This window comes from Tachysurus fulvidraco, chromosome 16 (assembly GCF_022655615.1).
Source record: "Tachysurus fulvidraco isolate hzauxx_2018 chromosome 16, HZAU_PFXX_2.0, whole genome shotgun sequence".
Lineage (NCBI taxonomy): Eukaryota > Metazoa > Chordata > Actinopteri > Siluriformes > Bagridae > Tachysurus > Tachysurus fulvidraco.
This window is the reverse complement of record NC_062533.1, coordinates 7,527,879-7,598,014: the sequence shown is the minus strand read 5'-3', so window position 1 is coordinate 7,598,014 and position 70,136 is coordinate 7,527,879. Positions and strand designations below refer to the sequence as shown.

The 70,136-nt window shown below is 36.1% G+C and overlaps 3 protein-coding genes across 7 annotated transcripts in view; 2 read left to right on the top strand and 1 right to left on the bottom strand.

Moving 5' to 3' along the window:
* Positions 1-5,031, top strand: part of si:ch211-278j3.3 (E3 ubiquitin-protein ligase RNF19A) — a 20,731-nt gene extending 15,700 nt beyond the window's left edge. For 2 of the 3 annotated variants that reach the window (XM_027149991.2, XM_027149994.2), the window contains exons 6-10: positions 1-55; positions 745-859; positions 2,672-2,803; positions 3,069-3,324; positions 3,493-5,031. The exon at positions 1-55 is cut by the window's left edge and continues 108 nt beyond it. In XM_027149991.2, the coding sequence (XP_027005792.1) occupies positions 1-55; positions 745-859; positions 2,672-2,803; positions 3,069-3,324; positions 3,493-3,688 (754 nt within the window). In that variant the 3' untranslated portion in view covers positions 3,689-5,031. The remainder of the gene's footprint in view (positions 56-744; positions 860-2,671; positions 2,804-3,068; positions 3,325-3,492) is intronic. The other variant, XM_027149993.2, reaches the window with a different exon arrangement.
* Positions 5,032-8,010: 2,979 nt separating this feature from the next.
* Positions 8,011-39,308, top strand: si:dkey-71h2.2 (low density lipoprotein receptor adapter protein 1-B). 2 transcript variants are annotated; one of them, XM_047801323.1, is made up of 10 exons: positions 8,011-8,253; positions 16,455-16,597; positions 18,382-18,494; positions 29,610-29,724; positions 30,273-30,345; positions 30,540-30,620; positions 30,793-30,917; positions 32,758-32,792; positions 36,290-36,318; positions 37,083-39,308. In XM_047801323.1, exons 1-10 carry the CDS (start codon positions 8,169-8,171, stop codon positions 37,133-37,135), a joined length of 852 nt encoding a protein of 283 aa, XP_047657279.1. In that variant the 5' UTR covers positions 8,011-8,168; the 3' UTR covers positions 37,136-39,308. The 2 variants fall into 2 exon arrangements, with proteins under 2 accessions (XP_047657279.1, XP_047657278.1); XM_047801322.1 differs by having other exon boundaries at positions 36,290-36,327.
* Positions 39,309-41,950: 2,642 nt separating this feature from the next.
* fndc4a (fibronectin type III domain containing 4a) lies at positions 41,951-67,236 on the bottom strand. Of its 2 annotated transcripts, XM_047801420.1 has the most exons (7): positions 57,986-58,122; positions 57,748-57,781; positions 54,274-54,389; positions 51,706-51,910; positions 46,955-47,044; positions 45,308-45,441; positions 41,951-43,499 (listed from the first exon to the last, which is right to left on the bottom strand). In XM_047801420.1, exons 3-7 carry the CDS (start codon positions 54,355-54,357, stop codon positions 43,458-43,460), a joined length of 555 nt encoding a protein of 184 aa, XP_047657376.1. In that variant the 5' UTR covers positions 54,358-54,389; positions 57,748-57,781; positions 57,986-58,122; the 3' UTR covers positions 41,951-43,457. The 2 variants fall into 2 exon arrangements, with proteins under 2 accessions (XP_047657376.1, XP_027004762.1); XM_027148961.2 differs by lacking the exons at positions 57,748-57,781; positions 57,986-58,122 and adding an exon at positions 66,572-67,236 and having other exon boundaries at positions 41,952-43,499.
* Positions 67,237-70,136: the final 2,900 nt, after the last annotated feature.

The window sequence follows — 70,136 nt, the reverse complement described above, 5'->3', positions numbered from 1 at the left end:
AGGCATCGCCATACCAGTCATTATCGTAGGCATCCCGATATACATGGGCCGCAGGGTACGTATTTAACCTTTAATCTAATTAGAGCTACTGAAATCAAATATCAGCTGCTTAGACTTCAGTTCCCACCTGGTATTTTCATGTGTCTCAAATATACAGTATCTCCACTTTTACATCGTATTTGTAATAGCAGCTCAATGTCACAATAAATGCTAGCCCATACTGAACGAAAACCCTATAGACATTTTGCTTAGATAACATAAAGAGCAAATGTTGTCAGTTTAAGGATTAAAAAAAAAAAAACAACTTTAATGAACTTAACTGTAGATAAAGCTACCGGTAAAGCTTTATGCTAATATATACAGGAAATTTAACATAGTAGCTGGTATAAATGAATGAGATAAATTTAAAATAAAAAATAAATAAATAAGGTGAATAGATATAATGTAAATATACTGTATTAGAAGTGTCTTAAATATTAAGATTGTTGTTAATTAGTTCTAAGGGTAGCTCAATCCCATGTGATAACTGCAAAACTGATAGCATTAGTGACTAAATGGTCTTGTAATGGAAATTTCTATTTACTTATTTACTCATCTGTACATGGAGCTGTCCACTTATCCAATCACCTGACAGATGTGTGTGTTAATACCAAGTGTGAGCAAGACATTTATGATTAGAATATTTAGGAGTAAAAACATATGTCTCTCTTAGTGCTTGTTTGCATCTGTTACACTATCTTTCAGGTCCATGGTCGCTGTAAGAAAAACAATATCTCAGGAAGTAAACATTACTTGACAGTAGCCAGCGGGGTCATGACATCAGTATTCGTCTCTCCGGTCTTAGCAGCCGTCACAGTGGGTAAGATAATTTAAAAGATTTTTCAGTACATTAGTCATAGTATTAATGCGATCTGCAGGATCGCATTTTGTTGACAGAAATGTATGTACTATAAACCTAGCTATGAGAGAGAGGTGAGATATCATGCTAGGCAGAGAACACCTCCCATCGCTAGTAGGCTGTTACTCATGTAGGTGGCTTATGTAGGGAGAAAGTGCTGACTAAAAGCTTAGTATCTCAGTTTACTCCCACAACAGAGCTCTGCTTTCTGCTGAAAGGCTCCATCTTTTTTTTTGGGTGGGGTGGGGGCACTGTGCACACATAGTGATCCACACATGCATGCTCTTGTACGTAATCATGTCCTTCTTCATGTTGTCATACTGCTAGCACCATGGAAACAAATGGGAGATTAGATTCGGGTCTTTTCAGGCACAGCGATACCTTCGAGTCTTGTTTAGTCACACATATGTTCACTCTTCTAGACCCTCAATGAGTCATACTTTTCTCAGTATTAGGGCAACAGCGAGGGCTTTAGTGGCAAAATTACAGCAGCTTGTTGCCACTGAAGTGACAGATCGATCTCCATGGCGTGATATGAATTCACATTCACTTTGTGTGTACTGCCTTCGCTCTCTGCCTACCTTTCTCTCCGTTTCTCTCTGCTCGCCTCTCTCTCCCTGTGCCCCCCCCCTCTCTCTCGCTCTCTCTCCCCCCTAATATTATCAACTCACAGCCCTGATCCAGTTTTAGCAGTTGCACAGAGGGGCCCTGTCCCCTGAGCATAAGACTGCTACACAGTGGTGTAAACAATGCTACTCTGTTCTGCTTCACACTATGAAGAATGATGACCTTTTGCCCTCTGGCTAAATGAGTTGTGACACGAGTCTCTGTATTATTTCCCTCTATGTTTATCGTGCTACTGGTTGGATTATTGCTCCATATTTTTCAATGAATAAGTCATTGTGATTTTAATATACAGTAAAGTTTATATTATACTTAGTTGAAAATTGAGGTCATATCTGGAGACAGTATAATTTTTCTTGCAAATTATAAGATGGAAAATACCAAAAATAAATATTCAAAAGAGCTTCTAAATATCAAATGTCATCCCAGCCACCCTGATCTACCATATTAACCTCACACATTTTGCAAACTTTCAAATTTACTCCAAATTTACTCAATTAAGCAAAAATAATCTTTTCCTTATAAAAACCACAGATAACGTGACATTGTGCAGGATCTCCAATAGTAACCCTTTACCAGTACATCTTTATTCTATTGAAGAATTGACATTTTCCATTAGTATAAACAAATTTATAACCTCAAGTCTGATATGAAGTTTATTAGGACACTGTTGGCTTTCACTGTGAGATGTTTTTTTAATTTTTTTTATTTTTACCTCTGTTGGGATAACATAAATTTTAAATGCTTATAAATGCACTTGGGGCATCTCAGAGAGCAGAAGTGAGCTTGATATTACTATTTACTTTGAATATAGAAACGTTTGTGTTGTGGGGTTGGTGTTTTAATTGTTTTTTTTTTTTTTTACATTTATATGAATATATTGTATGTAGTGGGCTGGGAAATAATGGAAATCCTTCTGAAAAACTACAACTTTTGTAATTTCATATGTCTATTTTAATTAACAACCATTAATAACCACTATGGAGTGTGACATGACAAAGAAATGACATGGTCAATACTGAACATGGGCAACCCCAAGCAGGAGAAAATTCCATTTTTTTGGCCTTTGGTAAAGAGAGATAACTGACATTTTCACACATTGACCCAGTGCCATTTGCAGACTACAAATCGTCTGCTCTGTATTTTCAGCGGTCGGAGTGCCTCTGATGCTGACATACGTTTATGGCGTCGTCCCCATGTCTCTCTGTCGTAATGGCTGGTGCAGGCCTCAAAATGAAGCCCCTGAAACACGGAAGATTCAGTTAGAGGATCTGGCCAATTGTAAGTATGCCGCTAAAACATACTAATATGCAGCCTAACTGGACTAGTTATATTCAGAACATTATTCAGCAAGAGATATGAATTCTAAACTAATTTAATTTCTGTTCACGTAATTTAGTCTCAATTCACTATAGTAATATAGGAAAATGTTCCACTTTTATATTAGTGAACTATATATTAATCATGCCTGTGGTACTAGCTCCAATATATTGTTTAGTTGACAATGCAACCTTCTGATCTGATGAAATTTCAACTTCTTTTGAAGATTTTTTGTTTTCTCATGTAGTCAGTGATCACTGGACTGCGCAGCCCAAGCCAACGCTCAACGAAATCGGGCTCCAGGAAGTGAGTGTGGACGAAGCAGTAGCATTACCCAGCACCAGTGCTGTCCTGTCACAGCCTGAGGGATCCTCCAACCTGTGTGATGATGTACAGGTGGTAAGCAGCAAACAAGACAAATCAGATGATGTGGATGCTGTCAAGGAGTGTGTCTTTAGCAGCACGCAGACCTTTGCTTTGAGGTGGGTCCATATTTTTCTAAGTGAAATACAATCAAATTTGAGATAGATGTTATTTTATTTATACAGTGAGCCGTGTTTACTTAATGATGGGACATCCATTACAAATAGTAAACAGATTATGAGAGTTAATCAATATGAGGCTCGTTTTGCTGCAATGTGTGACTACAGGGAGGGGACCAATATCGAGGTACGGGTGGAGATCGAGGCACAGCCACGTGGCGGACGTCAGCCAAGTCTCAGTAGTGTCCTCTCTAGCCGGAGCCTGTCAGCCGAGTCCCTCCGTCAATCACATGATCCTCTCAGTGCCTCCCAAATGCCAGTGAACGATGACCCCCAGCCAATTACACAGACAGACAATGTCTGATCACCAGCCGCTTTCACCACCCACTGTTCCTCCGACCAGCTGCTTCTAGCCTCTGTCTGTTTACACGGAGACAGAGAAATGGAGACCAATGGAGCGAGAAAGGACAAGATGGGGAGAGAGCAAGGGAGAAAGAATTCAGTATCACGAGAGAGGGCATGGGGACAAACATCTAGAGCAGCTCCCGATATACCACTCGGATGACTAATGATGATAGTATGAACTAATATGACCGAACGCATGTTTGCAAGCCAGTCTTGTGGTTGTTAGCCTCTTTTTTACTGTGGTACAATGAAAAAAAATTGGCTATCCAGATGGTATTTAATTTAATTTATTTGTTTAGCCCTTCTTATAGCTGCAAAACACTTTTGTATGAAGTGGCTGTATAATTCCCTTAAAATATAACAATAAATTCAAGAACCACAGCATGTTTTTCTCTGAAGCCGTGAGTTTCCTAGTTTGACATACAGCTTTTACACAATATTATGGAATCGATTGCTTCCTTGCTTGGAGAATACAATACTATTGGCAACCTTGCAGCAGGGTATCATGTCATTCCCATATGGTGTTCATTAATTTAAATTATACAAGTTCTAACAGAATACCAGGTACTAAACTATTTAAGTTGCAATGAAAATAATGGGCCTTTGATTTAGATTTAGCCTACAAGCCTACTCATTTAAATACTAATCTCTAGCTCTCCCTGTATGTAGTAACTAACTAAATATAAGCCTTGTTAATGCAGTTAAAAGGAAGGCGAAAAAATTTATTCATCATAATTGTATTGCATCCAGTGTGTAAGAACACAGATTGCTTATTGAAATTCATTTAACCTTGAGTTATGTTATAGAATCTCTAATAGGCCGCATTGTCCTACTCTATGTCTCTAATGATTGAGCCAGTAAACTGCATTCAGCTTAGATAATGCAATTGGATGAGCACTTTTATGGACTAGAGGTACTAAAGATCGTATGGAAAGAGGTTTGTTAAGAGGTGTGTCCAGTTTATGTTTACAGAAGGACTCAAAGTAAGCTTTGGTAATATGACTACAGTAGACCGATTTTTACGAGTGCAACAAGAGTCTTAGTTAAAGCAGTCTCTTTTTTTTCCAGTTTTGCTCTCTGCAATTCAGCAGTAAGCATTAACGCAAAATCTCTTATCAGCATGTCATCTGAGGCCTCTTATTTCTCAAGAAAACAGCAGGTGGGTAAAATCTTTGATGATGATTTCATTGTGTGGGTGAATATACCCACAGCTCCAAAGTAAATGTATGTGCAATGTAGATGAAAAAAGATGTTTTGAAAAATTGAAATGTATGAATAAACCGATTCTAAGTAAGAAATTAACTTTGTGTTCATGGTGAATGTGTGCAGTATTACTTGGCTGTCAAGCTTGAGTATTTTTTGTATTAAACTTGTAATAACAACAAACATCCCTAGAGGGAGCTAAAGGACATGTCATGTTTGGACACTTGAATCATCAGGTAATTTACTTCTTGTGCCTAATTTGGCACTGATTAATTGCATTATTAGATTCATTTAAAAAGTTGATGTTTGGTAGGATAGTTTGAGGGTAGATGTACCCTTTTTTATTATTAGAATTGCTATACAGAGGTTACACTACAACATGTGACCCTATTTTAAGAGTTATTTGCATAAAATACAAAAAAAATGACGTAAAAAAATAATAGTAGTGGAAAAAAATTATCTCACAATTTAAAAAAGTATTGAGGATAAAGCAAATGATTAGGGAGTAGACAGCACATGTTCAGAATTAAAGAGTAAACGTTAAATTAAAAAAAAAGAATTTAGGAGAAAAGAGCGATGTTGATTTTAAATTAAAATGGGAGCTCAAAACATTGGAAAGATTAAGGACAAGAAGACTACAGAGGAGGCTTAGAAAGAGATCTGATTTTGTGATTAATATGTAGGTCCTTAAAGTTATGAACAATGCCATCTTTTGTGTCTTCAACTGTGTTCCCATATTGCTGATTCCACATCGTGTAACATAGGCTCCACTATACTTATAGTGATTAGTGATAGAAACTTTTTTACAGAGGTTCTGCTGAATCATGTGAAAAAAAATCACATGTAAAAAAAATAAAATATACATTACAAAGGTGGACAGAAATGTGTGAAATTTAAATGTGGGTCATGTTACTCTTCTATACATTGAAAAGAGCAATGTGATGTCACAGCTGACTGTTCTTGCAGCTTGGGGATTTTGAAATTTGAGGAGGTTGTCTTGCCCATTACCTCATTTTCAAAGGGATGAGCAGAAGGAGAGGCAGAAGAGTGTGTATAGATAATGAGGCCTGCCTGGTTGTCATTTAGGAGCCTAGTGCATGTTCAAATTGCCTGTCTTGGATCATTAGAATGGTTGGTCGGTCTCAACAAGAACGACAAGGCAGCATACAGAGTGGAGGTGCAACAGCTAACTGGTGCAGAGCCAGCAACCAGTCTCTGAATGTTGATGAAACTAAAGTTCATCTGGCGGAGAACTTAACCGGTCACTCAACACCAGCTCCATCACCAAGAAAGCCTCTCTACTTCCTGTGAAGGCTGAGGAAAGCATTTCTCCCTTCACACACCTTGACCATGTTATACAGAGGGACCATTAAGAGGTTTAGCTGCGAAGATCATTGGAGTCTTTCCTCTTTCATAGACATTTACACCACACACTGCATCCGCAAAGCCAACAGCATTGTGGAGGACCCCGCACACCCCTCACAGACAAACTTTTTCCCTCCTGCAGTCTAGAAAAAGGTACCAAAGCATTCAGGCTATTATGACCAGATTGTGTAACAGTTTGCACATGCTTTCCTACACATTCAGTCAATTTCTATTTTGCACAACTCATTACAATACCTCATATAAATGCTACTATTATATTTAGTGTTCATTCCTGTATTTTTGCACATGTACTGTAGAATATACCGAATGTACTCTGGTCAGCATGCTGTTTCATTTTACATTGTACTGTGTCAGCTATACAGTATATGGTTAAAATGACAATAAAAGCTTCTTGACTTGAGTCTTGAATTAACTTGAGAATAAACATGCATTACCATTGTATATAAGGGTAAACATTATTTGCCCAACTAAATAATGTTTGTGGCTATGAAGCTGCTTTCTGCAAGCTGGGTTGAACCAAAGATAATAGACAATACAGCCTGTATGGTGAAAGCACCAAAAACGTTCTGCTTTTTCTGCTTCGTTAAGACCGTGAAGGAAAACATGTACATTTTGTCAAAATACACATGACCATATATCTGTTAAATCTAAAAAATCTACTTTAGCTTATATTAACTTTATATTTACTTTTGTAAATATGACGCCACCTGGTCTTAATTAATGGACACATTTTTAAATCCATAGAGAAAACCAGCCTATTGCCTATTTACTGAAAATCCAGCTATGATCAGCCAAAACATAGGCAAAGCTTTTGTTAAACTACTAGATCATCTTCACTAGCTTATAATTCCTGGTAGCAATTATTGCTATTAATGCTACAATATCTTGTCAAGCTATTTTATTAAGACAACACAAGTAATAGTCTGATCACCAACTCCTGTTTTCTGGCATTTATTTATTTATTTATTTGTTGGTAGCTGCTCAAACAAAACAGGAATTTTCAGCAGAACTTGTCTACATTATTTATTTATTTCAACTCGGATACGTATTTTAGCCAATATCTTTATCAGGCATTTATGCAAATATTTTTCCGAAATAAATATGACTAGAAAATTTTATTTTATTTTATTTTATTATTTTTGGTAATTTTCTTTTCAATAACAAATGATAACAGATAACAAAATGCAATGCCATATTATTCAAATCTAAAAATAGGGCCAGGGTTAAAAATACAAAGAAGGGGTATCCAGCAATACAAATTAATTTAAAAAGAGGAATTAAATTAACAGCCTTTTCCAGCTTAAAATGGAAAATGTTTGTTTTCTTTTCAGACCACTTACATGGATGTGAAACTTTCCAAATTGAATAAAAAGATTAAATATAAAAATATGACGTTTCGCCATTTTCTGTATATTAATTTTTGTCACAAATAATAATTCAAAAACATTCAACATCAATCCAAAAAAAACAAAAAAACAAAAAAAAAAAAACAAGTGCACATACAATCAAAAACAAGGTGCAGATTCCGTATTTATATAAGAAATTGCTTTCTTGGATAAATTAGGTGTATAATTTGAAAATATACTTCACAAATTTTATTGTTAATGCAAACATGACCAGAAAAATACAGAATCCACCCGCATCAAGGCACCTCCTTTTTTTTACGTCACCCCGGAAGTGGGTGGTGTTTTGTGAACGCGCACCTTTCCATCCGTATCCAAGCAGCGTTACGCGGAGGGATGTGAGAGAGTAACAGTGCCGTAGTGTTGATATCGTCCTACTGGACTGTTCAGGGAAGCACCGTTATTCCTCTACTGCTCCGTTTATCATAATAATCTACACACCTGAGCATGGAGGCGATAAAATCAGCCGGGAGAGCCATAATAAAAAGTCCTGGAGTTCCTAGGCATGCATGGGGAACTGCCAAGCACGAAAGTAAGTATTCTGTGTTTGTAAACTAAATATATGACTGAACGTCTGAGTCTGTGATGCACTGTAATGCCTGTGTATTCAAAAAAAGGACCTAATAACCATTTGACAGGGTTTGTAAATCTTTAGTAGTATATGACCCTTTAACTCTCCCTGTCCTCCTCGTTTTATTCTGCATCATCATTCAAACTTTTCTTATCATAGTGAGGTGTTTTTTTCTTTGCCTATTTGTTATACTGTGATTGTGCAATGTTTGGCTCATCCAATGAATTTTTAGCATCTAGTTAACATTCTACTTCAATTCTATATGTATTCAATCACATATTTGTCCCTTTATCTGTCCCCAATAAAAGTAGAGTATTGTTTTTGAAATTAACTTATTCAAGCACTAAGAATCATCCTGTACATTGTTGACATCGGTCCATCCATGGTCTGATGACTGACTGAACTCCTCTGGTCTTTGTGTGTGAATATGTTGTTGACTTGGAAAGGAGAAGCAGAATGGCACACTGATCTATGCTAAATAATTAGAGCTTTATTGCTATATTAAGGCTTAACATACACTCACAGACTAGACCTTTTCTCATCTTGAACCACCGAGACAGGCAAACCGATTATATACAGGATGCAGAGATGGTTACACAAGCTTGCAACCCCTCACTCAGCATCCTTCCCCATCAAGAGACACAGACCAAAGTCCACTCCTACTCAGTATACTTCCATGTCAGAACACATACGTCCACTCATACACACAAATAGCGGTTAGTTACCAGCCTAAAAAAATACACCAGATATCCGCAATAGTTTTACGAATATCAAACAAATGATTATTTGTTAGACAACATTTAACTTAATGTTCAATTCATTGATTACATGATTTTATATTTAAATATATTATGTAAATCAGTAAACACCATTTAATGTTGATGTGAATAAATGTATGCTTAATTTCCACACAAAATAGCATGTAAAGAGTTTATTAAATTGTACTGTGTATGATTCAGTGAGCTGTTTGAATAATGTGCCATCTACCTGTTATTCTCTCATGAATACGTCCTTGTTGACTAAGGGGTTATATACTAAGAGACACTTAATGCCTAAAATGAATTTCACTCTCACTGGATTCAGTTTTTAATGATTTGCTAGGGTCTTTCACTCAATTATATTCGAGAGACTGTGCTAACAACGAACTGTCTATTTAACTGCAGTAGGTAATGGTTACATAGCTGTACAGGGAGTCTCTTAAATGGTTGTTACCTTAGAGATATTTACTAGAAACTCTAAAGGGCATGTTTGTTGCAGTGCAAAAAGTCTTTAAACATTTAAATGAGGCACCATACTGAATATGTGAAAATACAGCATACATACAGAATACAAAAATAAAAGCATTGCTTCTATTCATCCTATCTAGTGTCTTATACCAGCAGTATGGTGGCTGTTTATTTTTTAAGCTTCTGTGCTGTTGTGCCTTAACACACTTTAGCTGGTCTGATATAAGAAGGGAATAAAAGGCAGCGTACTTGCATATGCGCAACTGTCACTTTTGACAGCTGATTGATCAAACTCAGAAATGGCAGTTTTGACAGCAAAAGATGAAACCTATTCCCTTCAAGTCACATAGAAGAGCTGGTTGTCATTGGCAGTCGGCTTACAGGAGCTGAGCGGATGCTGAGGGAATAACCTGAAAACCTCAATTTATCAGTTTGAATATCTGCATAGATATCATGAATATACATGCTCCAGCCATGAGTCAGAACTAAACATTTCTTCAGATTTCCCATAACAGCTTAATAATTGTAGCTAATGCTTGTTGATTCTTGCTCTTCTCTTGCTAATTTCAAAGCTGTGAAGTCCGGTGCCATGTTTCCGGAGCTAAGAGAGAATGTAAAAGCTTAGCATATCCTGCCGGTGCTCCTGGCAGCACTCATCTGTTGAGATCACAGAGCTGGCGTGTTCTGAAGAGCTTCTGTCCCTTCTGATTGGATGACTGAAATGGGAGTGACCTTCAGAGATTAGTTAAATACTATGTTTGATTATATAAATTGTAAGTAGTTGAGTGTTTGTAACACCTGGCTTTCTGAAAAATAAAACCCTTATTGTTTCTTAGGACATGGAGGCTTAGTAGTTATCATGTTTGTCAGTCCTCCAGATTTGGGGGTATAATTCCTGCCTCCACTCAGTGTGTGCACAGTTTGCATGTTCCTTCAAGTAATCCGGTTTCTCCTCAGTCCAAAGTCATGTATTGTAGATGATTGGAATCGCTAAATTGTCTATAGTATGTGAATGGGTGTATGAGAGTGTACACATTGGTCCACAGTGTCCCAGGTCCACAGCTTCCCTGCCACCCAGTATTGGATAAGCAGTTTAGAATATGGATGGACGTTTTTTTTTTTATTATTGAAAAACTTCCACAACATGGGTGAAAGAAATAGGTGAAATAATGGGTGACTAGGGTAAAAAAGATTTTACAGTAAGAGTTTGATGCTCTGATAGAATGTGAACCTGTTTGTACCTAAAACTTGTTTAGGCATAAGAATGAGGAGTATCATACATCCACTGAGATAATGTATAATGTTGACAATTAATGCACAAATAATTAAAGCAAACATTCTTGACCTTTCAGTTTCTAGTGCTAATTAGCTTTTTGTTGCATTCATTGTTGTTAAGGCACTCTGGATGTCAGGCCTGTATTCAAATAAACAGATACAGATAGTACTAGTTCTCTTTTATTCTTTTTTCCACATTTTCTTTCCCCATTTCATTTTTTGTTCTCTGCATCTGTGCTAATAAGGTTTTGTTCTAGTGCCTGAATCTATTAAGGCCCCCTGCAATTTATTCCCTGCTGGCAGAGAATAAAAAAAGGGAATATGATTTTGGAGATAATCACAGTGGGATGCACATATCTGCTAAACACAGACATTTAACCTAGGCAAAGCTTCATAAAAAGTAAACTCAAGATGCTGAGATTAGAATCATGCCAAAGACAACTTAACAGGGAGAGGTGCCACTTACTCTGACTCTAAAGTCAGAAGTTCATATTTAACTAGATTTGAAAATAAGGTCATACTCAGTGCGAGAAAGAAAGAAAGAAAGAAAGAAAGAAAGAAAGAAAGAAAGACAGAAAGAAGGGAATGAGAATTGAAGCCCTGAAAGGGGGGGGGGGGGGGGGCAGGAACAGAGATTATATGAGAAGCCAGTAAAATATATGAAGTAATGGGGTAAGAGAAAGAGAAGGAGACAAGATTGAAAAGAAAAGGATTCCACTAAAAAAATCAGGAAAATATCTGATGGTTGTAGGTAATGGAGCTAAATATGAATTGACTTGGCTTCGGATTCCTGTAGACAGGGTATGCATTTTTTTTACAATCCAGAAATAGCCAGCTTAAAATATTCAGAAAGAAAGAGAGCCAAGTGCAGACTTTGAATAAGACTTGAAACCTATGACTTGCTAGAATATGAACCAGTGAAACCTCAAATCTGGTGTATTTTCTCAAAACATTAAGATGTTAGAAGGTAAGGTAACAGGATAAAGAGAGAGAGAAGAGAGAATGAAGGCTCATGTAGATGAGATTATTCCTACATGAAATTCCTGTAATGGACCTTATTGGCAATTAAATTTTTATCAAATTCCTGTAGATTTTCTTTAGGAATTTATGAAGGCTGACTGCTGAACCAAAGTGCGTGGAGAATTGTCAGCACCATGGACAGTGTCCAGCTCTACTGGAGTGACTCTTTTTATATCTATTTTTCTAGATTTATTTAGATATAGATTTCTATTTATATGGACTTTTATCAAGATTTCTAATGCTGATGGAGGATCCATTATCTAATGTGTGTGTGTGCCAATATTCTCCTCTGTAGTCTGATGGCAGTTTTATGCAAGTCTCAATATTTTATGAAAGTCTCATGCCCCACAGTCAGATCTAACAGCATTGACAAGTTAAAGGAGTGAAAGAGTCAAGTAAATTATGCACTTATGAATAAAATATTCAGATTTCATTGTGCATCATTGCATTAGCTGCTTTGTTTAAAGGGAGGAACTTTCAAGCCCCCTGCTTCTTTACTGTTCAGGACAGCTGTCTGGGAAATATAATACAACCCTTTTTTCCCTCCTTTTTATTTTCCCTACTCGACTCCTTTCCCTACTCACACTTGGATCAGGTGTGATTGGCTCAGACTCCTTTCACTTTGAAGATACACCCTACTGGGAAAGCATTCTTTTGTTTCTTACCCTTTAGTTAAAGCAGTGACTGTCCTTTGGGAGGGTGAAGGTGTACATTCTCTATCTCTTCCTTTTTGTTTTGATTTATAATTTTGACTGATTTACTTTTAGAAGTACAAGTTCTTCACATATCATGGTGCTCAGAATGTACTTTTACCATCAAATAATACATGCAGAAGGGAAATGTTAAACCTAAAGGAGAAATTTAAATAATTCTGGAAGATTTTATACAGTAGCAAGGATGTATAGTATAGCTATATAATGTATACAGAGTATACAAATGCTTACTTGACTTGTCTTTGACTTGTCTTTCTGTCAGATTAAGGGTGACTATAAATTGGTATGGTATTAAATATGCATTAATGTAGCATAAGTTTTATTGATGTCTTGCTTGCCTTATAGTGGTACACTATGGCACTGGAAAATAAGTTCACTGGCAATACAACAATCCTAACTTCACTTAGTTGGGTAATTAGTCTGTCACTGTCAGTTACACAGTTGTCACATACATGTGACCAGTTGTAATAAATCAAAGAGCTGCATTGCTTTTAAAAGAATACATGTCTATTTGTCGTTCTTATTTTTAGGATCTCAACCATGAGACTCAACATATACAACTGACAAGCCATTTATAAGCAGTATTTTCACCATTTATTCCCTTTTATTTACGTATTCTTCATTTCATGTGGACAGAGCTGCTTCATATACATTATAATTACAGGCCGCTAAATCAAGCAGAAAGACTTATTTAAATAAAGATTTTGAGGAAATTCTTCTCATCTGCTAGAGCCTTTTTTTCCCTGTGACATGACATCTTTTATTTCTCTTCAGTAATTGCACTTGTGCACATAATCACAGGGCTCCTGCAGATATGATTGATTCTAAAGTGTAAGAAATTAATAGGAATTTGAAATTAATTAGGGATTACTTTAAAATATGATAGCCGTCTTCCCCAAAAGTGTAATATCTGTATGTCATGAAGTCACGTTCTAGCTCTGAGATGACTCGGAGATCTCAGAGTTAATAAAGCTAAGAACATTTGGGTGAGAGATGAACGCAAGAACTAATTTTGTTCAACAATGCAGTGGTCGACATTGCTGGTCCTGGAGATGTACAGAATTTAGTTTCAACATTAATTCAGTACAACTCCTGATATTGGTAGCCTATAGTTTCTGTCAAGGTGGATCTTCAGGAGCAGGGTTGGTGATCAGTAGTCTGAGCTGCCATACAGTATTTTAGCATTTTCACCATTTACACCATTTAAGAATACTATGCCATTTTTACATTTACTCATTTTGCTAATGATTTTATCAACTTGCAATTGAGACTAAATGCAATGGAGAATGTGAGGGATTAAGTTAAGATTCAATTGGTGGCAGCATGATGGTGGGATTTAAACACAGTATGATCATCCAGTGCCATGAGTAACCCATGAGTTAGCTCTAGTTGCATAATGCATCATTGGAAACAACCTCACATATTTACATTTAAATTCGTTTTTACCATGTGGAGGCCTAATACAATCTAATCAACTCTCACAATTAAGGAACTGTCAACTCTCAACCATAATTGCATTTGTTGCTAAGCAACAAAGCATAATCTTACAACCTTCTGTGTTCTGTGTATTCTGCTGACCCAAGAAAACTAATCGGACTAAGAGATGTAAGACTATACTGTGTTAAGCAAAACATGTTCAGCTTGTCAGGTTCAGTCTCTTACCTATTGCCAACTCTGACTAAAGGCCTAATCACTCTAGAGAAGCTAAAATGATTGAATATCATTTCACTTGCGTAATAGAGACTACTCTCCATCTCCAACTTCAGCCTCTTCATGTCCTATATTCAGTAATGCCCTAGATTCATTATTTTAAGATTTTAAATGCCCAGGATAGAGGGATCCCTTATAGAGGGGTTTTAAGAGTCTGGATTAGAAAATGTAAAAAAAATATATTATATATTTCTTTTTATTTTAAAAATAGTTTTCCTATGCTTTGAATGCTCTGAATAATATTGTGGTTCTGCTACAAAAATTTCTAAATATTGGCAATTCAAATTCAGCCCCTGGCCATTTTAGATGTGAGATATTGGTTGCTAAGGGCAACTGTCTCATGCTCATTTGCAAATCTAAATTATATTCCTTAATCAAACCTGTCAGTAGAAAAGATCTATCAGTGAAGAGCATCACTGTTGATTTTGTGTGCAAATGAGCCTATTGAGCATTGTGAATATACATTTTAAACCCTAACAGTGGCAATGACTGCATGAGCACAACTCGTGATTAAAGATTAAGGCAAATAATATCACTCAAATATTAGTTGAAACCTAGACCTCGATGTGTTCTTTCACTTAGCCTCAATTCAGTTTGTGAGCAATATTTAATTATGTGTAAAGGACCAATTTTACAAAATGTTCTGAATGGATAAGTGAACATGGTATCTGAGAGATGGCATCAACTTACATTTAATGTTTGAAAAGTAACGATTAATTAATGGCTACTATTCAAAATAAATGCTTTATTTTGCCAGTACAGTGTTACAGGGGGTAGTGTTAACTCCTCACAGCTCCAAAATCCCAGGTTTAATCCTGGCATCGAGTGACCGTCCACTTGGATTTCATCCCACCTTCCAAAATCATACCAGTAGGAGGAATTGGCATTAGGTGTGTGTGTGAGCATATGTGTGTGCATAGTCCTTGCAACGTACTGTTTCCCATTGAAGGTGTTTCTAGTACAGTATATACTCTGGGTCCACCGCGCCACTAGCTTTTTAAGCACAGCTTTTTAAACAAAATATTTGCTTTAAATTTACTCCATTAGTTCTTTAAAATTAAACTTTGTGATTTTTAAGTAGGTATAAATAAGTGAAAGTGAAGTGACATACGGCTAAGTATGGTGAACCATACTCAGAATTCGTTCTCTGCATTTAACCCATCCAAAGTGCACACATACAGCAGTGAACACACACACACCGTGAACACACACCCGGAGCAGTATAATAAGTGTTCTCCTTTGGTGTTTAAGCAAATTAGATCTCTCTCTCTCTCTCTCTCTCTCTCTCTCTCTCTCTCTCTCTCTCTCTCTCTCTCTCTCTCTCTCTCTCTCTCTCTCTCTCTCTCACACACACACACTTACTCTCACACATACACACACCAACCCAAACACCCCCAAACCTGTTTCTAGTTTCCCCCAAATCCTTATGCAGTCTATAGCAACCTCCTGTTTATATACCAGTTCAAATCTCATTACTGTATTATCTGTTACTGTAAGTTGCTTCTCTGAGTAATGAGGGTAACAGCCTGGAGCATCAACATGGATGTGTTGTTGATTTGTCAGTAGTTCATTACAGGTCTAGTTTTCGGGAACAGTATTGTTCTTAGTGCTTTTAGTGGAGCACAGTGTTTCCTTGGCCCAGATTTATCATGAGTGAGCATTTTGGGTAACACAGCCAATGTACTGGCAACGGTAGCTTAAAATAGAAATGGCTTACATGTGTGATATAACTATAACTATATTCTGTTTCTAATTGTTTTGACCAGTTGTCTTTTTAGCACCACAGCACTTTTGGAATGATGTGCCAATGGATAATTTAACAGAGAAGTGATGTGAAGTGATCTGTCCTCCGTACCACAAACAGCTGGCGCATGCTGGCGGAGGCAGATAGTCCCAACACAGCTCTATCAGAGCAACACAAATTACTTAAGCATTCAGTGATGTTTAATTACAGGCAGACACATTACTGCCTTCTGCATGCTACTGTGCATGTACACAATATATAGATTTCTTTATCGCTGAAATCTATTTAAAGCTTGCAGAGCGAAGCAAATTCCCATTTCTTCGTGATACACTCACAGTTAAAGTTTCACCTACATGAACCATCATTTATTTTGTTTAACTGATTAGAAGTTTGTTTGGATTCAACAATTTTGTTGAATGCAAACCTATGCACTTATTTGATGGTGTCTGAAAAGCGTCTGCTCTTTGTTTTTAGAGCTTCCAGAGAACTGGACAGACACTAAGGAGACCCTGATGGAGGGAATGGTGTTCAACGTGAAGTACATGGGCATGACATTGGTTGGTCAGCCTAAAGGAGAGGAAATGGCTGCCGCCGCCATTCACAGGATTGTCTCAACGGTTAGTTTCCATCACTGAGTGAAGCTTGTACCCAGAAGGCATTTTTAAATATATATGTTGGAAACGATGTTATGGAGAAGATGACGGAAAAATATGATGCAGACAGTTCATAAGCAATGGCAGTAAAAAAAAAACAATCAAACAAAAAACAGAAGCACAACAATTATAATTTGGTGCAAATGACCAGTTAAAGTGAAAAGTGAAGGTGAAAGGACATACGGCTGAGTATGGTGACCCATACTCAGAATTTGTTCTCTGCATTTAACCCAACCAAAGTGCACACACACAGCAGTGAACACACACACACACACACACACCGTGAACACACACCCGGAGCAGTGGGCAGCCATTTATGCTGCGGCGCCCGGGGAGCAGTTGGGGGGGTCCGTTGCCTTACTCAAGGGCACCTCAGGATTGAGAGTCAGACTCTCTAACCATTAGGCCACGACTTCCCCATTAACTGCCCAGAATATTGTTATTAAGTTATGTCTAAATTCCCATTTGTTGTTCCTTTCTAAGTAGCAAAGTATTATCATCAAAACCACATGTGAAATATTACATGAGGTAAAAGGGAGCTTCAGTTAATACCAATTTCGTATTAAGCTATGAAGCCAATATACTATAGGTATATACAATAGTATATGTATCAATATTGCTTAATAAAATTCATTGTCTTAAATACTGTAGTGTATTTACCTTTGCTGAATTAGTTAATCACCTCAGATTTTTATTGCTCAGATTTAATCTATTCACCCGTACAGTATTTCTCTTACCTCCAGAAATCTCACACCCACAGTTATGCTCACTTTTCAGTGTTCATGATTTTTAAAGTTTGTTACTTTAGTGGAAATCCAGCATTTTAAACTTTTAAAGTCTGTTTGTTTGGCCTCTTGAATTGAAGGGGTTTAATTCAAATCCTTATCATCCATGACTTGGACCTGATTTGCTCTATATTAATCTGAGAAAATATTATGTTTATATTCAAATAAATTATCATTATAGGACCCAATCTGTACCAACAGGGTCTGTGGATTATGTGCTTAAAGGTGTCCCAGGATACAAAACATTTGTGATCTGTAGAGAAAATCAGAAATAATGTTTAATGGTAAAATGTTACCACTGTGTAAAAAGTTACTGTGAGATTAGAATATTATTCCTCCCTTTTAGAATAAAAAACAGAATTATTCATCAATTGTTGCTCATCTCATGGATCCAAACCTTCTGAACTGTCCTATAATGGATATGCATTTATTGTTCTGTTTTTCAAAGCAGAGTTGACAGAAGTAGATTTGTTTTCTCTTTGTGGTACAACAGAATTTATCTAGCCGAGAAAATGACTCTCAGAGATTACACACAGAGATTGTGACTTTAGTCTATTTACTAGTGAGTTTTTCATTTCTGCACATTGACTGCTGTCTCATGGGGACAGAAAAGGCCCTCCAGATATAGTTTGCCTGATTTCCCAATTTTCTTTTTTGTCCTTGAAGATGCTTCTCTCTCTCTCTCTCTCTCTCTCTCTCTCTCTCTCTCTCTCTCTCTCTCTCTCTCTCTCTCTCTCTCTCTCTCTCTCTCTCTCTCGGCTATAGTGTGATAGCACTTGTGTATCTCAGTAAACTGTTCCAGTCAGAGTAAAGTTAAGCTCAGTTCAGCTATTTACTAGCAGATTTGTACATACAAGTGAGTTTGTTTTTTTTTCTAAATTGCATCTAACAATCAAAAGATAACGCAACATATTATGAATTTATACATTTAGACATTTAGATGTGTTTTTCTGACTTTTACAGGCTCGTGCAAGTGCAAAAAAATTTCGGAAGGTGACCCTCACCGTTTCCCCTAAAGGGATCATCATTACAGACACGGAGACCAACGATCTTATAGAGAACGTGTCTATTTACAGGTAGTAAGGAATTTTTTCTTGTAAGGGACCATGTTGTAAATATTACATTACATTTTAGAAACTAAAATTCCCAAGAAACGGACGGTCCTAACATGTTACAGTGGGTATAAAAGGTCATATTGTTCAGTAAACTGACTTGTATATCTAGTTTAAAAGGGGTTCTATATAATTAATAATTCTATATTTGAAGTGCTTCCTCATTCTGCTTTGCTTCATCCTTGAGCTGTTTTGTTGTGCCTCTTAGAACATTTTAGGCATTTTGAATATATAATCACATTGTTGTGTACGTTTTTGTCATGATTTGCTTGATCTTTTTCTTTTTTTTTATCCCAAAGTAATAAACTAATGCTTTTAATTTATTGTTCATAAAAATATTCCAGTACCGAAGAGTGTGATAATTAATCCATCACTTTGGTGTTTATTCAGACTGTTACAGCCAAATATTTTTTCTTTTCGTGCCTCTGTACTTTTCTGTGATCAGTCATGCAATGTTTTATGTGCTCTGTGATGTGTGATGTGCTCTGATGTTTTCCACTGAAGGAGGTGAAGGAATATTAAGTCATGATGCAAGGAAGAAAGGTGTGTGTGTGTGTGTGTGTGTGTGTGTGTGTGTGTGTGTGTGTGTGTGTGTGTGTGTGTGTGTGTGTGTGTGTGTGTAAAGATAGGTGTTGAGGAGTATTAAGTTGAGAGCAGGTCTCTGACTGCTGCTATGATGTTTTCTTATCAGCAGTACCAGAGACGCAGTGTGCTTCTGATATCTTTATTCACGCCTCCTTGATTCTCGTACGTTATTCACTTCCATGTTATTCAGCTCCTCTGTCTGGAGAAAGGAAAGCAAATAAGGACTAAAGTGATTTTACTTATTGTTGACGAGCTTCCCAAGGCATAGCGACTATTACCTATGGAATAAACAGCAATTTAAACAGCATTGCATTGTGTACTAAGTGTCGATATTTTAGTCTGTACGATAATTTTTTAAATATTTAGTATTATAATTCAATTTTTTTGTGTTAGTGCTTCTTATCCTGCTGTTTATTTGAATTTTTTGTTTTTTGTTGATAGATTGATAATTTATGATTCAGTCATGCAATACAATAAAGAAAAGGAAGCAGTTATCATTAGAAATGTTTTCAGACTTTGCTTCATTTCCAGGATGTAAGGATGTACATGTATAGGAGCCATAAGAGTCAAGAGTATATTTCCCTTTCACTCTATTCTGCTTATTACACTAGCCACACTCCTATTGTTCACACCATGCCTCCTGTAAGACTCTTCACTTCTCTGTGTTCTGCCTGCATTATTAATATAAGTCTAAGGAAAATGACAGGAATGGAATTGGAGATTTTACTGGAGTTGGACACTTAACTGGCCCTTAGTTGTTTTTTTTTCCTCTTTTGCTCTTGGCTAAGGAGGCTCATCTTCTGAGGGAATGCAGCACTTCCTGCAGCGCCAGGTTTCGATGTCTGATCCGGTCAGCGCAGACTTTGATCCCGGAGACAAGGCTAGGTTTCAAAGAGCTAGACTTGAAAAGCAAAGCTTATTATTTGTTGATCAGTCAGTTGGAGAGCTACATTGTCAGTCAGTTGTCTGCACAGGGTATGTTACGCTAGACAGTGTATGCACATATTTAATTAATATATTTGAAAACAGTTTGCGTTGTTTGTACTTCTAAAACAATACGTATCTTGTCACAGTAAAATGAAAAAAATCATATGTTTGGATTGTTAAAGAAAATCATCGACTAGTTCATAGTTAATAGTTGAAACATGCATTCTGTATTAATTAATGCATATAAGTGTGTGTGTGTGTGTGTGTGAGAGAGAGAGAGAGAGAGAGAGAGAGAGAGAGAGAGAGAGAGAGAGAGAGAGAGAGAGAATGCTACATCCTCTGTTATTGCAAAAACAGGAAAGTGCATGGCTCTAATGATATGTTCCTGTATCCTCAGTCCTATTTATGGATCCTGCCCCCATCTCACTTCCAAAATAGTTCCTTGGACTAGAAGACAAGAGGACGATTCTTGCTGTCTGGTCTTTTTCAATTACGTTATATTTATTAGCATGTGGCTTGATTTTTTTTGTGCAATTCTCAATTTCCAATTTTCACTTTCTTTTTTTACATTTACATTTACATTTACATTTACAGCATTTGGCAGACGCCCTTATCCAGAGCGACGTACATAAGTGCTTAAATCTCTAACACTGAATACATTAATGCTGGATCACTAGGTTACATACTTAAGATACCATGAGTTTAAAACATTTGTTCAAAGTTACAATGAAAAAGTGTCAAAGGTTTTTTTTTTTTTTTTTTTTTTTTTTGTTTTTTTTTTTAAATAAGGAAAGAAGTGCTAGTTGAAGTGTTTCCTGAATAAGTAGGTCTTCAACCGCCGCTTGAAAATAGCCAGTGACTCGGCTGTCCGGACCTCTATGGGAAGTTCATTCCACCACCTTGGTGCCAGTACAGAGAAGAGTCTTGTAGTATACTTGCCTCTTACCCTGAGAGATGGTGGAACCAGTCGAGCAGTGCTGGTAGATCGGAGGTTGCGGGGTGCAGTGCGAGGAATGATGAGGGCTTTGAGGTAAGAGGGGGCTGGTCCATTTTTGGCTTTGTAGGCCAGCATCAGTGTTTTGAACCGGATGCGTGCAGCTACCGGAAGCCAGTGGAGGGATTGCAGCAGCGGGGTGGTATGCGAGAACTTTGGCAGGTTGAAAACAAGCCGGGCAGCTGCATTTTGGATCATTTGCAGAGGACGGATTGCGTTCATAGGTAGACCTGCCAGCAGTGCATTGCAGTAATCCAGTCTAGAAATGACAAGAGACTGAACAAGTACCTGGGCAGTCTGTGTGGACAAAAATGGCCGAATCCTTCTAATGTTGTAGAGAAGAAACCGACATGAGCGAGTCACATTTGCAACATGAGAGGAAAAGGACAGTTGATTGTCCATGGTTACCCCAAGGTTGCGAGCTGTGGCTGAAGGGGAGATCAGATCGTTGTGCAAGGATATAGCAAGATCGTGACCTGGGGATGGATCACCTGGGATGAACAGCAGTTCAGTTTTGCTAGGATTGAGCTTTAACTGATGAGCAGTCATCCATGATGAAATTTCTGCCAGACATGCTGAGATCCGGTCAGAAGCTGTGGCATCTGAGGGTGGGAAAGAGAAGATAAGTTGTGTATCATCAGCATAGCAGTGGTAAGAGAACCCATGTGATGAAATAACTTCACCAAGAGAGTGAGTATACAAGGAGAAAAGAAGAGGACCAAGTACTGAGCCCTGTGGGACGCCAGTGGAGAGTCTGCGTGGAGCAGATGTCACTCCCCTCCATGTTACTTGATATGAGCGTCCTTCCAGGTAGGAGGCAAACCATTCCCAAGCTGATCCGCAAATCCCAAGACTCTTGAGGGAGGATAAGAGAGTCTTGTGGTTGACCGTATCAAACGCTGCTGAAAGGTCAAGGAGGATAAGGACGGATGATAGTTTGGCTGATCTAGCAGTATGTAGCTTCTCAGAGACATCCAAAAGGGCTGTCTCTGTAGAGTGAGCTGCTTTAAAGCCAGACTGTTTGGGATCTTGGAGGTTGTTTTTAAGTAACTTATTTGTGAGGTTGTTTATTGTTTGTTTTCCCTAAAGCCTGAAATCTGCTCAGTGTTTGTGTAATGAGATTTGGCATGGCTCTCTTTCAGCTGTGTGGGATTTCACTGACAGGTTAAAACTCGTTTTGGCTTTGCCCCCACTGTGCCAGTGCTAATGTATTCAACACTACTGTGTGTTTCAGAACATAAGCAGACAGGCTAAAGCTTCACTAATGCAGTTGAACCTCTGCTAAAGCTCAGCATTCATAAAGCATCTTCTACTTTGAGTAATCTGTGTTTTTACTGAGATATTTTCTTAAAGGTCAATCCTGAAACACTGGCGGAATTTATTTTCCCCACGTATCCAGTGCATTGGACCATATGTTGATTCCTGAGGGAATAAGATACCCTAGTTTCTCAGTGTTGCAGCCCAGTCAGAGGTTTACTAATGCAAATCTCTTTGTGTTTCTTTATTATTTATGACAGTTCTGCCTTGACTCACAACCACACAAAATATCACTGTTCCTACCTTAAATCCCTTAAATCTTTAAATAGATTTTTTTTTTATTATTTCAGAGGAATATCACATGAAGTCAGATTTTCAATCCGGGCTTTAGGGTCATGGTCCATGTTGACATGACTGCATCACATGATGAGTTCATTCAGATTTGTCAGGTATTCTATGGGATTCAGATGTTGTGGCTGAGGAGGCCATTGACACAAACAGAGTGTTATTGTGCATGTTCGCTTCGCTTGAGTTCAATACGGTATTTTTGTCAAACACGCATGTAAGTGGGATGAAAATACCTCAACGTTTCCCAGTAGGGGCAAGATCATTTGAGTAAACAATTTGTGCCAAGTTCGCTCTCAAAATGGCAGGAAAAAAGGTGATGATCATGTGTGCCCATGTGTGCCCATGTGTATGATGTGGCTCTTTGCGGTAACACAGTAAAAAATGTGGCTCTTGGTCTCTGACTGGTTGCCCACCCGTGCCTTAGTGTCTGCATCAGTAGCAATCAAGATTTATCAGAAGGGCATATTCACACCTGACACTTTTGGAGGATTTGTTTCCAAACCTGCTGCATATTCACCCTTGGTTCAGTTTGTTTAGACATACATGAACATGACAATCGCACTCGACGGTCTGCACCTAAAAACACTCAATGTTCTGGCCCAATTGCAAATGACCTCTGGAGCAGTTCACTTGTGGTGAGAAAGCAATCTGACACAACAGACCAATCAGTTTAAAATGATGTATAATGGCTTTTCTCCAAAACAGGCAGATTGAAGCAATGTTGCCCTGATGAGTCATAGTTCCACTCAAACTGATTTAAGCTAAAAAGAAAGCCACAAATGCTTGTAGAGCTACAAATGATTCATCTTGATGGATGACCGGAACTCCAGCTATGAGCGGAACCCAATGAGAGGACATTTTACTGACATGTGACTTGCATAAACACATTTTCTTACACATTAAAATTTGAACGTGTGCAGAGATAAGGACATTGCAACATAAATGGCATATAGACACTGCGACTGAAATAAGTCCCCCATTTCAGAAAAATGTGAATCTGAAATCAAGGACAATGTTTTCACTAAATTATTCAGCAGAATCTGAATGGATCTTGGTTTAAAATTCCAGCAGACTTTTTCATACTCCTCCTCCTTGTTAGTTAGGCGGAGAAACTTTATTTAGGCCAGTTTATAATTAAATTTGTTTATAATTAAATTCAGGACTGCATTATTGAGGAGGATAAATAACAACTTGCCATGCACATCATTAGATCAAAAAAGAGTGAGGGAGAAAGAGAAGGAGAGAGCATGAGAAAGATTAAGGAGGTGTCTTGGGCATTGCTATTTAGGTCGGGTCTCAGTAAGAACACAGCATGGTTAAAATATCTTGTCCATAGTGAGAGCTGGATCTAAGTGAGCCTGAGTGAGATTAGAAAAATCAACACAGATCCTACACCATACATAACAGTGGGGTTCTTTCATGTATAACCATCCTTGCTTTTATGGCACCTTGTGTTTGAGGTAAAAAAAAGGAAAGAAAAAGAAAATAAACTAGATCTATATTTTTGTTTTATCTGTCCATTGAACTCTATTCGTCAAAATTCTTGTAGTGTCCAGCGAGCTCCAGGTGCTGAAAAAAACATTTTCTTCTGGCAAATTACCTCCATTGAGACTTGGTAACCCCAAAATATTTGTATTTTTCCAGTTGTCTTCACTGTGTATATGAGCGATACACTTGCATCCTATTCCAGACAGAAATTACATTATAATTATTCATTTTTTCCTCCCTTAAATGATTATGGACATCATCGGGCATAAATGACTAAGGCGAATTTGGTCTCTGTCTCCCCTCATTTTTACACCAGTGATACAGGAAGTCATTTTAAATAAAGAGTTTAATCAATTAAAGTGTAGATTTCTCCCATACACAATTTAATCAACCACAAATACATTATTTATATCTATTTTACCCAATACTGAGCGTTTTCTTAATCGATCATATCAACACCCCAAAGACTTAATCCAGCTTCATATTTTAATTGCAGTCAAGTTGGAATAAAGACAAGAATGGAAGCTTGAAAATTCTTATTCACTATAATTCTAAACGTATGTGGAAAACTGACCATCACATCCATGTGTGCTTGTTGAACATCCTGTTTCAGATTTAGTCCCTTTTTTCTGTTACAATAAAGTACATTCTGCTAAAAAAAGCTTTCGTTTTAAATTGTGGAGCATGACTGTGGGGATTTGTCCATTCAGCCATAAAAGCTTTACTGAGCTCAGACATTGATATCAAGCAAGGAGGCCTGGGCTGCTGCAGCATTCAGTGTGGTTGAGGTCAGGGCTCTGTGCCTCTTGAAACACCATGTGTTCATGAATCCTGACTTTGCAGATATTGGCATTGTAATGTTGGTACAGGTTTTTAATCCCGAAAGCTCTTTTAAACAGACTCTGAAACAGACCACCGATTATAAATAAGACCTTGCTTGCTCTCTGGCTCCCTCTGGTAACAGGATCTGCTCTGTCAATGCCTTTGGTTACTCTTTGTCTCTCTCTAGCGTTAGCACAAGGCTCAGCCAGACTTTCCCATGACAAATTGTTTGCTTCCAACGTTGTGGTAATAGTTTAGGGAAGACTCATTTTATCTTCTGTGGATTATATTGCATGGTTTAGAGTTACTTTAAAACACAAAGCTTCTTATTGATATATCATTCATCTCATTACAAAAAATAGAGAAATCGACTTATCTGCCCATGCTGCAGAACCTCTGCTCTTATACGCTGTAAGAAGACGAGACGTGCAACAAGATGCAATTTGATGTTGTAATGTATGTATGTATGTATGTATGTATGTATGTACAGTATGTATGTGTGTATGTGTGTATGTATGTATATGTATGTATGTGTGTATCTATGTGTGTATGCATGTATGTATATGTATGTATGTGTGTATCTATGTATGTATGTATGTATGTATGTATGTATGTATGTGTGTAAGTATGTATGTATATATGTGTATATATGTATGTATGTATGTATGTATATATGTATGTATGCGTGTATGTATGTATGTATGCGTGTATGTATGTATGTATGTATGTATGTATGCGTGTATGTATGTATGTATGTATGCGTGTATGTATGTATGTATGCGTGTATGTATGTATGTATGTATGTATGTATGTATGTATGTATGTATATATGTATGTATGCGTGTATGTATGTATGTATGCGTGTATGTATGTATGTATGTATGTATGTATGTATGTATGTATGTATGTATATATGTATGTATGCGTGTATGTATGTATGTATGTATGTATGTATATATGTATGTATGCGTGTATGTATGTATGTATGTATGCATGTATGTATGTATGTATGTATGTATGTATGTATGTATGTATGCGTGTATGTATGTATGTATGTATGTGTATGTATGTATGTATGTATGTATGCGTGTATGTATGTATGTATGCGTGTATGTATGTATGTATGTATGTATGTATGTATGTATGTATGTATGTATGTATGTATGCGTGTATGTATGTATGTATGTATGTATGTATGTATGTATGTATGTATGTATGTATGTATGTGTGTATGCATGTATGTATGTATATATGTATGTATGCGTGTATGTATGTTTGTATGTATGTATGTATGCATGCATATATGTATGTATGCGTGTATGTATGTATGTATGCGTGTATGTAGGTATGCGTGTATGCATGTATGTATGTATGTATGCGTGTATGTATGTATGTATGTATGCGTGTATGTATGTATATATGTATGTATGCGTGTATGTATGTATGTATGCGTGTATGTAGGTATGCGTGTATGCATGTATGTATGTATGTATGTATGCGTGTATGTATGTATGTATGTATGTATGCGTGTATGCATGTATGTATGTATGCATGTATGTATGTATGTATGTATGTATGTATGTATGTATGTATGTATGTATGTATGTATGTATGTATGCGTGTATGTATGTATGCGTGTATGTATGTATGTATGTATGTATGTATGTATGTATGTATGCATGTATGTATGTATATATGTATGTATGCGTGTATGTATGTATGTATGTATGTATGTATGTATGTATGTATGTATGTATGTATGTATGTATGCATGTATGTATGTATATATGTATGTATGCGTGTATGTATGTATGTATGTATGTATGTATGTATGTATGTATGTATGTATGTATGCATGTATGTATGTATATATGTATGTATGTATGCATGTATGTATGTATATATGTATGTATGTATGTATGTATGTATGTATGTATGTATGTATGTATGTATGTATGTATGTATGCATGTATGTATGTATGCGTGTATGTATGTATGCATGCATATATGTATGTATGCGTGTATGTATGTATGTATGCGTGTATGTATGTATGTATGCGTGTATGTATGTATGTATGCGTGTATGTATGTATGTATGTATGTATGTATGTATGTATGTATGTATGTATGCGTGTATGCATGTATGTATGTATGTATGTATGTATGTATGTATGTATGTATGTATGTATGTATGTATGTATGTATGTATGCGTGTATGCATGTATGTATGTATGTATGTATGTATGTATGTATGTATGTATGTATGTATGTATGTATGTATGTATGTACAGTCAGGTCCTGTACAATGAACAATGACCCAAAGCATACTGCAAAAGCAACCAAAGAGTTTTTTAAGGGAAAAAAGTGGAATGTTATGCAATGGCCAAGTCAATCACCTGACCTGAATCCGATTGAGCATGCATTTCACTTGCTGAAGACAAAACTGAAGGGAAAATTCCCCAAGAACAAGCAGGAACTGAAGACAGTTGCAGTAGATTCCTGGCAGAGCATCACCAGGGATGAAACCCAGCTTCTGGTGATGTCTATGCGTTCCAGACTTCAGGCTGTAATTGACTGTAAAGGATTTGCAACCAAGTATTAAAAAAGTGAAAGTTTGATTTATGATTATTATTCTGTCCCATTACTTTTGGTCCCTTAACAAGTGGTGAGAGGCACATATGCAAACTGTTGTAATTCCTACACCGTTCACCTGATTTGGATGTAAATGCCCTCAAATTAAAGCTGACAGTCTGCAGTTAAAGCACAACTTGTTCCTTTCATTTCAAATCCATTGTGGTGTTGTATAGAGCCAAAATGTTAGAATTGTCGATGTCCCAATATTTATGGACCTGACTGTATGTATGTATGTATGCATGTATGTATTGTGAAGGCGGCGCATGCACCGCTGTCCCACGCAGCTAAAATACCGCTCCTCGCCCCCGAAAGGCTACAAAAGCGCTAAAAAGGAGGCTATTCAGCACCGTGGACAGCACCGTGGACAGCACCGTGGACAGCACCGCTGACGAAACGCTAAAAAGGATTCAGCACCCAAATCAGCGCAGCTGGATCAGCGTGCAAGGCGGGGCGGCAGAATTCCCGCCGAAAAGCTGACCCTTTATTGAAGTGCCCTACACTGGTGGAGAATGCAGGCACTTGACATGGAGGAAGCTCCCGGATCTATAATGGGGCAGGTCTTACAACGTGTTTTGCAGACCAGACCCCATCAGCAGTATGCTCAACCATGTCCCGGAATGCCTCTGTGACACTCTTGACCCTTTTGGCCAGCTCCTGTGTAACAGCATGCAGCTTATCCAATTCTTTCTCCAGCGTCTTATTGTGAGCTTTAGTCTCTTCATGTAGGCACTCTTCTAATGTTTTCAATGGAACCCTTGAAAACGACATGATTCCTAGACCAAAAGAGTTAAACTACAGCAGAAAACCTAATTAAAAAGCTAACAAAAAAAAGAAAACAGAAATATTGTCAGTAATTCAAACAGCTTCAATAACTGCCGCTGAATTTTTGAAACTTCTTCCAGTTTTAATACACTTCCTGATGACAGAGCTGCCCTTTTCTCTCTCCTGGAAAGCCACTCCTCTAGTGAAGGTTTAATGGAGGGTACCTCGTGCAGTTTTTCTTCATTAATATGTTGCTCCAAATTCTTCATATCCTGTTCAGACATATGTGAGTACCGGCATCTGCATGGGGCCAAATACACACTGACCTGTCTGCAGAAACTTCCTGCACGTTTGTTTTGCTCTCTTGTCCTGGAGAACTGCAGCTGCATCTCGGAGCCCGCTCGCAAGATGGCCGCTGTCCCAGAGCACGCTCGCAAGATGGCCGCCGCTCCAGAGTGGTGGAGATTTTTCCCTACCCTCCCTCCCATTCTGGGTTTTGATACGCGGACCAACCCATGGTTTGTCGGGGGTTGCACTCCGGCTGCTCGGCTGTGGACGTCGCTTGGCCCTGCTGCTCGGCTGTGGACGTCGCTTGGCCCGGCTGCTCGGCTGTGGACGTCGCTTGGCTCTGCTGCTCGGCTGTGGATGTAGCTCGGCCCTCTCTGGCTGCACCGCCGTGGACGTAGCTCAGCTCTCTCTGGCTGCGCCGCCGTGGACGTAGCTCAGCCCTCTCTGGCCGTGCCGCCGTGGATGTCGCTCGGCCCTCTCTGGCTGCACCACCGCGTACCTTGCTACGCTCCTGGAGAAGGACTGCTTCACCTAGTCACAGCCGCCCCCACTCTGGATGTCTGGAGTTGGAGCAGGGATCTCTTCCCAAGCGCCTTAAAGGAAGGAGCTGGTTATTTTCACTTTCTCATTGACTTTTTGCTGCATTAAAATTGCACCACTCTGAGAGGAAAAATAAAACCACGACCTTGCTTGCTTTAATCCCGTCTCTATGCCTGTTCTTCCGTGTCCCATCCCTCTAAGTGTCCTACAGTATGCGTGTATGTATGTATGCATGTATGTATGTATATAATGTATGTATTTGTTTACTTACTTATTTACTTGTTTATTTTAAGACAGGCCTTCTGATTTATTTATTTCACAGCATTCAAACATCACTTTTTCTTTCAGAAGGATCTGAAATATACTTTCTCTACTCCCATTGTTAGTTTTCTTAATACATGCTAAATAATAAATGTTATTGCTTTTCTCTGTAGAATCTCCTACTGCACAGCTGATAAAACTCAGGATAAAGTCTTTGCCTACATCTCACAGAGTGAGTTCAGTGAAACTCTGGAGTGCCATGCCTTCCTCTGCCAAAAGAAGAAAATTGTGAGTCTGTGTCTCAGATGAATGTGTTTGAGAGCAAAAATTAACAAGTTAAAACAAAATCAATTCTATACATATTGTTTGTAAATTACCCAATATATTATTATTGTTTGTAAACACATCAGCCTATACTGTACATGCAAATTTGTACTCTTTAATGTAAGAATTGTAATAAGAAACAAAAAACATATACTGTACCAACTCTTTCCAAACTTATTTTATTATTATTATAATTGTGTTGCTAAAAATGATCTAATACTACATTCTATTTATATTTAAACTTTTTTGCAATTCTAGTTGTCTTGTATATAAATTGTAAAAGGTACATTTTTCTTTTTTTCCCCAAACAGGAATCTGGGAAACTGCAAACTATTTATTGATTCTATTTTTGTTAAACTTTTTTTGTTCTTAAGTTGTGTACATAAACATAAAAAATCCTTTTTATTTTTCTGTTGTTTCTCTCTCACAATATTGTCTGTATATGCGCTTATTTCTCATGCACTCTCATGTGAAGAGCCATTTGTCACCTCGCCTTGTTGTGTCTCCTTCAGGCCCAGGCAGTCACACTTACAGTAGCACAGGCTTTTAAAGTTGCTTTGGACTTCTGGGAAATTGCCCAAGAAGGTAAGGACAAAGACCATAATTAACCATAATTGCATCATGGTCTCTTGTAGCACACTGACAGACCACCGTGCTGGAAATAAGAGTAAAAATCTTTTTCATTAATTGCTATGACTTATGTAACAAGGTCTGTGATGTACATTAATTCTGAACAGTAGTAAGTATCCTCAGGCCTAACATTTTGAAAATCTGTTCAGACAAAAGTAAGAAGGCTCGTACATGCTGTTCCTGTTCAGACAGCGATGTTCATGTGGAATCAAAATCTCACTCTGCTTCAGGTAACATACAGCTCCTGTTTCAGTTGTGAAATGATCTATGAAATATAGTTATGGTGGAGGATAGGGTAGAAAGAGCTGGTTTATTTTAATGGTGTGTGTGTGTGTGTGTGTGTGTGCGTGTGCGTGTGCGTGTGCGTGTGTGTGTGTGTGTGTGTGTGTGTGTATGAGACAGGGACTGAAAAATCCCAGACTCTGATGGAGCACAAACTACAGAAGCCTTTCCTCTCCTCTTCCATCGTTTCACTAGCCCCACGCAGCCAGCCTACCAGGAGACGGCCAGTCAAGCATGATTCCTGGGTAGGACACCTTACAACTCTAATAAGATAATCAATATGGAGAAAGTATTAATGATGTTAATAATAAGTATATACACTCACTATACAAAAACCTGTATCCTTTCTCATTTATGCAATTATCCAAAAGAAAAGCTAGACTAACTCAAATACTCTCTAAAATCACAACAGTGGTGAGTAGAAATGCAGCTTAGAATTCTTGACATCAAACCTTGAGACAGAATCTGATGATACATGAGTCTTGATGTCTGTTCTGACATGCAGATGGTACTGCCAAAATGTGGCATCAATGACATAAATCTATTGGACCCGTACTTGCCATGGGTCAAAGGTCATGGTGGTGTAATGGTGTGAGGATCACATTCTAGCCACACATTGGGCCACCAAAAAAATTAGGAAATGCCTCCCTTTTTGGCCACAGTTACCTCTCATTTGTGGCTCTTATATAATGATTTTTTTAAACTCAAACTTCCAGCTTTAATTAGAAGTTTATTTACATCCATATTTTGTGAACAGTGCACATATTTGTTATATTTTTCATTTTTTTTTGTTGAAAACAGTAGATGGGTTTTGGCAGGTCTTTCCCACTAGGTGGTGGTGAGTCTCTTTACATTCCGCTTGGGATTTTTTAGACTATATATTTAAACCACTAGGTGGAGACCTGAACTACTCAGGTGTAAGATTATACACTCACCCTGAGGTGCCCTACATATTGACATATTATTAGTTTAATTAAAACCTGCAACAAAATATTGGGCATGGTAGTGATTACTATACTATAATTCAGTATATTTTTTAAAAATAAAAAAGTACTATTAATATCCTTGAGGCTATTAATAACATTAATAAATATATAAATTACATAAAAAAAATCAGAAAATATTTGTACATTTCTTAGTAGTTGTGAAGGTATACAGAAAAACAGGAATTTTCAATTTTCAGACTTATATCATAAGCTTTAAAATCCATTATCTAAAAACCAACACAGACTCCCTAATGCACCAACACAGACTCCCTAATGCATCGTGACATTTCATGCTTTCCCTTTCAATGTTGCATAAACTGACCTTTTAAAGATAACATAATAGACCACAGATATAATAATTAAAAAAAGAGTCCAGTAATTAAAAAAAAAAAAAAAAAAAAGACTCTTTCTTAACAGACATAAATACTTGAATAATAAGAATAATAAGGAATGTTTCGGTTAATTCTATTTCTATTCAATTTGATGCAATAATCATCTTAATTATTTCTTTAATTCAGTAAGGAGGATCAGTACTGGATGTTGGCATTTACAATAGACTAACCCTGCTTATGAAAATGAGAGCACACATTTCCCTGTGGATGTTTAATGAGGAAAGTCCCACTTCTCTATAGAGACCACAGGGAAACCAGGCACAAGGCCATTCTAGAAATTGCAATGTACAATAGTCTCTAATCTAAAGCTTTTACTATTGATGGTATGACCTTTTCATAAATAAATGAAGGACAGTCGGGCTTGGGGCACAGGCTGCAATATAATCACTCTTTAAGATTACATCGATCAGTTACTTCAGCTCTTCTCCCTGATAGACTCTCTGTTAATTGAATCTTTTTATCATGATTCAATTACTGTATTTTCATCGAAAAGACAGGATCTTGTTTACAATACATCCAGTCTTCAGTCTGTAAAACTATGGATAATGTGCACGCAACAGTCAAATATAAGACTGATCCTAAATAATTAAACAGACATTTTTTTTAATTTACTTATTTTTTTGGCTGACATCAAATTTTAGTGTTACATTCAGAGCCTAGATTTGTCATTGAAAATTTTTTTTATGAATCTCAATAATGTTTTTTAGGATATGGAAGAAGACAGCCTCAACACATACTCAAGGTAGGTTTATTAATTCATTTTCCCAGTATTCGGGAGAGTTTTCTATACAATGACTGCAATACAGACTGTAATCTTTACACATATATTATATATTAATGGTAGGCACATATTTAGCATTTTAAAATCTTAATGCAATTGATGTATGAACATAAACTTAACATTTTTATTTTTAAAATTCCTATCAAAACCAGTGCATGTGCTGATTAGTGTTCTTGATCAGCTTCTGTGCTGCACGGGCTGAAAGGGTTTTGCATACAAATGCAAGGCTAATCCAAAAGCTTATTATTATTGCGCACACGTTTAAGTTTGAGAGCATTCCAAGTGCAGCACAGTTCACAAAAAAAATTGTGATATTCCGAATATTTAATTAATTCATTCATTATTATTTTTTTTTAATAATGTTATGCATAAACTGGCTTACAGCTTACCTTGAATGTGTGCAGTTCTTGTTTAGTAGCAAAGACTGTTGGGCTATAGTGTCTTATTTTCTCCCTTAACTGGTTCTGTCTGAGCTTGATGTGCATCACACGACACAGTATGAACCCCAGAAGTGAATCCTGATTTCATTTTAAGCATTGGACAAGAAGAACGTCTCAATGTTTCAGCATACCAATGCAAATCATCAGTAGCTTTGAATGAAAAAAAATATATGGGGTGAATTTGACAAGCCTACAGATTTTTTTCCCCACAATATTTTCTTGCAAATGTGGAGTATCCTTGGCACATAAAGCGAAGGAACATGAGGCACCGTAATTGTATCAAGCTGTTTGCTGCTCATGTCGAACTGCTGAAGGTGCCTGAGTGTGAAAGTAAGCAAAATAGCAAAGACACGTTTACTTTCCTGATGGTAGCTATTACTACTGAGCACACGCCAACAGGCAAAATAGCAATTTCCCCTTCTGGAAAAATCAATACTTTAGAATAAATGAGAAACACATTCCAAAGTCAGGCATGTTGCAAAGTGCTGTATTGTATTCTTTGTATTTTTTTATATGAAGCAGGTGCATGATGTCAATAAACTAATAGACTGATGCTGTCACATCATTTTATGCCCTTTCATTTATAAAGCTGATGAATTAACATGATAATTTAACAGATGTCTTTTCATGACTTTTTAAAAACAGTTCCTGTGTGCAGTCATTTGAACAGGAAAAAAAAAAAGTTCTTTCACTGAACTGGTTTTCTGAGGTTTATTCATAGAGAATTTTCAGAGAAGTGCTTCATGTGACGACTCATATCCATGTATGCTGCACCTGCCGGCTCGAATATACTAACCACATTTATACTTTTTCCCATTGCAGTGGTGAAATAAGATACTAATCTTACAGGGGGAGTTTGAGGATCCCTATGGGGCAAAAAAAAAAAAAAGATATGCAGTAATCCATCACACAATGCATTCAGTTTGTTTCTGCTAAAAGTTGCCTGAAGTGTGTTTTAACAGTTTGCATAACCCTTTGCTGTGGGAAACTACAGATTGTGAAGAAATACATAAAGTTTATTCCTGTCTGTCTTCCACCAAAGTACATACGTTCTTTTCAAAAAGGTTAGGTTAGGTTAGGTTTTTTTAGATCATGAAAATTGAATGAATTGTTTTACAGAAAAAAATGGATGTCAGATCTCCTTAGGAAGTCATTTAGATGAACTGTTGTTGTAGTTTTATAAGAAAGGCTTGATATAAATTATAGGATCCATCAGCACAAAGCCTTCACTGTAATTATTGATTACTCATTCATTCATTCATTCATTTTCTACCGCTTATCCAAACTACCTCGGGTCACGGGGAGCCTGTGCCCATCTCAGGCGTCATCGGGCATCGAGGCAGGATACACCCTGGACAGAGTGCCAACCCATCGCAGGGCACATACCCACTCTCATTCACTCACGCACTCGCACACTACGGACAATTTTCCAGAGATGCCAATCAACCTACCATGCATGTCTGTGGAGACTGTGTTCCAGATCATTCCAATGGTGTTCATTGTGGTTGAGGTCAGGACTTTATGAAGGACACTCGAGTTCTTCCACTTCAACGTTGCCAATGTTGGTTTTCCTGGACCAAGAGTTGTGTACATGGTCATTGTTACCAAATCAGACTTGTGCCTTTTAGTTCCAGTAAAGGGAAACAGACAATTGTGTGTTTTTTTGTGTCAGCAGTTTGGGGATGGCCCACATACGTGTGGTGTCCATATACTTCTAACCATACAATGTATATTAAGCCAAAGAGCTAAACAATAATTAATATGTTTTAAGATAAAGAATGTAAGTTTTAGGTAATTTTATAAACCATCGTTCTCGATACACATAGATTTACATGTGACACAGAAAATTTCCTTCCACGACCATGTCATTGTGTTAAGGGTTTGTCATACCATACTGGCAATTCTACATTCTTTTAACCAAAAGTTTAGTTTAATGTGGTTTGTCCTCCATACAAATGATCATGAACAGACTGTGACTATTAAACTGATAACATGTTAGACTGAACTTATATTACTATAAGTGTCTGAGCTGTGCTGCTATACAGTGTGTGTGTGTGTGTGTGTGTGTGTGTGTGTGTGTGTGTGTGTGTGTGTGTGTGTGTGTGTGTGTGTGTATATATATATATATATATATATATATATATATATATATATATATATATATATATATATATATATATATAAGCATGCTATATATAATGTATATGTGTCTATACAATATAGTTCACATAAACATTAGTATAAAGTTTGCATCTCTTTTCTTTGACAAATGTATAGAATTAATGTTTATTATCCGAGCTGGACAGGTGTCAAAAATTCAAACGGAGAATTCACAAATGGTATAAAGACAATTCAAGCTTTAGCTATTTATATTTTGGTTCTTTTGTCATCATATAAAGATTAGATATGTTCCAGCATACCTTAACACAGTTGGAGGAACAAGAGCACAGGGAGCTCAGCTTATGGACCTGGAAAGTAAACACAGTCTAATTAGAGATTAGATATTTGACAGGCTGAGCACACAAAGCTAAAACACAGGATCCTCTCGAGCAAACAGAAACTCTGTGTAATTGATCAGAGTGATTTAATATTGTTCGCTGCTGCTGACGTAAGCAGTCAACACTGGTGTCATGCCAGTACATTAATATGCTTGCTTGTCTAGCAGATTTAAACCATCCTCCTCACTCTGGCAACAAGATCCCACTGTTATTACTGTAATGTATCGAGGAATGTGGTCAGGATCACTGACGTAAAAAAAATCCTACCGACATAAATCTCTTCGAATGAGACCAGTACAAATTATCTAGCTGTACATAGGCAGCTATCATAAATATACTTGTTGTGATGCTGTTAGAAAAGCATTCAATGATCCAAAGCATCATTTCGGTGACTTTTATATTCTTAATAACTTAAATATGTAAGAGATGAGAGCTTAAACTAAGACATTATGTGATGTAATTATGGCCTAATATGTCATGGATTAACATGCTGTCTTTGTCACTTGTCTTTGTCATGCAGCAGTATGGGGGTGGAGGTGACGGAGACAGGTAAGTCAGGTAATGAGGGGGGTTGTATGTAAGTATATATTTTATGTATGCATAAGTGTGAGAATGGTGGAGATGGTGGTGAGCTTTTTTTTTTTTTTTTAACTCCCGCTGCTGTCTGTTTCTGAAGATTTCCTCCTGTAGATAAGTTATTGCATTCGCTTGTGACCATCACTGTGGTAAAAAGTCCTTTCAATGCGACAGGTTGCACGTCATTATTCAGTCCCATTTAGCTTGTTTTGAGTCAGATCAACAGTGCATGCCTGCTCCGAGAGGCTGACCAGATTTGTTATCTGATGCTACTGATGTCAGATATAAACATGGTGGAATAACCACCAAGATGTTGCTGTGGAACTTTTATCCTCCACCCAATGTTAAGCTGTAAGGAGTCTTTGCAGTGTGTGTGATTGTGCCCTGCAATGGGTTGCCATCTCATCCAGGGTGTGATAGATTCCTCACAACTCTGTGTAGGATAAAGCGCTACAGAGGATGGATGGGTGCACACTGATTCTCATTGTCACTCCTTCTATTTTCTTATTAATATCAATCTATCTATTGTAGAATAGATTTAGGAATAATAATAATCAGCTTTCATTTAGCTGACATTGTTGAGTGTTATTACTGTTATTTCTAAACAACTTTTGAATTCTGGGAACTTCATAAGCACTCTAATGACTATTCATGTAAGTTGTTTTCACAAATTGAATGCAGTATTTATTCATTTGCACATTTTTTTTTTTTTTGGTTGCTTTTCTCTTCACTATCAGAGTCAGACCGTCAGATCCCTGCTTCAGAGCAGTGTTTGAGGATGCAGCTGTGAGCTCACTGGAGGAGAACTTCATGTCTCTCAGCAGTCAAGAGACAGATTAAACACACACACAAACACTGACAAAAAGAACGCTATCATTATCTATCAGTGTAAAAGGTTCGTCATGCACTGTAAGCACATAATACCAAATGACAGCAACAAGAAAGCCCTGCATATTTAATTAGCTATTTTCTAATGAAATTTGTGTTTTTACAGCAAATAAAGAGAGAAAAGGCTGCAGAGCTGTTTAACTAAACCAGATTTTGCATTGTTTTTGCAAAATCTGGTTTACTGGAATTGCAGTCGTTCATATAAAGCCGTTCACTCCGTGTTGAAAGTTTACAGATTTGCTGGTGTTTTGTTCACCAGCAGACTTTATATGTGACCAGCTTCAAAAAATTTACATATAGAACATTTATAAAGAAATGTATTATCCACATTTTAATACAAAAAACATGAATTATACCGCAACTAAAGGTGTGATGACATTTTTAGATAATAATAGAGAATACATTTTCACCATATGAAAAATTGACGTATATATTTATGACATTGTGCAACCAACAAAAATAGTCAACGAATGCTCTTTAATTTACAGTAAATAAATAAAGCATCTCTGATTTAAGATTATACTAATAAAAAGGTCATTAAAGGTAGTTGAGTGATCACGTATGGAGACACAGATCAATTCTGGTATTTTTAAAGACCAGAAGATTTCAAAAACCGAAGTCTGGGTCATATGTGAAAAAAAAAACATCCTTACCTCGATACCTAGACATTTTTGTGATACACAGATTGTATCGTAACATTTAGTTTTGTTGAAGCACCATTAAGAACAGTGAAGCCGTACTGTGAGTTTAGATTTTTCTTTCCTTGGTGATTTTTGCAAAAATGTAAGTGATTAACTAGAGAAAATAAATCCCTCAGTACACAAGTTTAATGTCTTCTCAGTTACCTGTAAGAAAGAGTAACAATCAAGTAATAAAAGCACTGCCAGTACTGATGATGATGCACATGCAATACTCAGACTAGTTTATCCTGATGTTATATCACAATCGTAATCCCCTAGCCATACACGAGCCTTAGAGATGATTATTAACACTGTGTTTAAACTGGATTCTGCCCATTTCCCCGTCCCTGAGACATAGTGCTACTGGTAATGACAGATTTTTCTTATAAGAATATCAGGGTAACTGATGCTGTCATTTCTTTTAGCATTTATCTTCTGACAAACCTCCAGAAATGATTATTATTGTCATCCATGTTTTCATAACTGTTCTATGGATTTATATATAATTCTAGCAGCAATATAATTAAACATATTATTTACAGTGTCTGGAATTTTTTTTGTGATATTTATTCTGTTTGTTTTTTTTGTCATTTACTTACCGTATGTAGATTTCTATAGTTATGTGTAATTGATATAATGACTTGCTTTTTATTTTCATTTAAAAGAATTATGCACTGTATCATTACATATTCGTTATGTAAGAGGGATATGTTGCCATTTAACAGTTTCACACCTGCTAATCTTGTGCTCTCAATAAGTGTGTACAATAAGTCACGTTTTTCTGCACATCTGGTACATTTTCTGCGTTTTCACCCGAAAGCAATTGATGTGAAATCCATCTGCTGAGCTCACAGTGAAAGCACTTCATTCATCCCTGCTTTCCTGTTCTTTTTCTTCCAAGGTCAAACTATAACAGAAGCACAGTAAAGGTGAATATTTCTCCTGTTTTCAGATGAAGTACCAAAGGTCAAACTAGGTGTTATGTTATGTTCTAGGTGTTATGTCACCTCTTGTACATGTTTAACATGGAACCTTTTTAATATATTTGACTGTCTCGTATAGGATGTTTAAAACTCGCTTGCACATTGTAATGGTTTCTATGGCAATTTATTTCAGCTCATTTTGTGTAAATGAAGATGTTTATGCTCCATCAGCCTGCATGCACCATGTCAGGGCAAAGTCCTGCATGTCTACAGAAAAAATACAATACATGAAGGACATTTCATTTCTGTTCATCCTATTTATGTGTATATGACACATTCAGTCTAATACAAGAACCTGTGATGATTCATACATGCTGGAGAGCAAAAAATTCTTTTTTCTTTCATTTGTTGGTTCATTTATTTGCTGGTGCTATTTCTTAAAAAAAAAAAACTATGCAAAGTTTAAATTTACACAAACACAATATGATGTATTTAGTTGTATATGATATTTAATCAATAAAGTAATAAAAGTATTGAAACTACTATATCACCAGAATCTTGTTGAAAATGAAAGAAACATGTTTAGAGCATTTCTCCTTAATCCAGTTAATGCATTGATTAATTAATGCACAATTAAGGGTTGAGAGGCTTGCTCACAGGCCCAGCAGTGGATGCTTGTTGGACCTGGGGTTTAAACTCATAACCTTGCAATTGTGGTAGTCCAACATTTTGACCACTAAGCTCATGACCACATACTCATGATCTCTGAAAGCATGGAAAATAATCAAAGCAGAACTTTTGAGAGCAGAAGTTCCTTCACAAAACAGATGTGAAGTCATCCTTCTTGTTTCTGATGTGCGCTCTCGAATATGTTTCCCCAGATGGCTGCAGTGATAATTGGTGGAGAGATTTATGACGGTGTCACACTGTATGATCTTTACTGACTCTTGTTGGTCACCTGCAGTGCACTTCTGCTGTTGAAACAATTTAGCACTTCAAGAAAAGTTTCCCACAATGCCATGCAGCTGGTACAAACAACACACTTCATTTCATTACCTCCAGCCAGTACAACATGCTGTCTTTGAATTTTGTCACTATTATTTAAGACGGAATTGGTCTTGGTTTATTTATTATTATTCTTTATGAGTGAAACAATCTATTTCACCCTCTGCCATTAGAAATTTATCTATAGCATGTATATATGTCCACTGTCCGTTTTATTAGGTACACCTGCTTGTTCATACAGTTATCCAAAAAAAATTATGTGGGAGCGGTTTAAGGCATAAAATGAAGAACCTGTAACATCCACAGAACCGTTCCATTAGCACATAAGGCTATAAATGTTTTTAATGGCACTAAGAAAAAAAATAGTTATTTTAAAGATCAATTAATGAAAGGGTCTTTGGGGAAGCAAAAATGTTTTTTCTATGGTATCACTGCGAAAACTCCTTACAAGTGAAAATATGAGGCTGCGGCAATTATTTATATCACAGCATATTTTGAATGGCATAAACGGGAAAACATCTTACACACACACATTTATACATTTTATATCATGTTGCCTTTTCATTATTTTTTTACTGATCGCATCGACCGCAAAAAAAAAACAGGCATCAAGTCCTCAGGTTTAGTTCCTCTGGCTGTACCTCGATGCCATTTAGTGTTTAGAGTATTTCTCATGCCTCATGCTGATCGCAATAAAGTGAGGAATAAGATTCAGTATTTGTTTTTGAATATTACTCAGTTTAAATTAATTTGTTGTACTATATTCAATGACATCGATGAACATTTATTTATAACATTTGTAACTTTTATTTTATTTATTAAAATGTTGCTTTTATTACTAACATTTATTGTAGCTGATCATGTAGAGAAACAAAAGATAGCAAAATAGCAACAAATTAAAAAGAATATTCAGTAGAACCTTGAATTGAGTTTTTATTTTTTAGAAAAAGTTGTACATGTATTTATTGCTGGATAATAATAATGTCAATGAGTTGAATAATGTAAACTTTGCACAGGTACCGCGGAAGTGACAGAAATGCTGTTTCTGTTTACTGTTTTGTCGTACAAAATGAGCAGTAAGTATTCAACGAAATATACAAGCCAATGACTAACATGCATCCTAACTAATATTAATGTCATATTACCTCAGTACATAATCAACTGTAGTTAAAGGCATAAAACACTGAAACATTCTCATACATAGTCCTACCGATATAACCCAAATTTTAAATGTGTATGTGAAAAACCAGGTCATTAGCACTGACAAAAAAGTTGCAATGATGAGTAATGATTCCTATTTAGATTCCCTTTAGTAACATTCACTACACAGTTTAACGTTAACAAAAACGTCAGCATTTATAAACTATAAATAATGTTATTTAAGCAACTAAACTAAATCATATCAAGTAATGAATTAGTAAGATTATATTTTAAGGAACACATTCAGGGGGTTTCCGAGTTGATTTGGTGGCTTAATAGTTTGCCTCGTACCTCCAGGTTGGAGGGTTTGAATTACATGAGTGTGTATGTTCTCTCAGTGTTTTGGGGTTTCTTCTGGTTTCTCCAGTTTCCTTCACTAGTTTAGTCTAAAGACATGGATTGTAATCTACTGGCATTTCTAAATTGTGTTTGTGTGTGTGTGTGTGTGTGTGTGTGTGTGTGTGTGTGTGTGTGTGTGTGTGTGTGTGTGTGTGTGTGTGTGTGTGTGTGATTGTCACCCTGTCCAGCATTTCCCTCATCTTGTGCCCCGAGTTCCTTGGGAGAGACACTATATAGGAATCTGTATACATGGATGGATGAATACTAGGGCTAACGTACAGTAGGTCCTGTTCTTTGTTCAATAAAGACCAAATTAGATACTACTAGGATTAAACAATAGTTTACTCACCAAGTACTAGACTTTATTCATCAACACTTTAGAACTATTAATAACTAGGGTCATTATTATGTTTTTATAATAACTAAACCACATTAGTTATTAGTAATAAACTGTAATGATAATGTATAAATAATGTATACTATCAAAATGCAAAATGCTACACCTGTAGCTCCTGCAGACTTCTGCAAGCATGAATATTAAACAATAATAATGTTCCATATTATAGTTTCATATACATTCCTATACAATCTGAATTCCTTAAAATAAAATTCAGATACTGCTTATGTCAAGCTCTATATTTTAAACACCATGTACCAATACAGTATTTACAAGTATACTATACTTTTTTTAATACGAGACTCAAAATCCTTCTGTCATTTTTTTTTTAGCTATTAAAACTCTACACTAAATAAACCCTAGAATTAGTGATTTTTTTTCTCTAATGTCCCCAAAGCAGGTCACTGTTGCTCTCTGTAATCTGTGTTATAACACGTCACCAGTTCCAAACTAATACGAGATGAATTTAGAGGATTAATTCATGCTTGATAATTGACATCACAGAGCTTTTAACAAATCATTTATTGCACAATATCACAATTAATAATGTTTTTTGTTTGCTTGTTTTATACATAACAGCTCACCATTTATTAACCAACACATGTGTAAATGAATAAAGTCTAATTCTTAGTGAATAAACCATTTACAAGTGACAAACTTGGGGTTTCGGCTGAATAAAATACATGCCTATAATTAAATGGTAATGTGTGCTCCTTAAAATAAAATGTTAATGATGTGTGTTTTTTTATTTTTTAACTAAATACACCTGCAATATCTCTGGACTAAAAAAAATAATATAACAAGTCCACAAAAATGACCATAAATGACATTCCAGCATTATACTAAAGATAGTCGACTAAATTCAGTTCATGTATTTGTTTTAAAAAAAGGCATTAATTACATATTTGACATTAGTTTATTGTGTATTAATGTTATTTTTATGATGTTAACTAAAGCTAAAATGATGCTAGTTACAGTATGGGCATCTTTAATGTCAAATGTTACCCAAAAATTCAAACATACATAAAGTGCAAACAAAGCATTTTTTTTTTCAAGTTGTAATGATCAGATATCCAACAGTGACACGGCCTTCTGTTCTTTCTACTGTGTAAGTATTTTCTCACAGAAAATAAGAAAACTTGTCATGTGAACATGTTCACATGTGCTGAGCCTCTCTTTGAGCTTCTCCATTTTTGGCCACAACAACACAAAAGCTTGCTTGTATTATGTCCCAGAGTGTACACTTGGCTTCGTTCAACAGGCTTCAGAGTCTATGACAGGACGCAAACACACACACACACACACACCTGGAACCATAAACCCCTTGTTCTACAGTAGCCTTTTACTGGACCACATCAAAAATACAATCCATTGTAGTCCCATGATCCTTGAATGAAAGGTGTGCACTGCAATCACACTGAATGAACATGAAACCAGGGAATGAGCTCTCTTAATACAGCTGTATGTCACTTTACATACAGCTGCCATACAAGAATGGACTGCTTTAGAAACATCTAGTGTGCACCCTCATAGTTGTGGGATGAAAAGTTCAAGCTTCAGTGGCAGCCAGTGTGATTAATGGATTGTTTCCTGACTCTGTGGTGGAGAAGGTTTACAGCAATGTACTGTATAGTAGCATCATGTTGACAGTTAGAAGAGCAGACATCTTCACTTGTCCCATTAGACCTCTATGATGTTGATAGATGCCACAGACTGATGAAACTGCAGAGCACACAAGAAATGTCACTTAAAGGACCAATTTCATTAAACTCACCATCATTTCATCAAATTCTAATTCAGAGACTCATGGAAAGAAGCATACAAGCAAAACTTGCATTAGTATATAATTAAATAGGCACTGAAATGTAACGGTTTGGTGCCACCATGTCCAACACGATGCTAATGTCTTAAGAATTTATCACAGGGCTAAATGCATTTATTACACACTGATCTACATTAACTACATACATGGACAGCAGTAGTGTTAAACAAGGGAAAACAGCAAGTATTTGTCATCCACAGAGAAATGGAGGCCGGAGAAGAAAACGGTAGAAAGATCAAAGGGGTTTATTGTCGGGTTTTGCTCCTCCTGGGTACATGATCTATTTTGAAAGTAGGTCAGTATCGTTGCAGTTTTTATGTTGAGACATTTGCAATGCTAAACCCATCTTGTTCTCACCATAGCGAGGGAGAAATACACACACCAGGGTTAAAGCAAAAAGCAAAAACATCAATATCATAAACCATTCATTATAATTTAACATGCATGGTGATTGCATCAGCTTTTGCTAGCTATGAGTTTCTGTTATCTATGAAATTAACTGGTAGATTAATATATTGAACAGTTTTACTTTTGTTTTTCAGTCCATGTCTTTGTGTGTATTCATCTTTATTGCACAGTTCTTGCAAAACACTGAATCTTTATGAAACGTGTAGATTTCATCAATCAGGGACACTGACAGACACTTCATAGCCTGTGAAATTGTGAAATGATTAAACATCTAAAAATCTCTCTGTCTCTCTCTCTGTCTCTCTGTCTCTCTTTCTCTCCCTTTCCCTCTCTCTCTCTCTCTCTCTCTCTCTCTCTCTCTCTCTCTCTCTCTCTCTCTCTCTCTCTCTAAGTCGATAATGAAAATTATAACATCTTTAACCATTATAAGTCATAGAAGCCAACATCTGATACTTGTAGACAGACTTGGCAAAAACTAGTGGAAGTTCTTTAGTGAATATGGCAAATAAAGTTGCACAATGTGCTTTTATGTACTTATAATATACAATATGCACACTATTCGTCGCTATTTTGTGTATTGTCTATTTGCACTGCCTTTTGTCTCGCACTGTTGCACTCGGTTGCACTTCATGTGGCTGGGATTTAAGTCCTTAGCTCTGTGTTGTTTTATGCAGCTTTATGTCGTTTTATGTAGCACCATGGTCCTGAAGAAAAGTTTTTTCATTCCTCTGCATCAGCTATATACGGGTGAAATGACAATAAAAGCTACTTGACTTGACTTGACTTGACTTGACTAAAACCTTTTTGTGTTACTAACAAACTGGAAAGTGAGCAAGAACATTTACTGACTACTATTTAGCTAACTAAATGTTAAACAAACATCTTCCTTCACAATGTTTCAGCGTGTGATTAAGCATGGTTATTTGTTATATAACATTTATTTAATTTTTTACATTTTGAGCCTCTGATTATTGTCGAGCAACCACCTGTACACAGTCTCTGTAAATGAGTTACAATAAAGCAGAAAATTCATCAAATCCGATTCAGGAATTCAACAGCACTATGGAATAAAAATGGGTAAAAGCTTAATTAAAACAGGTCTTATTTTGCACACACTATTAACAGGATTCCCACACATGAGTGTTTTTTTCTGTAAACATTATTAATAATGAAAAAGATCATTTAAGATAAACATTTAATGCAAGTTTTTTTTTTGTGTGTTGTTTTGTTCTAAAAAAAAAAACAGTAGCTTGTGTCATATATACATCACCATGAACAGAACATGAGAGAGTTTCCTCACTTTGCTCCTGAGCAGTCCTCCACTATGGTGCTCTGGTGTGCTCCTCTCAGACAACGGCTTGACCTTCTCTTTGCTGTTACTGTTATCGTTGTCCTTGATGATGTCATACTGCCGGCAGAAGAGTGCGATGACCGCTAAAGAGAAAAGAGTAGTCAACATTCTAAATTCTAAATCTGTGTTTCCTTGTGAGGCTCAGAGAGATAGACCTGCACATACCTGACAATCATTTGTAATGTAAGTGCCCATCACAATGACGATGAAACAGTCTATGAAGGTATGGATTTACTGAACTACAGTAATGCACAGTGGATCATGTCATCTGTCAGGAAAATAGGCTTTCTAATGAAAGATCATTAAGCTATAATCTATAAATTCTATCTTGCACACATAGTCCACTAGTTAAACAATAAGCTAATAGAAGGAGTATGCAGGACTGAATTCACCAGTGATAAACCTTGCTCTTAAGAAACAATACACTGAATGCCTTTTTGACACAGTGGCACAGCAGCTAGTGTTGCTACCTTACAGCTCCAGGATTGCTGGTTTGATAACTGGTTGTGTCATTGTCTTTCTAGAGTCTCTACATTCTCCGGTTTCCTCTCACCTCCTAAAAACTTGCTATAGTTGTATTGGTGCCTCTAAATTGCCCTTAGGAACGGTGTGTGTGTGTGTGTGTGTGTGTGTGTGTGTGTGTGTGTGTGTGTGTGTGTGTGTGTGTGTGTGCGTGTGCACACGTGTGTGTGTTCCTGGTGCCTGCAAAAGACTAATTTTCCATACAGAGTTTTTTCGTGCTTCACAAATCGAATATTCCTGTGATACTGCGAAGTACTAATGATTTAGCATCACAAATTATAGAATAGTATAGTATAGTATAGTATAGTATAGTATAGTATAGTATAGTATAGTACAGTACAATACAGTACAGTACAGTACTATAATAATATAATGTATAATGTAGTATAGTGCAGTACAGTAAAGTATAGTACATTGTATATATACAGTATAGTACAGTACAATACAGTACAGTAATATAATGTATAATGTAGTATATTGCAGTACAGTAAAGTGCAGTATAGTATAGTATAGTACAGTATAGTATAGTTTTATACAGTATACTATAGTCCAGTATTATATCAGGCAAGCACAAAGTTAATTATAGTTAATTATAAATAGTAAATTATATATATGTAGTAATAAATATTGTTTAGTATTATATTATATTATAGTTAATTTTATATATATATTAGTTTTGTTATATATATATATATATATATATATATATATATATATATATATATATATAACAAAACTAATATATATATATATATATCCATTTATTTGAAAATATTTCATTTTGATCAGTTTCATTAATCATAATTGGGATAAACTACATTAGGTTTTATATATATATATATATATATATATATATATATATATATATATATATATATATATATATATATATATATATATAAAACCTAATGTAGTTTATCCCGATTTTATTGGTCAAGCAGAAAATTGCTTTAAATTAAATAATTCCACTTTTATATTTTATATAATTCTTTGGTATATAACATTTAAATCACTATTCCATTATAAATATAGAAATAATAGAGACTCTCTTAAGAGACTCTCTTATCTGCATACCTGCCCACATAAGCAGCACCACCACAATGATGATCATCTCTCCTGTTTGCAGGTTTCTCGATTTGTCAAGACCCTCAACAGTTGGATCATCTATAAATACAGAAATAAACAGATTTTTTTAAGCTATGTTGTCCAGCAAAAAAAATAATTGTCTTTATTTGTAATTATTTTGTGTTTCAGATAAATAATTTGTATACAGACTCAAACTTGATCAAATTTCTACGTCAGACTTCATCATTTAGCACAGCACTGGACCAGTACACCAGCATCCTCATTCTGTCCAGTCAACCAGAGCCTGGACGAAGTGTTTGCTTAACCAGCTATCAGTCTAAATCATTAATCCTGTGCTAAATGAATAGACTTTAGCATTGTATGGTCTTCCTCTTACATTTAACCTGTGTGGAAGTGGTCCAGGGCATCACTTTTCCCAATTGATCTTTGCTTAGTGGATAAAGATGTAGCTGGCTCATATGTGCTGGCTGTCATAACTAAGAAAAGGAAAGGATGGGTGGAAGATGGTTTCGCCTGAGCAATTACTGAGAGAGGCCATTCATCATTTATATCACCTCCATTTCCAATTACCACTGAGTAGTATTGAAAAACTCTGGTTCTTCAATGATACACAGTCAGAATGAGTGTCATCCAAGCCATCTCTCTCCTTGCTTGCTTCGATAAATATTTATAACGATGAATAGGAGGTTTCCAGCATGCCTCTAGAAACACAGGAATTTCCTTACTATTTTAAATGCAAAAGGTGTTTACGCTCTGCTGGTGTTTACTTAGATAAGGAGTTATACTGAATGTGTGGTGGATTTAGTTAGCATGGTAGATGCTGCTCAGCCAATTAGAAAGTAACTTTTGGTGTTTGGATGATACTACTGTAGGCTGTCGTAGACAACATAATGCCGCCTTGCTGCTTACTGACATCTATTCAGTGCTAAGCAGCTGTTCATTAGTTCCACTAGATTGAGATTTGTGCAAGGATTTGCTCTGATGGGGCCCTAGAGAGAACAAAATAAACTACAACCAAAAAAAAAAAAAGAAAGGACAAAATACACCAAATTATATAAAATATGATGGTGGCATAAATCTAATGCTTCAAAGACATTGCGGTAGATATCACAAACCCACATCACCAGAAAAGTCTTGGGGAAAAGGTTTTCTGCTCAGATACAACACTTCTGATGTGGTAGAATTTTTAATGGATCAAGGGAGAGTGGATACAAGTCTAGTATTATGAACAATTGCAGAGAGCTGCGAATGAATTTAACAGTCGTGATAGTGCATCAGGAAGGCATTTTTGATTAGTTCGAGCTTCCTTTCTTTTAATCTAGCTTTCAGTTTTCCTTTGAAGTAATAGTATGTAAGAGCAACAGAATTTAATGTGAATGTGACCAATGCAACATGTTTCACCAAAGAGGATCCAAAATAATAATCATCAGTCTTACTACAGGTAGCAATGATACTATGTTTTCATATAGTGCATTGTGAAACTTACAGAAAATTCTTCAATTTGAATGTGAGAATACAAAATGCTATTTAAGAAAAATTATGAGAAATGTGTTCAATATTTTGCATATCAAGACTATGAAAAAATCAGAGTTAGGGATATGTAACCCATTTTGATCTAATTAAACTAATTGCAATGCTAATCAAATGCTTATGAAACTAATTAAAATGCTTATCAGGTGCTAATGTTTATCAGATCAACAGATTTTGAATGAATGTTTGGCTCTTCTTGTTGTTCCCAAATTAGCTGCAGGAAAACAGAAACTGCAACATTTTTTAAGCATCATCATTGCAAAGCCCAAAAAGCACATAAATTACTGTGACACTACAGTCTATAGCTCACTGTGTTACTGAGTTATGAAATGTTGAACCAGTGCCATTTTTACTTCTTTCAATTAAATGTCAGAGCTCTGAGCATCAGCCAATGTCCGATAATGATACAATACTCCATGCAAATCAGGTCAATCTCTGCAATGTCTGTTGCTAAGGTTATACAAAAGAGGCCTGATGGGGTTTTGTCCTCTTCTCATGTGAAGAACCTGTATCATCCGATCCAATCTTGTCTGATATCAATAGTTGTATAGCAGAGGTCATACTGAAAGGCTGGACTTCTAATAAAAGCTGATTGAAAGTTATCTCTACCAACAGTGACTTTTGTATATCAGTCAATCTTTCCTATGCATATGTCTCTCTTTGCTATTCTTTAAAACAGTATTTTAATACATGGAGGATCGTAAAAGAAAAAAGTACAGCACTATATTAATGTACCTTCACTCAAAAACACAGGGACCTTTATTCATATATCTCCACTCCCACGCCCAGTTACACTTACAGTTACACACACACATACACACACACACACACACACACACACACACACACACACACACACACACACACACACACACACACACACACACACACAAGTTTTGTTTTGTTGGTCTTTGTATTTGTATTTTGCATCTAATTTCTCGTCTGTGAATATTGTAATTGTCTGTTTGCATAATAAAAATTTATTAAAAACAACCAAAAAACAAACAAACAAACAAACAAAAAAACCCCCCACAGGGCCCCATTTATCAATCCTTTAGTAAAATTGTGTGTCAGTGTCTGCCTAAGCTAAAGCAAAATAAAATTGTCATCAGATGTACAATAGTTTCAGACATGCTGTTGTTCTCCATGCCTGTATCCTTTGTAAATTATTAGGTACATGTTCTGGGTACTAGCTGATTTGATGACACCTACAAAACTCCCAGAGCTGAAATGACAAGTAAACAGCAGGAAATCTCTCAGTGAAAGAAGTGGAAGCATTTTAACTTATGTGTAAGTCGATAAAAATATATTGTTTAACAGTGTAACAACCTTTTACAAGTCAAGGGGTCAAATTATAGATAATGTGATTTACATGTAATTTATATGAGTTGTAAAGAAAATGGTTGGACCTGAAAAAATTATAGTTACTGAACCCACAGCATACAATATTACACAATTTTAATTTAATTACCTGATTGGATTAGCTTAATTTATCAATTTATGTTGGCTTGCTTTTTTCTTTTTCTTTCAGATTTCATATTTGGGTTTAAAAAAAAAGTGTGTAACTAAAACACTTGAAATATTATAATATTTCAAGTGCAGTAGCTCATTGTAAATTGTATGATTTGAAGCTGATCATTTTGGGTTTGCTTTATGTGAAAATTTTAATTCCAAAATGATCTGATTTTTATGAATACCAAATTTGTGTAGATACTTACAGTATATAAACAATTTACAAAGAAATCCATTTATATGCTTGAAACAGATATCTGATTAGATTATTTATAATATAATCTTTGTGCAAAACAGTAGTACTCTTCCACTCCACCAAAGTAAATATTTGAGATACAAATGTAAGGTAATCTTTTTAATAACAGTTTCAGGAAATGTGATTCCTGTATGAATTTCAGTACTAAACCTCTTTCATATATTGTTTTATAATTATAATTAAAATTGAAATCCACATCATTGTATGATAGTGAAATAGGGCCATAAGCTTTTGTCTAGCTGAATTTAAACACAAACTATTTGCATGCTGTTCGCTCTCCTTTCGAGGACTTTCTTAATACTAAGACCACATTATTAGAGCGAATTATTGCCAATGTGCAGCATCAGTCAGCCTTAAATATGCACTTAGATGGAGCTGTTGTAAGGAATTCTGGCCATGGAGAGGAAATAAAAACAGCCCTCACAAAATTTGTGTTCTAAAAGTGGCCTGACCCTAAACAACCAAATAAATCAAATGAAGATCCAATCTTATACACTGACTGGTTGTCAACTTGTGTTCTCCATTTCCTCCATGGACATTAGCTGGCTAGCTTCAATTCACATTAAGATAATGTATTTAGAATTTCTTATACCTCTAGAGTATACTAGTGTACAGCTATATACACTTGTAAATGACTCCAAATGAAAGTGATTTATGTTACTGCTTGTGTGAAAGAATACATCTGATACAGAAATCAGATCAGAAACTGCAACAGAAATAGACTCCTGTGGTCATGCATGATGTCTCCATATATAATTAAACAGGAGAAGGAAACAGACAGATTGGTGCATGTAGGAGGATTCTCACATGCTCGTACCTAATATTTACTTCAATATACATCTAACAAAATTGACTTTATTGAAAAAAGATTTATGCCATGGACAATTCTTAGGATCAGTAAAGTACTCAATGTCTAACAAATGTGTTTCTTCTTTCTGCAAGTACTTTGAATGATTCACATTGGATTCAGTTTGGGTTGTGACAGAGCTTGCCCAATTTACTACTTACTTGGACATGATACTAAATAAGGTTTTCTAATTAATTTTGTATCACTCCATTTTAATGAGTTCATTTCAAAATGCACTAGAATAAGCAGAGCAGATTTAGACTAAATGTTGGCTAATGATCGATAGAGAGCCCTTAATTCAGTTATGAAAGGCTTGGTAATTAGCTAATAAGGTGAATCAATTGTGCTGGAGAAGCAAGGAAAAATGAGATTGTGCAGGCCCCATGACTGAGATGTAAAGCAGAGGTCTCATGGGTCTGCATACAAAATACACACACATCCTAAATGTAAACCTACTTACTACAGTTCTTAATAATGGGAAGGTTTAATTACAGTAACTATGATTAATAGTCTCACACCCTACAAATGTGGAATATTTATTTAAAAACACAGACACTATTCACAACACAAATCTTAAGGCACCGTTTTTAGTACCTTGGTTTGAGCTGTTAGACGGGAAGCGGTCTGACTTTTTCAGGGTTTTGAAATGGATACGCTTGCTGGCCTGACTTTCTCCATACAGTCCAATAGACTGAACCTGGACTATGTAGTCTGTCTCCTCCTCCAGGTCCCAAAGCACACAGGCTCTGCTGGTGGTGTTTACCTCCCGGATAAACCGCTGCATGTGGCCATCCTGCTTCTGAAACCACAGTAAACACAGTGGGCTTTAAATTACCCTTTCTTTACTCTTATTAAAATTAAAAAAGACTATATTCACATGACTGTCCACAATCTCCTTGCATGCCTTAACTTTAAGATTTCCCTGAACTGAAAACTCAGACATGCTCCAGACTGCCATGGAATAACTCAAGTGTCCTGCACAAAGACTTGATCTCAACCCCACTGAACACCTTTGGGAAGAACTGAAACATCACTGTTCTATTATTCGCTACTTGATCAGTCTCATATCTGCATCCTAAAAAGTGCCACTTGGCTTTTTTTAAAATGGGCTGTCAGATATTTCGGCATATTTCCTTTTTTAAGAGGGGGTGGCCATTAAAGTAATATCATGCTCAGCCTCACAAACCAATTATATGAAGCCCAAACAGGAAGAATATCAAAATATCTGTGTTGCTGAAAGTGAATTGCTCTTTCAATCTACAATGTAGACAATCATGTAACTAATGCACCAAAATGCATGCGTAAAATGCTCTAAAAACATCTAAAACATCTCTGTTTGTTTGGACACAGATATGAAACAGAAGGATCTATAATATATACACCACTGCTCAACCTCAATAATGATTTTAATCCTGAATGGACACAAGTTCTTAAAGTCACATGGGAATTTCAGATTATGGGATATTCAAGAGGTACACAAAGGTGTGGAGATCAGGTGTTGGTCTTAAATTTGACAATTAAGTTGGAAAATTCTTGAATTTGACAGAAAATGTTGCCATTTTCAGACATGCAACAATGCATTATACCTTTGACATGAAGTGAAAACCAACTCTTTATAATTCCATACATATAATTCTATATACTTCCCATTATATTTTGAAAAATTATATGATGGAAAATGGTAAAATCTTTGAATTACATTATACAATACTGGTTCTCTGATGTTATACACTAGATCATCAGCGTCCTAGTGAAATTTGACAAATGCCACTCAAGAGCTTTTGTTAAAAACAAACATAATTTGATTAAAATCTTGCAGTGTGTACAGCCCTTTTACTGAATATGTGTCTCGATGGTTGCAAGTCATAAAGCATTAATTGTCTCTAAGCATTAATTGTTAATGAATAGCGAAACATGACTATGTTTTTTGTTTGTAATGTTTCATTTATAGCTTAATTTAATATTTAATTTATAGCTTAATTTACTCCTGAGGTAATATTTAATCAGATTCAAGAACAGTTTAATTGACGACGAAATGCAGAGTTCACTCAGAGTTAGTGCACTTTTAAATGGGATTTGGGTCTACATTTACTGCAGGTTTAAATGCTTTAAGGAAAATGCGAAAGAAATGTGGAAATCAACGTCTACTAGGCTATTAGATTTTGGAAGTTTTTTGAATAATTTTATTCAAATACCTTTATCCAGTAACTCAGCTGCCGTTTACAGAAATACATTTCCAGCTTAATGGATGTCTATGCACTATGAAATATGCTGAAGAGCCGAACAAGAACGATGAGGCCTTTCAGTTAATTGGCACATTTAACTAAATGCCTTACATTCACTGGTACAGTAGCAAGTCACGATGTTGAAAATGAGAAAATGAGGGAAAGAAACATCATTTCGAGCTCACTGTCTCTTGGCACAGAGTGTATTGATGGAGGTACTTTATCAATGAATAAAACTATCCAAAAAGCCAATTTGCAAAGCCATTACCAGATTTGGAGACAGCTTTGTTACATAACATGACAAATTGCTTCATACAGTATGTTATTGGTTAGCTGCTGAATGCATTTGCCAGTAAAGAAGATTTCAGTAAATCATGCAATTGTTTAATCCTGGCTTGTTTGTTATATGAATTGTTACATAACTGAATAAATGTATTTAGTGAAAAAAAAACCCAAATTAATTTATTCTGTGTCTTGACGTGAGTTGGTTTTCTTATATGGATGTTTAGATATTTCGGCATCTTTCTTTTTTAAGAATGCGAGGCCATACGTGACAGAGCTGCCAATATTGCAGTAATATATTACTGCAGCCTCATAGACCAATTATGTGAAACTTGGACAGGATGAAAGAATCCCAAAAGTACTACTTTGCTGTAAATGTTATTTCAAACTACAATGTATAGCATCATGTAACTGACACATTAATTTACATTAAACAGCTATGTTTACACATGGCTTTTAAATCACAATGTCCTGCATGTCATGTTTTCATCTTCATCTTGTAATCAAGTAATAAGTGAGTGTCATTTTCATGGCAATGATCACAAAATTATTTATCAGTTTTATTAAGAATAACATTATTATTATTTAAGAATCTATGTTCCAAGGAAACTTGAGGGTCAGAGATGGTTGGCATGAAATTTCACACTGTATTTACCTGCTGTAGAACTGAGAAGCCAATAATGATGTCCCCCTCTGGAACCTCCCAGGTCACTGTGGCTGAATCAGCTCTCAGATTCATGACGGACACGTTGACTGGAGCAGGTGGGCGATCTGCAAAACAAGGAGGTTTGCACTCTATTCATCTGACCACCCATATGAATTCATATGAATTCCATATTCATCCTTAAGGCTGACTGAAATATGAAGCACAGCAAAAAAAAAACCTCTACAGCTCTAAAAAGCCATGCCCCTCATTTCATTCAGTAATTGTGCAATCTATTATTAAGGGTCTTCAGCTCTGAACTGCACACATTCATCTGCAGAAGAGCTGAGTGCTGGATATTGGCCCTTACTTGTAAAAGCTTTGTAAAAATGATCACAGAATTAAAGGCTCGGGAATGACGAGTGATATACAATATATCTGTTTCCTATATCTGAGCTGAGTGGATGATTCAACTATAACCTTGAAGTAAGAGTTCTTTAATTATGTGCTACATTGTCTTTAAAAATATATTGGATGAAAAAAGCATGTAATTGAATAAAAGGTTTGCATATAAGAAAATTAGCTTGGCATCGCATGTAAAAATTGAGGACGGCTGATTCGAGGGGTTAATAAAGATAAACAGAACATAGTATACAGAAAATACAAGGACATTCCAGGCTGCTGGAAAGTGAAACGGAGCTGTCTGGATTTCCCTTTCCTACACTTATGCTGACTTAATTCCTGTAAAATTATGACTTTTTACACAAAATACAACAATTTTATTCCTATGAATAAAATCAGATCAGAAAACACCAGCTAGACAATAAAGCTATTCTATAAGAAGAAAGAAAAGTCAATTCATTTCTAAATGAATAAAAAAAGGAAGAAAAAATAAATGAACTTTACTGATATTGATCAGATGAAAACACTCTCTGAACTGACAGTTTGAGAAAGAGGTAAATAACAAAACCATCAGAAATAGAAAAAAAAACATTCGTAAAAATTCATTTGTCACCATTAGCACTAGTTAAATAAACCGAATCTCTCAGACAATCTATCAGACATCTATAGATTTACAAAATATTTTTATTTGTATCCAGTTTTTTTCCTCAAAGTTTTTGAATTTTTCTGCTAAAAACACTATCCAATCAAGTTTGGCCACATTAAAGTTGTTCTCAATTTTACCTCAATTTAGTATGCATACATGTGTTACACTCATGTACTTATATAGTGATTGTTTTTACAATTATATTTATTTATAAGATGAGATGGTCAGAGATGATGCCAATGCCAAAGATAAAACAAATACTGTAAAAAAAAGAAAAGAAAAAAGTCAGAACTAAAGTCAGATTACGCAGGTATTTAAGTTTTAATAGAAAAATGATAAGAGTAAATGGTGGGTCATACAGTGTGTACACATCCATGATGATAAGAAATTCTATAAAATCTCATTCTAGACTTAATATCTTCTCTGTGTTTGTGTGCGTGCATGTGTGTGTGCCTTTTAAATGCTAGGATTTTATAAGTAGCATTTAAGTGTGTACCCAGATTCTGCTTACATTTTTAATGTCTTGCACATAACTCTTTTCTCCAGTCCTGTTATGCTGTTTTATATAAAAGTCATGGCAAAGTAAAAAGCCAAACCTAATAAAACATCTGACTAAAACAGTGTGAGTGTTTTTGTCAGTCACATTTTTGCTGTTAGATCTTTTCCCTTTTCATTTTTGTCTCTTAAATTTTGTTTCTCAGTTTATTTAAAGTGTTCATTTCATGCTTGGAATACATAGAAAAAAGAGAAGAATTGTAATCCACATGTAATCCAACACACACGTGCTAAGAATCTGCAAGGATTCAGGCTAAAATCTATTTTTGGACAGGCACTGCTAATCCAACTACTGTATGGTTGACCAGAAAAATAAATACGATTCATGAGAAATACTCGCTCCTACCGTATACTGCATTTTAATTGCACTGCATTCTGTGATTGAGTTTGATTGAATTCTGGACTCCATGTATCCCGTGCAGTGATTCCTGTTTTCTCTTTATTTCCAGCTGCACAGCTGGGTGTTCTGTCATGATTTAGCAGGCAATTGACAAGCTAATTAGTCTCACAAAAGGCAAACTCCTAGGCAAGGGAGCACATAGTGACAGATTCAATTTTAGGAAGCACGTCTCTAATATTGAAGCAGGAAAATAGAAAGCAGGTGAACACAGAGAAGGCTTTTGAGCCGAATGTTTTAGCACTGGAATTTTTTATCAATTTCCCCAAGCACCACACTAATTGGCTTGTGAGGATGACTGAAAAATGAGTTACCTTCTGATTTTTAGCCCAGACCTGATGTGCTTGTGTCAACGCATATAACCGCTTAATTGGATTATGTAACAGCTTTATGTAATGCCCAGTGTTTTGTCCATGTGTTTTAGTGAAATTGTCCTTGACGTTATTTTTAGTCATTTTCATGAAGAATATGTCAAGGGGTTTAAAAAAAGGTTCAAAAATAATGTTTAATATTTTTCTATGATCCCAAATGTGATCCCATGTAATACTGTAAATACTGACACTACTGATATTTTTTTTCCAGTCCATGAATATACACTAATAAGACAATCAGTTACATAGGATTATCTGTAACTGGTCAATAAAATAATATTGCCAGAATGTATGTATGAACTAAAATCCTTTGTATGTGAATATATACCTCTTATGCCACAACCTCAGACACACTTTTATTGCTTAGATGATAACAGAGCTGCCAACGTTGCTAACCAGAAAATCCAAGCAAACAGAGTGTGACAAGCTTGTAAGACTACCTGCAGTCAGAATAAACATCTTAACAAGCTTCAAACACAGAGCACCTATAGAAGTGTTATGCTTCATGGAAATTGAACCTAACTCTAAGAAATGGAACAGGAAAGTGCTCTTACACACTGAGCCAGCAGGCAGAGCTAACAGATGGTGTGGCAGGAACCCCACAAAACCAGAGAAGTTAGTGAACAGACAGAATTAAGTAGGAGAGAAAGAGAGAGGAGTCTACTGCTGTGATTGAACCCAAAACCTCCAGGGCAGAAGCGAGTTCTCTTCTGAGCAAGCCATGGGGAGGAGCAAGAAACTGTGCATTAATAAGGGGTAGATAAAGAACTAACTAGAAGCAGATGTGGGAAAGCATGATAAATCAAAAGAGGAGGAAAATAAAGGCAAAGCAAAAAGCAAACAACAGAGTGCAAAACAGACAGCTATTCAATCTACCAAGTGATCTCGCCTCTGAAAAGAACTGTAAATAGAGATCTTTTTTTTTTTTTAACAAAGACCTCTGCAACTCCACAAGCAGAGAAAATACAGTTTACTAGCTTAATCTAAATTAGGATCTCAGCATCTAAGAGTTTCACCCCTAGAGTTTAAATTAGAGCATTTCCAACTGCAACCGGTTGCAGTAAACACCAAATTGATAGATGGTTGCTGTAGTTCACATGGGACTACACTAATACCTGCAGAAGAAGGTCTGTGCCTCCCTGTGCACGACTGAACATTACACAGAGAAAAACATAATTAGCACAAAAACGAATGCTGGTAAGTTGGTAAAAGTTGGTAAATTAAACAATTATTCTTTTGAACACCAAGCAACGGTATTTTTTAGAATCCAATGAGTCCACATTCTTACATACTATGTTCTATTGATTCACAAGATGTGTATGAAGATCATGAAATCACAAGATTAATGCTCACCTAGGTCATGGTGTCCAAAGTCTGGCTCCAGCCCATGGACAGAAAACTGATGTTAACAGATGTTAACTGGGAGAGATGATAATTAAACAGATCTTAACTGGGACAGACGTCAATTAGACAGATGTTACTTCAGCAAATGCCAGTCTAATTTTATGTTTAGTTTAAGCTGCTGCTGTAGCTTTAAATGCAGAAAAGTGTAAAAGTAGTTTCTCCTATACTGACACAAAAACAAGGACACAAAAAGGTCTTTACACAAAAACAAATAAATATGCTATACTGCCACACACACACACACACACACACACACACACACACACACACACACACACACACACACACACACACACACACACACACACACACACACACACATTACTGACTTAACCACAAAAGCACTTGGGGGTAGACCACAGGGCTTAGAGTCCAACTGGGGACAAAGCCTAAAGGGATCTACATTTATGGTTGCATTGCTGAGTAGGCTTTATGTTAAAGATGCAGGATTAGATGCAGCCATCCTGTCTATGGGTGTAGAAGAAAAAAAAGTCTCCTTAAAAGACTTGGTGTTAATTATTTATACCCATAACTAACTGCTGAAATTCTGATAAATAATGTGGTCATGATGGTCATTAACTTACAATTGGCATGACTTGATGGGGCACTTGACAGCTTATTGTACCTACAGTATTTGACCAAAATAACTTAAGAATCTCTACTAAAACTTTTATAACTCCATGTTAAATGGAAATTCTTTTTCTAACTGACATGGAAAGCTAAATTCCAACATTGGCTCCAAGTGACTTTAAGTTTCAGAAGTGTCTTTCTTGTTTATGAATTATAATGATATCTCATTTTGATCACATATCGCTAACTGATTCTCAATCGCTCCTTGATCTTTGTTCTGAATGTTTTGAAAGCTGGAGATGACTTCAGATTACTTGTATGTCATAACAAAAAGGTCATAAAGCTAGTGAGATCAGATACTGCCTGTCAAAATATCTGCACTGCTCCTGCTCTGTCATAGTTTCATCAAAACAGAGGAAAGTATTCACACTCTCTGTACAAAATGTAAAAAATGTCAAGGCAATGAAACAGAAAGGGTTTTATTTAGGGTGTATTTCGACACACACCAGGCAGAATCAGAGCTCTGAATCATTGGATTATTATCAGGAAAGCTAAGCAAGCATTGTGAAGTGAAAAACTAAAACCACATGCCTGAGGATAGGATTAAGAAGCAGCACTGCGTCATACAGTAGGCAAAGTTACCAATGGGCACTTTTCAGTATGTGTTAAAATTCTAACTAATGAAATAGTTGACCAAGTGCTGAATATTTCATGACCTTTGCACTTCTGAAGTATTGTCAAAACACATCACAGTGCCTGTAAACTCATGACACATTCATGACACATTCTTTCTATTTCTGAGGTAGACACAACAAAAAGGCCAGATAAAGGGCTTTGCATGCTGACCTACCTTTCTGCCAGCATCAATCAATCTGAGAAAAGTCACATCTGATAGTCTTCTGATATTTGCAGACATCAACTCCAAGCACACTGTGTAACCTTGAAGTGGGTAATGATTTACAAACAGTAAGGAGCAACGTTATAAATGACATGGATACATACCGAGCTCTTTTAAAGATTTTGCCTCCCATAAATTACTGTAGGGACAAAGATAAACCGATTTATTTCAGTCATGGACAGATCATTAGTGTTTGTACAAAAAAACTCTCAGTATAATTTTGCATGTTTGTTTTTAAAATAAAATAAAATAAAATACATTTAATTAATTAAAATAATGTATTACAATTTAAACTTGTTTGTTCTAACAAAAATGATAAAATGTTAAATGATGTTGTTATATACAGTAAGTATATAAACAATATATAAACAGTTTTTGTTAGAACAAACAAATAAAAAAATAATTTTAACGAATTTAAAGAGTTTTTAGTTTATTTTCATATACTGTATATGACTTATTTCCACAAAGAACTTCTGCAAGCTGGTTTAATGCCTTTTATTTGTTCACTTTTTAAACTCTGGGTCTGTAAAAAGGAGAAAATCAGTGCAAATTTATTTTTCAATATTATTCCATAAAAGTGTTTAAGATTATGAACTTCAAACTATCAAACCAATGAAAGTCTGGATTTCGATGGTGGATTCAGAGTTTAACTTGGGAACACTAGCTGAAAGTGTTACACTGTGTATAGGAGTGTATTCCTCAATCTGTGTCTACTGTCAAACATACATTCTCACAGATATATTTGCACCATTTAGACAATTTACAGTAGGTAAGCAACCGAATGGCGGGTTCTGGGAGGTGGACGTCCCAGGAGATCAGCAGTTTCTAAAAATACTCGATCCAGCCACCATCATCTGGCAGCAAAAACCAAGCCACAATCAAAGTCACTGTGATTAGATTAATCCTGATTCTGATGTCTGATGTGAAAATTACCTAAAGCTTTTGGTGTGTATCTGCATGGTTTTATTCAATGCACTGCAGCCATATGGTAACTGCATGAATGAGTATATGTCCAGTTGTTGCTAGTAAGATGGTTGATTAGCATATACATTTTATTTGTATTATATTGATATCTAGGTTTATATGTAAGTTTGTAGCCCAATTAGCCCCTTTTAATCCTCCTATAGAAATGATGTGAGGATTCCATCCAAATCTATTTAATAGTGAGTTTGATCATGTGATCTGTATATTTGCATGGGGTCTGTATATTAGCTCATATAATAAATTTAAGATCAAATGCTTAATTTGTTATGGAGCTGGGCTTTCCAAGTCCAAAGAGACTATTTTTATCTATTACTATTTTAGTGGACAAGAACAATTTAATCCACCTGATGATTTATTGATTTTTTTTGTACTGGGCCATTCAAACCTTTTAAGGTATTATTTATTTAATGTAAAGATACCACCCTGTTTTTATTCTCAGCACATAGTTGTATTAAAAGGATTAGATTTTTCCTTTTATGCAATCTTTTTGATCTTGTTTCACAAATGATTGGCGTTTAATAATCTGTGACGAATGTTTATAATCTTTTAGAATATTGCAGACTCAGAACTGGAATTCCATGCATGATGATTAGCAATGGATTTTTATTTTATTTTTTTTATTTTTTTTATTTTCCCCCCAACCGGTCATCATTTGCATTTATTACTTTGCTCTTCAATAGGTATTTTTGATAAAATAATCACCCACTTGCTTTTTCACTTAATACCCATTAGTCTGCACCTTTATGTCACCTTATGTGAAACATTCTTAGGAGTAGTTTTATGAATGACTTCTGCCACTTTTAAGCCTCTAGCTTCTTCTTCTTTTTATAGCTAATCAAATGTTATTTTTTCTAAAGGACATGTGTGTGAGAAGACAAAACCTCAAAAATAGAAAGATCTTTGCAGACTCCCAATAAAGTTCAGTCTTTGACCTAACATTTATCATTATCATAAACTAAATATAATGGATCTCACCGGTTCTCAGATTGCTAATATAGCCTGTGTAAGACATACATTTTTGAATTTCTTGAACAGTGTCTGCAGGGTTCTCTGCATATCTATAAATTGATATCCTTCAACATTTTTGCTAGAGGTGCTGTACTATTGCCAAGTGTGCTATTTTGAATTCAGGTATGTGTGTCCAGTTATTGCTATCCTATTGCATTAGTGTTGTTTTAGCTAGATTTGTACAGTAGTCTCTATGATCAAAGAACAGATGAGCAAAGACAGTAGTCTCTATGATCAAGAAAAGACGGGTATGGATACGTGCACTTTTCTAACTTCCCATAGCTGCTTAGACTCACTGAATTTTACAGTTGCCAAGTACTTCATCTTCCTGTTTTTCTCCGATCAGATATGAGATTAATATGCTACACATGCACATGCTCCCTGTGTGGGGTCTGAAAACTGCAAACAGCTTTGTCTGCAAATGAAGAAATGAACCTCTCCACAGGATGTTCCACTTTTCATTAACAAACGCAAAATAAACCTCATAATCTAACATTATGTAAATGCCCAGGAGAAGAAAAATACTGACTGAAGGATCTTGGCTCAGCTCCATGAGTAATCATAAGCATAAACAGAAAGGGTGACATTAATGCTGCATAACTGTGATATCAGGAGCTCTGCAGGTCACATGAATGCCACCATCTGTTTTAATGAAGCTCTGCATCCACAGCATGTGCATGCGAGTGTCTGATAGTCTGTAAAAAAGGGCATGCAGCCTTGCTGATAGAGACACATACCTCATTCTATTAGAAGTTAAAAGTGGAGCAAACAAAATTCATTGACTTTTAAAGCAATCGAGCTGTTAAAGTTATTTGCACTAGAACATACAGTATGGATTAAGTCAGGGGAACAATGTATGTGTGTCACAGCCTCACAAAATGTTGCCACCTCTGTACTAGCATACTAGTACTTATATGGAATCACCATGTATATTTATTTACTGCATGTCTCTGTTTCCTCTGCCTTGTTTCACTATGAATTAAAGGTGTGCTACAACTATGCGATAGACTTCTGTAGAGCTAACCTAGGCTTACTATAAGATCAAATATGCATCTAAGCAAAGGATTGTTATTATTCTAACAATTGAATTAACTGGTAGCCCAGCAAAAAGGACACCACTTCTGGAAGTGATGGCTGTATACAGTATGCTAACGTCCTACTATTCGACCATACTCTGGGATGTGCTGGCTGAGTGGTTAAAGCAGTGGAAGAGTTTAGATCCCAGTACTATCCATCTGCTTTGGCCCTTATCAACTACTCAGTTGTATTATATGCAGAATGCTTTGAATAAACGTGCCAGCCACATAGATCCAAATCTAAATTTGGTGCAAATTTAGACTAACATATGTTTACAGTACATTTACTGAACACTGTTTTATTTGTTATTCTTTAATATACACTATATGTCAACATAAATTCTTTGTACAGTAGCATTTTGTACTGTACAGCTTTGTAAAGAATTGAACATTCCATTGCTTAACACTGGGTAATCTTCATTGAGTTGTTCCCCCCTGCTAAAGCAATCTCAACTGTTCAGGGAAGGCTGTGAGGATTGGTGCCCATTCAGCCACGAGAGTGTGAGAGGTTGTGCAATGATGTTAGCCAATAATGCCTCTTTTGCAGCCTTCATGCCAATTTATCCCAAAGGTGTTTAGTAAGGTTAAGACCAGGGTTTTGTGTATGGCCCTCATGGCTTTGTTCACAGGGGCATTGTCATGCTGGAACAGGTTTAACCCCCTATTTGTTTTATGGTAAATCATATTAAGGCACCCTATCCAGTTATGTGCTTCCAAACTTGTGGCAGCAGTTTGAAGAAGAACAATACCCAGGTGTGATGGTCAGGTATCCACATACAGTACTTTCAGCCATGTGTATGTGTATGTGTACTTTAGTGGTCCATCTATCTTACTTGTGTATGAAATTTACTTTGCTCAGTGCACATTCATCCATGTGGAAATGTAATGTCCTCTATGTAATAGGGGTTGTAAGTGCCTATTGATGCCTTGCAACAAGCAGAGAATAAACTATGCATACGGATGGCCATAAACTTCAGCTGATGCAGGGAATGATTATTTGGATAGTAAAGCACATGAGTTATAGCTGCCCTGTAAGTACCAACTACTGTATGTAGAGCTACAAATCTAAGCTATGATCTGAATGAGTAGCAAGAACAAGTGTGTTTGTTTGAGATCGGGAAATCTGAGTAATGCCCACGACAAATCATTTCTGATTATATCTGTTATTTTGAACGATGCATCGTTTCAGAGTAAGTGGTGCGCAAATGCTTAATTTGGAATTGTTGATGGGTTTATATCTCTAACAAGCTCTGACAGATACGAAATCCTACTTATTATAGAACTTTCATTATAAACATTTGTGCATTGGGCATTGTTCATGGTATCAGCATTCCCTCTACCTACATCCCATCCCAAGTGACTTACATGTACTCGTCTCTGTTATGTAACGTGCCATCAAAGCATCACAGGTTGTCCAGGGTAAGATGCTAAGTGTACAGTAAAAAGCAAGAAGCCATGTGGGGCACAGACATCCTCTCAGATTGAGTCACAGGTTATGCTGCTTGCTCACATTAGCTGCTTTTCAGAAAGCATCCTGAGTGCACAGGCAGTCATATCCCCAGAGTTATTTGCAAAAGGCACTGAGCACGTGCACCATCTCCCCATTGTAAAAAAAAAAATAATAATAATAAAAAACTGAGAACATAATACACTCCTATGTATTTAATAAACCAATGCAAGTCTATGAGGATATACAAGTTGCTGATAGACTTGACTGTAATTCACTTTATATTTAATTGGTTTGTATAAAGCATAGTAGAGATCTCAAGAGTACAAATTAATCATTTTATCAGGACACAGCAATTGCAAAGTATAGCAAACTTTATAATAATGCACAGTGATCGAAGGACAATATAACAAATATATTACCTCCTAATATTTGACAATATGTCTATACAGTACATAATATATAATATATACACTTTGACCTATCAGCGCATGGACTACACAAGACGTTATCAGCAAATCCTATAAATCTTGTAAGTTGTAAAAAAGTGTATTGTGACAACATCATAATTATGTGATAAATTTGAAATTATTAATATACCAAAATTATGTGATCCTATCAGCCAGCCCTAATGCACGATGTGCCAGCACTTTTGATGAAAATCATCATGGGCACTCTAAATTCAATACAACAATGGACAGCAAATATCTCACAACAACAGCACAATGAAGGATTCGGGAGCAGGTTCACGTTCTCAGCTGTGTTTTCTTGATATTTAATCTAACAGACATTTGATAATATAAGAGCTGAAATACAGGTGAAACCACAAATACTATTCTACCAATGATGTTCATGTGTATGAAGCTGGCATTAAGGAATTAATGTACCTAAATAAAAAGGAGTAATATGGATAACTGCATGACCTATAAACATGTCACTTATATAATAAGCAAAAAGCAGCTACATTACTATGATGACATCCTTTGGTGTATGATGGAAATAATGGGATTTTATGTGGAGATTTATTATACATGAAGGAATACCAGATTTTAATGAATAAACAAACTGACACTATACCACAATGTTTTACTCTTCACATAAAAATTCGTCTACATGACAAGATCTTTAATCCTGTGGTACTTTTCTCTCACTTGGTTAATGTCTGCAGTATTATGGTTTGTGAATGACTGAATTAAATCAGTGCACATAGAACTGTAGAACTGTTTGCAACTCTCGTCACCTCTTACAGCACTGACTTTTCCTTTGTATCAGGTTTATAACCAACAGCATGAAGAAAAGATTACTTCAGAAAGAATACATTGTAGTGCTTCTCAAATCCACTGTGCATTTCAGACTAGCCAGTCTCAATTAATGTGTTCCAAATACTTATTTATAGTTTTTGGCAAGCATCTCAATATCTGTCAGCATCTTATAATGAGCAGATGCCCATTTGTCACTGCAGAAAATGTCAGTGTTGCAGTATCCACAATATTTGATTACTTAACTTTCTAATTAAAGTATCAACAGTATTCCACTGCTGTGGACAAGTCACTTTGGACAAGAGTGTCTGTCAAGTATTCTGCTGCATTAAATAAAATATCTTACACCCTGCACAGAGTTATTAGATTTAGGTGATGTTTATTATTATATGAAAACACTGACATTTATTTTGCTTCTCCCAGCAGCTTTTAGCATATTCATTTTCTTAACGATACAGACTTGATATAGGTTCTGAATAAAACTACTGAGTGTGAGTAAACCTGCAGAACACACAATTCCAGCTCTCTTATCCCCCAACATGATCTCACCCTTTAAAATCGCTTGCAGAGGGAAAGATCTGATCACTACAGCAGGAAACTAAGATTCATTAAGAATATATAGTCAGTTCTGACCACTCATTTATGATTCAGATCAGCTACCGTACAATTTTACATTACATTGCCATTGGTGCGAAAACCGGTAAATAAAATACGTATAGTGTAGATATGTATTTTTAGGCAAGTAGCTTAAAGGCAAAAATACCCTTTCTGTATCATGGTGTGGTTATTTATTCAGGGTAGTGATTGGGTATTAATTTCATGAGTAAATTCATCATTTAATTTTATCCGAGTTAGTAAATCCCAGTTCTTCTGCTATAAATAAATAAATAAATTTACAGCTTACTACAGCAGTAGTGTTACCACTGATTTTGCAAATCCCAATCTTAATGACAACTAGATGCTATTAATACCCACCTTAACAAGCTTTACACTGACCTGACAATGAATGACCCTGCTGTCCTAAATATATATATATATATATATATATATATATATATATATATATATATATATATATATATATATATATATATGCTGGGGTTCATTTCATTGTTATAGCTTTTTGTATTCAAGTCTCACAGTAAGGCAGGATGAGCATCCATTCCAGCTGCGTCTCAATGAAGCTACAATCACGTGCATTCTAACAGCTGGATTTGTCTATACAACGCTTAAATAACATGTTGCTGCAAGCAATCATTTGTGTTTTCAAAGCGTAGCTGACCGTTAACTTACTTGCTCCGACCAAAAACATATCAGTGCCAAAAAGCAACAGCGCGACAGAGTTAATCAGACAGAAGAGACGAGCCATATTTCTCCTCGATGCTTCTGTTTCTTCTTGTAGATCTCACAGACTCCAAATAGCTTCATGCGCGCTCCTTCATCCGCTCCATACTGGCGCAATTAACCAAATATAAAGCAAGTCCGTCAACTTTATAGGTTTCTCCAACAAGATCATGCTCACACACACGCACACACACACACGCGCGCACACACACTTGACGAGCTCCAGATGACGTCCATGTCGCGTTGTCAGGTGCTTTGACTAATTTTCTTCATCCTCGACTGCTGGAATATATTTGTCCAGTCTAGGAATAAAAGTCACCTCACGCGCAAAGGATAGGACTCGTTCCAGGGTTTCTGGATGTATCACATAGAGCAAGTCGGATGAAGACCGCAGAGTTGGTTTCAGCTGTATACCCGATGCTGAACAGTGTAGGTTGTGTAGTGAGCAGTGAAGCAGCATAACGTTAACTCTTCACCCGTCGGACTGTCTTTAATAATGCATCATGCTGTAATCGTTATGATACTGCATTACGGCGTTATAACGGCTCCGTGATTTGTCACCAGTCAAACAGCAGTAGATTCTGAATTCCAGCACCAGTGTCACCTCTAACGCATAAGGGCAATGACAAGGAACACTGACTCTCTCAATACAAGGCACAGCTGGAAATAAAAAAGGAAACCCTATAGGCTGGTAATCAGTGTAATTGAGAGGTCAGTAATGGGGGAAATGAAGCAGACAGAAAGTTTTCATGACACATACGTACACTGTTCCACAATAAACACGGTTTCAGAATATGATGAGATTCCTGTGGAGCCCTGTACATTTGGTTAACAATATTCCATTGAATGCAATTCTGCCCAGAGATGCAATTCTTGCTCAATTGGGCAGTAGGAACTATATCCTATGTTGCATCTCCTGTTGTCAAATTCAATACAGAAACAGTGATCTTTTTACATAAGGCAAATGTAAAAAGACTTGCATTTTATGACCTATTATCACTAATGACTTGCTTCTGCTGATGCTATAGTCTGCCTTATAGACTTAATGATTTATATTACTTTCTGGTGTCACGAAGACGAGTTTGGTCCATTGCAAGTTGTGTTTCTAATGACGTTTCATTAAGCTTTTCCTTGACACCGTCACCTCTGGTATTCTTGTAATGACATTGGTTATTTAGTTATAGTATTGCTACCTTAAAGGCAAGGCTATAGGTATATGATACATTACATTCTATAATATCACTTTAATTGTACTGTTTATTAAATGTATAATATAACAGCTCTTATTCATAATTGCACCCGGATAACATCTTCTATTTCTCTATGTGTCAACTGTTAATAATTATTATTAATTAAAAAAAAAAAAAAAGCTTTACTTAATTACATGAATGAAGTTAAAATGCTCAACCAGTGTGTTTTATGCTCCTTGCTATTGTTTAGCTAGTTTGATTTACTGTTCTAATTTTCCTATTTTTCTAATTCTTTCTAGCTGAAAAATCCAGTGAGCAGTTGTTGGTTAGAGTTTGTATTCCACATATCATCTAATATCAAAATCCTACATGACTGTAAATTAAGGAAATCAATGCTTTCTTTTCAACAAAGAATTTAATTTATATGAGCCAAACGCAGCATTTCTTTAAAAGTATTCCAATCACAGGATTGAAAAATCGACGCCTTAAACTAGAGCCCAGGTTTAGCTTGTGCATAAGCTTGGCTTTAAATGCCAACATATCTCACCAGATTCCTGCATATGAAATAGAAAAATGCAGAAAAAAATACATTACTAGCTTGCTTATCTACAGTAGTGGGTAATGATACAAATCCCACAATGGGGTCTGGCTTTCATTCATTGTCTTGTCATAGAGAGAAAATAAGTGCCTTGACTTTTCAACAAAAAACACCTATCTCTCTTTCTATCTTCACTTGTTTTACTCCGTGTAGTTAAATATTGACTGTTTTACTTCCAGAACTCAGTTTGATTTGCTTACACTCTAAGGCTTTTACACTTCCTCTCTCTTCCTGGCTGCTGGCTCTGCCTTTTCTTTCTGACACGACAGACCTGATACATCTCTAACTGTAAATAACTGTTTCAGGATACATAAAGACAAATGCTCTGGACCCAATCGCTACTAAATGGATAGAAACATTGAATTTGTCCTATGTAGTATAAAGAGTATATCTTTTTTTACAAGAAGACAAAGAATGAAATTTGGGTGTATCAATGTTCAGCATTTTCATGGTGGTGGTTAATAGCTCAAATGTAAGAAGACACTTACAGTAATAGCTTTACAATTTTGCAGTTTTTCACAAGTATTTCTGATTTTTCCAAGCCTACAAGGGGTAATGTTGTCATAGAAAAGTTCCAAAAAGCAAAATATATTTTCTTTCACACAAATTTTTATACCTTAAAAGTAAATGGTGATATCAAACCCATTCCTAATCATCTCAATTTTGAAGACATTATCTGTTCTGACTAATTTTATATCAAACTTTCATCAATAAAATAATCCTTTGTTTTTTACTGATTGGAAATATCTGATAAGCCGATTTCCTTTCTGTCCATGAAAGCGAATGCCAAAAAAGGGGTTGTGCCAGTATTTTAGATTCAAACTTATCCAGTAATTTTAAATAGCAGTTTTATAATATTGAAATAAAATGAAATTGGATTTGTGGCAATTTCACTTAATTTTGATGGATTTATATGATTCAGTTCATCATGAAATTGAGTTTATTTTGAATCGTGCTGCTTTTCTAAATCATTTAAGTTTTTTGGCATGGATGTCAGAGCAATGAGTCATCCTTTAGCGTCTCACACAGGCACATGCACAGATAAACCCTAGGAGGAACTTAAGCCCCTGCCCTTTCGCCTGCAGACTTTATGACCTTGACAGTGTGAATAATAAATAGAATTTCTATGGCTGGAGAAAACATGAACCTTGGAGTGTGGCTGAGACTTGGGACTGAACCCTAGCAGGCAATGTTGAACAATGTCTGCTCCAGAAAAGCACAATTGGTTCATACTCATCTGGGAATAGAGTGACTTTGGCTGGCTTTAATTGCTCTAACTGCCTGTGATACAGTCCCGGCTTATATTCGTCTTATCAAGTACAGGCATAAACTGAAACTATTGAGAAATGATACCCTCTAAAAAAAACTTCACAGTAATGTCTCAAAAATTAAAATGTTAAATACATGGAAATCTAATGCAGGGTCTTGACAGATTTTGCAACCCCTTCTGTGTAGAGTATGACCTCTGAATGCCACTACACAGCAACTGGAAGTCTTAATAACTGAGCACTGAATGACTCTGAAAGAAATATAGTGTTGAATTGGATCTATTCATTTCTTCATTGCATTGCTCTCTTTTGTTTCACTCTGGTCAGGTTCCAAAGTCAATATCAAATTAGAAAACATTTCATATAATTTTTAAACCAATAATTGATTTGTTTTCCTTACAGATTCCCAGCCCTGCGTTTATGAATCTCTCACCATCCGAGCTCCGTTCTTATTCATT

Coding starts and splice junctions, on each gene's coding strand:
- si:dkey-71h2.2 (XM_047801322.1), top strand. CDS start 8,169: ATGGAGGCGATAAAATCAGCCGGGAGAGCCATAATAAAAAGTCCTGGA. Junction 16,598..18,381: donor TTCACAGGATTGTCTCAACG/GTTAGTTTCCAT, acceptor TGACTTTTACAG/GCTCGTGCAAGTGCAAAAAA. Junction 30,346..30,539: donor CTGGGAAATTGCCCAAGAAG/GTAAGGACAAAG, acceptor AAATCTGTTCAG/ACAAAAGTAAGAAGGCTCGT.
- fndc4a (XM_027148961.2), bottom strand. CDS start 66,647: ATGGCTCGTCTCTTCTGTCTGATTAACTCTGTCGCGCTGTTGCTTTTT. Junction 45,442..46,954: donor GGTGCTGCTTATGTGGGCAG/GTATGCAGATAA, acceptor TTTTCTCTTTAG/CGGTCATCGCACTCTTCTGC. Junction 43,500..45,307: donor GAGGACTGCTCAGGAGCAAA/GTGAGGAAACTC, acceptor TGTGCTCTGCAG/TTTCATCAGTCTGTGGCATC.